Source organism: Barbatula barbatula (assembly GCF_947034865.1).
Source record: "Barbatula barbatula genome assembly, chromosome: 12".
NCBI classification, from domain to species: Eukaryota; Metazoa; Chordata; class Actinopteri; order Cypriniformes; family Nemacheilidae; genus Barbatula; species Barbatula barbatula.
Genome location: NC_136775.1, coordinates 18,706,583 through 18,778,671, shown reverse-complemented (window position 1 = coordinate 18,778,671; position 72,089 = coordinate 18,706,583). Strand labels below are relative to the sequence as shown.

General features: G+C 39.3%; 1 protein-coding gene across 1 annotated transcript; it reads right to left on the bottom strand.

Moving 5' to 3' along the window:
- Positions 1 to 31,764: 31,764 nt before the first annotated feature.
- Positions 31,765 to 38,742, bottom strand: nrsn1 (neurensin 1). Its single transcript, XM_079468896.1, has 3 exons — positions 38,647 to 38,742; positions 34,835 to 35,049; positions 31,765 to 33,929 (listed from the first exon to the last, which is right to left on the bottom strand). The coding sequence occupies exons 2-3, from the start codon at positions 35,030 to 35,032 to the stop codon at positions 33,531 to 33,533; spliced, it is 597 nt and encodes a 198-aa protein (XP_079325022.1). The 5' UTR covers positions 35,033 to 35,049; positions 38,647 to 38,742; the 3' UTR covers positions 31,765 to 33,530.
- Between the last annotated feature and the right edge of the window lie 33,347 nt (positions 38,743 to 72,089).

The following is a 72,089-nucleotide window of genomic DNA, read 5'->3' as shown; positions in this document are numbered from 1 at the left end:
GTTACACGCCCTGTTCGCCGGGGTAGAACGCCCACTACGTCTGACTGCCCTGCAGATGACAAAACAGCTGCAGCATCTGCACCAACCACAGTATTAGTTTCCTGAGCAGGATCCATCAGATGTTGTACCGGTTGGGGAACAAGTTGTATCGGTTGGGGAACAAGTTGTTCCAAAGGTGTCACCCCCTCCCGTACCCCATTACGGACAACTACACCCTGTACAGGTAACACACCCACCAGATCTACCTCATCCTCCTCATGGATAGACAACTCCAAGGGTTCAAGGGGCTCTTCAACTGATGAACATATAGGGGATTCTCTCTGAACTCGGCTCTTAAGCAATGATCGATGCACCGTGGTAACCTTACACAAGTCCTCGACCGGTGCGATGGAATACACGGCCCCACCGCCCTTGGGCGCTCTTATCACTTGATACACAACTGGACTCCAAATATCTTGGATCTTGTGCCGGCCCTTATGGCCACACTGGCGGATAAATACTAACTGACCCTCCACCAGTGGAGCATCACGCACGTGCTGATCATGACTAGCTTTACGTTTCTCCGCAGCAACCTGTAACCGCTCTCGTGCCCCATCAAAGGCTACTTGTAACCTGTTCTGATGCTCCTGAACCCAGGTGTGCACACTGCCTGCCACTGGCTCCTGTACCCTACCCAAAAGGAAATCCACCGGAAGCTGTGGCTCCTGTCCAAACATTAAAAAATGTGGGGACTCACCTGTGGTTTGGTGTGGGGTGGTGTTATAGCAGAAGAGGACCTGGGGTAAACATGCAACCCAGTCCCTCTTTCTAGACACAGGCAAGGTACGTAGTAAATTGTGCAGGGTCCGATTGAAGCGCTCGCACTGCCCATTCCCAGCAGGGTGGTATGGTGTTGTGCGAGACTTCTTCACCCCATACAGGTCACAAAGCTGCCGAATCAATGAGGACTCGAAGTTACGGCCCTGGTCAGAGTGCAGACGACTTGGAATGCCGAATTTGTAGAACCACTCATTAACCAGGACCTGGCCTACAGTCTCTGCCCGTTGGTCCCGGGTAGCAAATGCTAAAGTATATTTACTAAATACATCTGTCATTACCAAGACACTCTCAATACCCGCCCTTGATGGCTCCAACACGGTAAAGTCTACGGCCAGAACTTCATTTGGCCTTGAGGCCAACAAGTGGCCCATGAAGCTTTGTGTTGAGGGCTGGGTGTCTTTAGCTGACTGACACCTCTCACATTCCCGGCACCAACGGGCCACGTCGGATGATAGACCAGGCCAATAACACCGCCTCCTAATTAGTTCCGCAGTGCGCTCTATGCCTTGATGTCCATGCTGCTGATGCAAGAGGTTAAACACCTCCAACTTCAGTGCAGAAGGCAGGAGTAGTTGCAAGATCTCAGCCCCACCATTAGGACAATAGACCCGACGATACAGCACCCCGTCTTGCGCCACTAGACGATCCCATTGGCGCAACAATGTCACAGCCGAAGTGGACATTTGTTGACGTGTCTCCCGTCCTGGACGTTCATTCGACCTCCAAAGCGGTAGTACTTCAGAAATTATTGGATCAGCTGCCTGTAATCGCCCCAAATCCCCTAGCGAGTAACCGGGTACAGTAACGATCATAGACTGTCGTGCCTGTGCTGCTGATCCACCCTCAAAAGCCTGCTGCAACTGGGCTGGTACTGCAGTTCCCGGGATTAAGCCACCAATCCCTCCTGGTTCAGGGGGGTACTGCCGGGACAGCGCATCTGCATTTCGGTTACTTTTCCCTGAACGGTAACGTATTTCGAAATCAAATGCTGCTAGCTGCGCAGCCCATCGCTGCTCCGCAGCCCCCAGCTTGGCAGTGGACAAATGACTAAGAGGGTTGTTGTCTGTGAAAACAACACAACGACTGCCCAATAAATACTCCCGAAATTTTTCAGTCATGGCCCACTTGAGCGCCACAAACTCCAACTTCATAGAACTGTAGTTGGACATGTTGCGCTCAGTGGGCCTAAGACTACGGCTTGCATAAGCAATGGGACGTATCTGACCCTCTTGCTCCTGGGAGAGAACCGCTCCCAGACCACCGTGGCTTGCATCCACCTCTAAAACAAACGGCCGGGAGAAATCGGCATACGCCAACACTGGAGTAGATGTAAGTCGTCGCTTTAACTCCTCAAAGCTCTCGTTACACTGATCAGTCCAAGTGTCAGAGAACCTTACACTAACCTGCTTTTTGGGCTTCTTCCTACCCCCGGAGACCTCCGCCACCAGCTTATGCAGAGGAGCGGCAATCTTTGCAAATCCCTCGACAAAACGACGGTAATAGCTTGCGAAACCCAGGAAGGAGCGAAGCTCTGTAGCATTAGATGGACGATGCCACTTAGCCACAACCTGGGTCTTGCTTGGGTCAGTAGCCACTCCAGCAGCAGAGATTATATGACCCAAGTAGCTCACCTCAGGCTGCAAGAACGCACATTTTTCCAGTTTAGCTTTGAGCCCTTCCTTTTCCAACCGGCTCAACACAACTCCCAACCTCTCTAGATGTTGCTCAATAGACGAGGAGAACACAATGATATCGTCCAGGTAAAGTAGTAGTGAGTGACACTGCTGATCTCCGAACAACCGCTCCATTAGTCGCTGGAACGTACTGGGGGCATTGCACAAACCAAACGGCATTCGGTTCCACTCGAAGAGTCCGAATGGTGTGCAAAAGGCGGTTTTAGGCCTATCCCCCTCAGTGACTGGGACCTGGTTATATCCGCTGGCTAAGTCCATAGTGGAAAACCAGCGGGCCCCAGTCAACGAATCCAGCGACTCCTCTATACGAGGGAGAGGGAAAGCATCCTTCCGAGTCTTGGCATTTAATTGGCGATAGTCCACGCACATGCGTAGACTACCATCCTTCTTTTTGACCAGAACTATTGGAGAGGCATATGGACTGCAACTCTCCCGAATCACCTGTGTCTCCAATAACTGGTTAATATGCGCTCTTACTACTTCGTATTCAGAAGGAGGTATACGGCGGTACCGTTGACGGACAGGAGCATCATCCAGTAAAGGAATGTCATGTGAAATTCGATCAGTACACCCTAGATCTCCCTCCCCAACAGAGAAAATCATCTGGTATCTCAATAAAAGGGACCTTATCTTTTTCTGCTCCTCTTCTGACAACAAGGACAGATCGAGAGCCGCTATTCGTTCTGGAATAGTGGGCGCCCCTAATTGAACATCAATAGAGCACATGGTTCCTACCACCGGTCTAACCTCTACAACCCCTGGCGGCTGACTGACCACATACACACTAGTTAGCGTGCCAATGACTCGACGTGGAAACAACAAGGCATCCGTGGTCCCCACATTAACAATGGGTATGTACGCCATACCTCTTGTCACTTGTACAAGGGCAGGAGATGCTAGTAATCCCACAGGGAGTCCTGACTCTAATGGTTCAAACAGCACTACACCGTTTGAAAGCGTATCGGAGCAGGTAGCTGCTATCAATTTCATTGTACCACCTGGTATACGACCCGCTCGAGGGCCCCGCACCTTTGCCTTACTTATCGCTTCAACCGATAATTTTGTGGTCGCCTGATGACAGTGCTGCAATGCCTGAAACACCAGCGGGGAAGCGCCCGATACCGCTGGCGAATCAAACAGAGAGGGGCCATATTGTCCGAAAAGCTCCTGATAGCACCGCCCCAACACATTCATTCCCAACACCCCAGGGGCATGGGCACAGATACCACCAGGAGGATCTCTAACAACCAGCACACCACATCTCGGAACAAGTTTACCGCACAGTTCTACATCTAGTTCGATATAACCCTTGTAAGGGATAGACAACCCATTAGCGGCCCTCAGCTGCAACCAGTGACAGGTTTTTAGACGCTCCTGATCCCACAGCTCAAAAGCGTCCCTAAAACAACTTTCTGTGATGGTAGACACCATCGATCCGGTGTCCACCAAGCACGGCACTGACACGCCACCCATACGAACTACCAAATGGGGGCAAGATGACATTAAATTCGGCCCGGGGCCATTTCTATCTAACATGGAGCCTTCAAAGTCCCCACCCGAGTCGTGGCTCAACGACACAGCGGGAGCTAGTTTTCCGATGCCTGGTGTTGACGCAGTAACCGTTCTTCTGGTGCCCTGGTGCCTGCTTGATCTAATCGAGATGGACGAGGGGGAAAACGCTCATTACACTCACGTGAAAAATGACCAGGTTTGTGACATCTTCTACATATCACAGAATCATTTCGAACCTGGCGCATACTATGAGGAAATTCGCGTAACTGAGCAACGCTTTTGGTAAGCTGGGTTAGCTGTTCCTGCTGAAGCTTTAGCATCTCTCTAAGCTCGCTCATTTCCGACCGCTGGGGATTCCCCACCGGTGAGTAGGTGTCACCTTGGACACCATATTGAAAGCCATGTGCTACAGGAACAGATTGACTACGACCCCTTACCCCTCCCGGCATTCCCTCTCGCTCCCACCTAATGGCATCCTTACGCACCTCCAGTAGTGTGGCAGTAGGTTGGCGACGCACTAGCTGCTTCAATTCGCGACGAAGAGTGTTATCTAAAACATGCTCGACGAACTGATCCCGTAACAGTACATCTCCATTCGACATTACGCTCGGTGACTGCTGTTTCACCTTCTCCAGAAGACCCATAAGAGCAAGAGAAAACTCCAATAAAGTTTCCCCCTCCTGTTGTCTCCTGGAGAAAAATGCCTCCTGCAAAGCGATATACGACTTCGAACAGCCATACAAATCTTTTAACGCAGCGATAATACCCTCAGGATCATCACGCTCATGAGCAGGTCTATATCGAATTTCATCCCGGGCTTCACCTTCTAAATGATCGAACATAAAGAAGGCCTGATCTGACACGGACAAGCGACGAGCCCGCATACAAGCCTGCACCTCCTCAACCCACTCAATTATCCCAACACCTGACCTACCATTAAATTTGGGACATCTCCTATCCCTAGGGATAAACACAAATCGCTCTGCCAATGCACCACTAATATCATTAGATTGAGATGGGCGTCTCGATGGTCCGGGCATATTAGAAGGGTCGCTACTAAGACCCGGGGAACTCGTTTGGGACTGTTCCTGTTGTAATCTAGAGTTATCAGCTCGCAGCTGAGCTATCAGCTCCTGTAATTCCTGCACTTCATTCTCCATGATCGAAGCACACTTACCACAGCCTAGAGAAAAGTAACTCACTCAGTTCCAAAAAATACCTCCAACACTGCTGTTTTGTCGCCTAGAAAAAAAAAAAACACAAACACGTTATACCCCGTCACTTAACCAATATTCACGTCTCACGTCAAAGTCAAAAAGGAAAAGACCCTGCCGACTACGCCAAATGTGACCGAAGCTCAGGGGAGGGGAGGGAAGGTACAATAAAACAGGAAAAGGGGAATTGATATAACCGACTACGCCACCCAGCACAGCTATCTGGGAAATAGACTCAGACACACAGGTTCAGATTTCTCATGACTGAAGACAATGAGACGTGAATATCAAAATATAATTTATTGTAATCAATGATTTGGGAAAACCCCATGCGTTCTTTTAAAATCGGTAGTAATCTTAATAAAAATGACAGCATGGGTTGGAAAACATTAAAATAGCAGAGTTAGATGAGCTGCCGACCAGAGTCTGGGGATCGCCAGCAAGGAGGCAGGCTAGGTGTCCGGCTTCCCAAAGGAGCCACACGTGCTACAATTAAGTCAAATACAAATGTGAAATTCACAGCAAGGACAAAACCTAAACCAAGAAAAGAACAGGAAAACCACACAAGCAATTAAGGAACTCCGGTATATGGCCGCACCAGCCTGCAACCCCACTGGTCCTCCCCAACTCCTAGAAGCAAACAAAGAAAAAGGACAATTACTTATAACTAAATAGACAAGAAGAGTAGAATACAATTAATATTTCTAAAGCAACAAAATCATAAACCTAATACAAAAACCAGTTGTGATTACCCAAAGCATGGGCAGCACACACATATACACAAATAATCCAAAATAAACAAATATGCTAAACAAAGAAAATAACAAATTCAAAAAGGGTATGCACACGAGAAATATAATTAATATTTCCAGCAAACCGTGAAAGAATGAGAAACCCGACACCATAGGTTTACATGCGCTCAGAAGTGAACAAGCAGCTAGCCAAGCAGAGAAAACTTGCAACCTGAGCGACACCGGGGTCCAACAACAAATGAAAACAGACAAAATTGGTTGGACTGCAAGCAACGTAACCAAAATGTAAATCAACGAAATCAAAACAAACAAAGCGAAGCAAGCCACGCAAAGCAAGCAAAACGAAAAGCAAAGCAAAGCAAAAAGCAAAGCACAACAAAACAGCAGCGATGGAGCTTCACGACATGCAGCAGCAACACACTACAAAGCGTACCAACGCCTTGCTGTACATCTGAAACCTACAAGAGTAAAATCGTCACGTACCTTTCAAACGAAGTGCGATCAATGCATTAAAAGCGAGCGCTACAAACCCATATGCGGAGGACGCCTCGTCCGGTCTTCAGAACAGCACCCCAACGCTACACCACAGACACAACGAGTCGTATAACTTGATGTAATAAACTGTAATTAAACTATAAATATATACACCTCTGCTTACCAGCCAGGAGGACAGCAGTCACACATGCGGTAATGTAACGCGGTAAAGGAGCTTTACGGCAGCGAAATCAAGCTGTTTTTCAATGCAGCCAATATAATAGGCACCCGCCAAGACAGACACCAGCCTTTCCAAAGAGGGGTAAAACATTCAATAATATCACCCAAACACCAGGATGAACAAGCCACGGTGAACGATAAACGACCTACCCTCAACACCAGGCAGCAGAACACCAGTCCACAACGGAAGTTAACTGAACAATGACGCCACATCCTCCGACCGGGGCAACCCCTTTATATAGAGCTCGAAACATACTAATGATGGGCGTGGCATTAATTCCATTTCACCACATTTGCATTTTCTTAATTTTAACCTGACAGTTGTTGTCTCTATTCACTTTTATGGCACAGTGAGTCATTTCAGTTGTGTTCAACATCTGGTGCTTAATCGAGTCGCACATGGCCATACCATATACTTTGTAACAGGTTTTTACTAAGTTACTGAATTATTAAGAAAATCCGCCGTCTCTTGAATTTAGCAGTCAAAACGTTTTTAAATAGAGATATTTTTCATTTTCTCAAATCATTTGACTTTTACTTTCAATTGATTACGGCCATTGACAGTTCCCTTTCATATTTTGTAACAAAGTGGCTATTGCAAACATGACAATTTGACTTATCAATGCAGATCATAGTTTTATATTTGGTTGCCATAACGCATCCCAGAACCCCTTCTCATCAATGCATATCGTGGAATGAAAGAGTTCCAAGGCGCAATTTTTCTCAAATGTCCCCTAGTGGACCAACTGAAGAACTACCACACACCTTTTAATGAGGTCTCAAATATCATTTTTGAATTAAGGCGATTTTTTGGAGGCCTATTTAAATATATTGAACATGTGCACAAAATCAGTTTGATCGGCTTTGTTTGAATGGCTGGTGAGAGATGCTGTTTGGGCCCAGGATGATTACAGCAAACAACAGCAGGGTTTATACTGTGCTGCAGATCCAACCAAGACTCAATGCTTTATGCTTTATACTGTAGACTAGGGAAATAGGTGAACCCGGTGTTGGACTTTATTTGTACGCAGTAAAATAGCCTGTGTTCAAAATGACCAAATTAACACTCTCAGTGCCCACAGGTGTGTATTATACACTGTGAGAGTTAATTGGACCTTTCGTAACACTGGCAATTTTGCTGTGTAAGTAGTATAGGTATTATTGCAAATTGTTCTTATAAATTGTCATTTTTGGTTCAGAGATATGATATATGTTGCATGCATGAAGAAACTCAAACCCAAATATGTTTTGAACGATGGAGCCAAAACAAAAATGCAATGTGCCCCATTTTCCCTTTTATGGGGTAGGACATTATTTAATTTCTCACAAGTCAGGTTGTTCCCAAACCTGTGCAGAGAGAAGTCTTAATGAACCACATTTCCACCTGGAGTTTCCCCTGACGATAAACTTGTGAATGGTCAAAGCATTTAACACACAGTTGTTATGCAACACACCAAACAAACATGTTTTTTGCTCCAAGATACATCTAGGTTAAGACCAACAGAGGGGTTGTATTTGTACATTAATTCCTTAGTGTCCAATTAGACCGATTGTGCTTTTATTACTCTTACACTGGTACTCCATTGCATATGATTCCATACAATTTCATCTGGATGTAAAGTATGTTTCATCACAAAAAGGTGTTTTTGAGGGCACACAGTCCATATTTAATAAAAGCACCGAGGCTCTACAATGGCATCGGTTAAAGCGGCTTTAGTGAGATTGTAATGTCACTATAGAAACCATGCGAAATAACACAAGAGTTCCCATGATACCCGCCGCGCGCTCAATGCGCGTACACGTTCCTTGCGGGAGATGCCCGAGCGCCCACTCCACGGGTTCTTTAAGACCTTTCGCTTTGTGCTTCTGTATAGTAATCTTTAATCTAACGATCTCATGATATGCACATCGCGTTTATTCTTCAACCTTCTGGAGATCTTATTTTTTTCACCTCACACACTTTAGCTCGTGTTGCAAAGTCATGTTAGGCAGTGTTTTAAAGAAGCTGAAATACGCGTATGGGTTGCCACGACCGTGATGTTAACACGCATAGCATCGCACTGGAGATATAACTGGATAAAGTCGCCCCATTGCGCGCTGCGCAACTTTTCCCCGTCGGTAACGTTCACCTTGCGCGGCCATGAGTGCGGAAAAGCCAAACTTTCGGTCTCAACCCGAAGTGAAAAACATTTATTTCTATCGCAATGGAGATCCGTATTACGAGCCCAGGCGTTTGGTGGTCAACGCGAAACGGGTGTCGACCTTCGACACGCTGCTGCGGGAGGTGACGGGTGGCGTGCGCGCTCCGTTTGGAGCGGTTCGGAACATCTACACGCCCAAAGCAGGACACAGAGTAGACTCACTGGAGCACCTGAGAAGCGGAGAGCAGTATGTGGCTGCTGGACGAGAGAAGTTCAAGAAAATAGAGTAAGATATCTCTGAAGTGTGACGGTTTTTAGTAATACTGTTTGAAGATTTTTTATTATGGTAAACTAACTGTTATAATATTTACTATTTATTGTAAAGAAATCCATGCATATTGATTTTATATATATAAATATTTAGTTTTTTGGTATTTTATTTATTAAAACAGGTAATGATTCTGTTTGGTTTCTAGTTATTTACAGATAGGAACCAGGAAGAAAAAAACTCCTCAGTCAAATGGACTGGTAAGCAACACAGTCATGTTTTATTTGTATGCATGAACCCAATGTCACCAAAATGTACGGTATATATTGTATTGTGAGTAATGCAAACTTAACGTCTGTATAAGCAACAGGTTGTCCTATTAATAAAAAAACAAGGTGAAGGTTTAACACAAACATTTAGTGTAGCAGTCAATCAATGATCTACAGTATTCATGACTTTGACAGGTCGGTTGGTAATGTAATGTACATATATAATGTATATATGGCGTGACAGTTCCCAGGGGACCAGGTACCACTGAAAGCTGAATACACTGTTGGCAGACAGTCAACCCCAGAGAATAGGCATTACTGTCTAAAGCGTTTACGAGCATATTTAAACAAAACACATGTGTATCTATTCACACACATGCTTGGATCATTAGTGTGACGATCGTCTCGCCCGCTTTAGTGTTTAAGAAAAACTACCTGAGCGAGGTGTAATGTTTAGACAGGAAGTCTCCTTTGTCGTCTGGGAAAAATCGTGTTGTTGTCGGCTCATTTAGCAATGAATTATTAACCTGCGAATTATTATCCACCTTCTTGGAGGCATGTTTAAGACAATGGCTCAGTCCCAACGTGCAAACAAAGCCCTTCATAGACAGTCACGGTGATATTTCATATTGTCAGAGAATAAAAGATAGAGAACACGAAAACAAGCCCAGGGACTTTACAACAGTCTTGACATTTTATGAACTCTCACACAAAGTGAGTATGGTCACACCTACTCAGGAGCTAATTCATCAAAGCTGTTGCTGTGGTCATTGGTTAGATGGTGTCCGAATCATCACTTGGCAAGCTTTAATAGCCAATTTTATTTATACAAGAGCCACACTTTGTCCGTACTAGCTTCTCTAGAGAGATCCTTCCTGGTAACCCTGCAGGACTCTTGTATAGAAACAGAGGGACAGTGTGTCTTTGGGTCACTCTCATGCCCCTCTGTTTCTATACAAGAGCCCTGCAGGGTTACCAGGGGATACGTCAGGGCCCTGAGAGACACTGAAACAGTAGATGAGAGCGATTGTCTGCCTGTGTTTTTTGTTGAACAGAGCAAGGTCCTCACTTAAATACACCGGTAAATCTAACTAACATCTGACCGTGATAGCAAGTGAGATGCTCTCACTTTAACATACTGGCCATTCTTATAATGTTAGATTGTTTTGTTGGGTGAAATATGCACGTTTTCTTGGCTTACCCAACAGTTTCCTTGGTTTGAAACAACTCAGTATTTTTTGTAGTGTGGTCATAATTGTGGTATTAATGTGTTATATCGATGTAATAATTAAAAATCATTTAAAACGTATGGTTAATGTAAATGAATGAGTTTACAGTCATAAGGAAAGGTGCGTGAAGGTAACCATAAAGACAATTTTAACCATACATCATGCATTTAATAATCACTTTTAGTTCTCAGCTGTTGTTTGTAAAGCACATACTTATTTCTTATGTGTCTCTTCTGTTCTGCGTGCAGATGAAACCTGTACCCCGCATGATAGTCTCTGCCCGGTTCCTCAAACCCATCAAAGAGCCCTGTGCAATATTGTGAGCATTTCTTTTCTCCAAACTGTGAACTTTAGACAATTCAGTCCATAGGCATTCAGTCAGCTTCCCTGGGAAACTTGCAACCAGCTTTGCACAAATAACAGTAATAAAATATCTCAGTGGGGTTCTAAGCAGCTTATAAAAACTATTATAATACCACTTAGAAGCCATTTAGGAACTTACAAAGACACATTTAAAATATTAAATATAATTTTTATTTGAGAAAAATGACAATATAACATATGAATCCAAATTGCAATAACTGGTAGGCCAGACTTTTGTTAGAGCTAACTTTAAATTTGAGTCAAGTCCAGGCGCCGGTTACATAAACAGCTTAGACTACTTTGTAAAACAGTAGTTTTGCAGCATGTTGGCCAGTTACTTACGGTAGATTTAATTTAAAAGAATTCCTATTTTTGATATTGTATGTTCTTTCATGAAGCAAGACTAAACATCTTAGGTCACTTTTCTTGTTATGTAAATCGTATTTTACGAAGTTTTAAATAATTTGACTAGAAAACAATACAAAAATGCTCAGGAAGAATATAGTTTTTTTGCAGTGTTGCTGTGCTTACAAGGTCTTAGGTCATTGTGATGTTTAAAGGGATAATATACTACCAAATCAAAATTTCCCATGCTTTACTAACCAAATATGGGTTTCTTCTTAAAGAATTATGAAGTCGGAGTAATATTACCACGTATCATTTTACTTCCAAGCGGTAGAATGGGACTGAATGGGTGTTGACTTTTTGAAGCTCCAAAATGTGCATCCATCGATAAATGAACCGCTCGGTCTTAACAAAGGTCTTCTGAAGCGAATTGATGCGTTTGTTTGAGAGAAATATCCATGTTGACAGCGTTATTAACGTTTCAATCATCTCTCGAATGCGCGCAAACCAGAGGCTTGTTTCCGGCAATTGACGCAGGAAGTAAGTTCCGGTGATGAACGCTGCATTTTTCGTTTGGTTCCAATAGGATAGGGTATATTCTGGCGGGAGCTTTCGTCATTTGCCGGAAAAACAAGCCTCTGGTTTACGTGCATTCGAGAGATGATGGAAGCTAGACATCAACGTTAATAGCATAAGTAAAATAATACATGGTATTATAACCCCGACTGCACTATTCTTCAAGAAGAAAACCATATTCAGTTAGGATGCCTTGAGAGTAAGTAAAACAAAACAAAAATTATTTGCTGGTGAAATATCCCTTTTAGTCAATTTTAGAAACATACCATACAACGAAACATTACTTGTGTGCATTTTGAGACGAAACAATGACACTGATGCATTTTAAGATATGTCCATTCCAGCTGTTTTCAGTTACCATTTATTATAGTCTAGGACTAGTCTTAGGACGTATCACACATGGGCCTCATTTATGAAATGAGCGTAAGACTGAAAACTGGAAGTACGGCTGTTTTTTACGAAAAATTTAGCATTTATCAATATAGACCTGAGGGAAAGGTCTCAGCTCCTGTATGCAAGTTTTAAGAAGTATAGGTCCTTTACGCGTTAATCTTTTGATAACTGAAAAGGAATAATGTCTCACACCTCAGGCTGCAATCTGAAAAACTTTTCCTGAAGCACACAAGAGAATAGATGGCCCGAAGGCGGGGAATTCTGAGCTTGACACAGATACTAAACTTGAGTGGGACATTCCCAAATAGCTGGCTGCAGCTAGTGATGTTTGTAGGCATGTTTCTGGCCATTTTTGTTAGCAATTGTTCTGCATCCACTCACAAAAAAATAAGTTTTTATGTACTTGCGGTAGGAAATGATTTGTTTTAATATACCACCAATGTGTCCTAAACAAGATTTGTGTGTTTTTCTGCATGTGTGTGTGTGTGTCCTTAGTGTTGTGGCTAATGGAGACGTCCTGATTCCAGCAGCGAGGTTATTGATACCCAGTCGTGTGATTGGCCAGTTTGAACGTATTTTAGAGATGATCACAGAGAAAATGGGCCTGCGGATTGTGGGGGGTGTGAGGAGGTACGTATGCACGGTTAAGAAATGATGAATGATTCAGTGGATTAGAAGTGTGCGCTAGTAAAACGGCTTAACTTTCTTTTTTGCCAGTTTTATGCACAAGCTTCTGAAGAATAAAACAACATCATTTGTAAAAATAGCTTCCACAATAGCTTCGCTTCTAGCAGTTTCACATTAAAATATAGACTCTTTCCAGCTTTATGTTTTCAAAATCAAGTCTTTTCACCATTGGTACTACTACTGTATATCTACTTTCATTTTAACAGCTCTTCAGGACATTGTTCCTAAAATGTTCATAAAAAGCGATATAAATGTTAAAGCATTCCCTATTTGGGCGAATTAAGCATTTATATCTGCATAAACGCCCTGGTAGTATTTAACTTTATAAATCTTGTGTTGCAGTTTGTACACCTTTGAAGGAATTCTCATTACAGATGGGAAGGAGTTGGAAAACGGACAGTTTTATGTTGCTGTTGGCAGAGACAAATTTAAAAAGCTTCCCTACAATGACCTCCTGTTCAGTAAACCAATAGGCATGAAGAGACTTAATGGGTAAGATAAACAAAATCATTTTTTTCAGAAGATTAAGTTTACCAACCAAATGTAATTCTAATACAATTTTAGGTCGAAAGCAGCATCACTCCCCCCTATATACAAATACAGACGACAAAATGGAGATGTGAGTACAAAAAGAAAGATTTAGGCTGTGTGCATTCACCGGAATGGTTTTAAAAGAAAATGTAAAATTTTTGTGTTGGCAGGTGGGAAACCATGTCAGTAAGTCAGTGGTGGGTGGCAGTGAATGCGGACAGGACAAAAGCAGCCCTCCGGTGCCCAGCTCTAAAGAACATCTGTCCTCTCTTGTCAGAGAGATCTCTCAGGCCAAACTTATGAACATTCGCAAGAAAAGAAGTAGTCTCATGGCATCTCATGACATTCTAGATGACGGTAAGACATTAAACCTCTAACTCTGTTGATCTAAGATTTTTATAAGATAAATATTAATGAAGTTTTAAGTGAATTTGATAAACTACGGCTGAGCATTGCTATGTGCCTCTGTGATCAAGCCTCAAGTAGTAACTTTGTATTAGCACCTATTGTACTATAGCTCTTTGTATGACATATCGCTAATTGCTCCCCGAACGCTTTGTAACTTTTTGGATAAAAGCGTCTACTAAATGACTAAATGTAAATGTAAGTAAGTGCAAAAGTCAGCTTTTTTCATATTTGTGAATGTAGCTCGAAACGGACAGCCTGAATCGCTTCTCCTTTTTGGTTGTCGATGTACGATGTAGTCTTTGGATAATTTGATTCATGTTGATGACCGTATCCATGTGCATCTTGAAGTGACAGAGTGAAAAATGCCATTGTTTCCTATGGACGCTACGTGCACCGGATGTAACAGAGCTGGCTGAGATTTAAGCGGAAATACGTCATGGCTCCGTGTGCATATACCCCTTTAGGGCTATAATAATCGCAAGCAAAATAAAATGTATGTGCATGTACTGTTTATAATAATTATGTATATATACATACACGCACATGTAGACGTTTAAGAGAGATTTACATGCATACATTTTTATATTTATATATAATTTATGATACATATGTAAATATTTAATACATCCTTTTTTCTTAAAATGATGCATGCGTGTGTACATACAAATTTATTATACACAGCACATACACATATTTATGTAAACAAAAGCTTTTATTTTACTTCCGATTGGATGCGACTAATCCATGACCAAGGTCGTGGTTTCAGTTCCTAGTGAAAGCACATTCTGATGAAATGCAAAACTTGAACTTGAATTAAGTTGCTTTGGATACAATTCTGCCAAATGCCTGAATGTAAAACTTTGATGAAGAAAACCTATTGTCGGAGTTCTTGGAAGTGGCAGGACTATAAAACACGACCTTGTTTCCTGGAGGTCTGGTGAAAGACTGTGCACCTGACTCATTGTGTTTGCACATAACCAATCAGATTACAACACAGCTCTTGCCAGTTTTGTGTGCAATACGCATCAGACGTTCAGTGAAGGGACAGAGGGTGGTGGGTGGTCTTGTTGGCTCGGATCTAAAAAGCCTCATAAATTCCCCTAAAAAAACAGATATTAGGAAGATGTGGCAGGTCGGAGTCCATCAAAAAAAGAAAAATCTATCATCATTTAGTCACCGTTACATCATTCAAATGATGTACACTCTGTGGTTAGAGCATGGCGCTAGCAGCAACAAACAATAGTAATACAAGACTAATGTAGCCTACAAATCCTGTGGAACACAAAATAAGACATTTATAGAAATGTGAAAGTCAATTGAAACCAATGTCTTTTGTTTTCTGTTGAGCAAAGAAGGTCAAACAGGTTTAAAGTGACATGAAGGTGAGCAAATGATGAAAGAAGTATTGTATTGTAAGATGTATTCTCAGGTCAACTGTCATATGTGTGGTGCTTTTGTCAAATATAACAACGGTAGCTTCAATTTATGGCCAATGATTTGTCTTATTGTATTCCTAGCACTATCTTAATATATTTGTAATAATTCACGGTAAGCTTGAGTAAAACTGTACCTATGGGGTGTAATTCAGTAATAGGTGAATAATTTCAGATTTACCTCTAAAATGCGGTGAAAACTGTAAAGATCGTGACTATGTGACTGTGATTTTATTCTTACTCCTCTTTTTTACTCTGTATTTCTTTGTGTGCACTCACCTGAAATGGAATAACGTTTTCAGCACCCACTATTGTCTGGATAACGGTGATGTAATTCACTGAATCATACATAGTTTTCCCTTCTGACCAAGAGATGGCAGTGGTGGTCTGCGGGTGGGCCGTTGAGAGCCCAGCGTTCATGCGCTTGCTGTGGCACCAGAAGGATTACATCATCCTCACCATCATGTTTCCTCAGATTGCAGCCTGAGGTGTGAGACGAGAGTCACGGCTGACTGCTTGCATCTTTTTCCAAAACATCTCGTACTGACGTTTATGTGCAAAAAGAGTCCTTGCAAAGACCGCCTGTAAATGCCATTAGATACAGTCCAGATTTCCAAATGTCTTCGGAATTCTTTGATTCGTGCATGAACTGATATAGATGTAGTAAAAATAAAGGCGTTTGATTGTGAGTCTCACATAATGAGATGCGTTTGATCTTGAAAAGAGGACCGTCTTAAGAGCTTGTCATTTATTACGCAGGGTTTAAGTGCGTGTGTGCATTTGTGCGCCTGTAGTTAGAGGAGAGCGTCTCTCCCTCATTAGCACTCTGGGGGTCTTGCTGGTACCCAGGTGGCTGGAAGAAGCCTATTAAATCACCATGGTGATGAAGTCAACAAAAGCACATCCAATCTTTAGCGTTTACTGACTCCAAACTCTCAGAGGCAGCTTCAGGGCCACCGCGCTCATGAAAATGAGCTAAGCGAATTTAGGCGTAAATTGTTCGTAAAAGGAGTTCTGGGGAAATTGTTTGCCATTCTTATGTTAATGGTTGTGGTTTTATGAAACCTATTAATGCTCGCAACAATTGATGTAAGGATGGTTTTCAAAACTATCCACAGACATTCGCTCTGCTATTTTGAATAAAGGACACTACGGTCTACTTTAGACTTTAATTTCTCTGAATGACATGAATCAGAGGTTCTTTTAGGTTGGCATTTTGTGTAAATTACTTATGACTAAAAACAGCAGTGTTTACAAGCAGAGCAAAATTGGACCAGTGGGTCTGCCAAATGCCAATAAGGCTTTACAAAATGTGACCCCGGATCACAAAACCAGCCTTAAGTAGCACGGGAAAATTTTTAGTAAAAGCCAAAAATACATTGTATGGGTCAAAAGTATCGATTTTTCTTTACGCCAAAAGTCATTAGGATATTAACTAAAGATCAGATTTTGATCTTTACTTAAGATCAGATTCAGAGTTTTAAACGGTTCTAGCTCCGCCAGATATTCTCCTATCCCAACAACCCATATATCAATAGAAAGCTTAATTGTTCAGCTTTCGGATGAAGATGGTATTTGTAAATGTAAATGCAACATTTTCAATGCCGCTGATTTATGTCCAAGTGTGATTTGTTCATGGACCCTACAGGATTGAAGAGTTTGAATGCCTGTAGTCTTTCTGATCTGCTGTATCGTCCGTTCTCTTAAATGTGTTTTAAAGAAGCAGTGCTTCGCTGTACACTCATTCAATTGTGAAGGAGCAGCACTCTCCACATTTTGGCTGGTTGTGATTGAGTTTCAGGATGCCTTTGGGCCACTCCGTGTGTTCTTGTAATGCACTCACAGACAGTAGGAGCCAGGTGAGAAAGCAGGTTAATGTAATAAGTGTGATAGCATCGCACGTGCGCATAGCTGTTGTGGCTTTGATTCATTATTTGTTATAAAAGCGGTACAAATAGAGAACTGTGACTAAATCTGTGTCTGAACGTGAAGGTGGGCATATAGTAGTGTGAAATAGTGGAAATGAAAATGGACCAATGCGGTGTCAGCTCAGACTTTAGCATCATCACAAGATGGCTTCGGTGTAGTCTCGTTTTGTCCCTTTTTATGTCAGAAATAAAATGTTTACTTTAAATAAATCATAAATACAATTCAGTGAACAATTTTTGATTTTTAATGACATTTTTGTGGCTGCGTAGCTGGAATGCCATCCAACAACAGCTCTTCACGCAGGCAAAACATTTGGCATCCCTCTTTCAGTTTCCCTCTTTCATAAATAAACCGTGTATTGGAAGGCGTCAAACTATGTGTCGGAATATAACACTTTCAAAGCTATATATGTGCATACATTTGAATATCAATGATTTGCAGAGGAAATGACACCATTAACAAGGAAGTCTAACAGATGGCACAAGTGTTAAGTGAATGTAGGGCAAATCCTCCAATCACGTCGCATAATGAAGTCAGAGAGCTATGAGAGGAGAACGAGAGGATGTGTGGACGTGCACGAGAGAGACAGCAGGGAAATTGCCGTGCCTCTGCCCCACTCCAGTAATAACAGGGAGAGATGAGAGGAGCGTGGAGACATATGAGAGCCGCTGATGGCTTTCACACTTCAGTATCTCAGGGCTCCCGGTGACAATCCATCCACAATACTGTAATAATGCTGAAATAGGCCATTAAGGTGCCTGCCTTTCTGACTCACTTCACTGATCAGAAGTCTCCCAGCGTGTGTGTGTGTGTGCGTGTATGTGTGTGTGAGGCTCTTTCAGCACCTCAGAACAGACTGAGATGTGACAAGTGCTAAAGTCTCGCTCGGTTCTAATTAGATCATGGCCCGCAGTGATGAGAGTAATGCAATATCTCACAGGCAGAAGACAAGAGAATAAAAGACGCTTTGAAGGAGACTGAAAGATTTTTCTAAGCGTATGAATGTAATCTTCTCGTCACACTTTCTTTTCGTCATTTTGTTTGCGCTTTCTGTGTTCTGTGCCTATGTGATCTCATTAGTTCCCTCATAGATACATACTGGAAATTGTAGTTATACACTTCTGGATGAGCAGAGTGTTTTAAAACATAAATCCTTTGTGGTATGTTGTATACAACATTACATTTGTGCAGCAAAGTTGCAGTTCATTCAGCTTTCAACAACATGACACAGAAAGCAGAGTCACGCTTAGAATGTGTCTTAAGAATTGAACTCTAACAACTTTAGTTCCTAAAGGCACAGTTAACCAACAAATATAAATTCTGTCATCTTTTCCACCGTACAAATCTGTATACATTTCTTTGCTCTGTTGAACACAAAAGAAGATGTTTTGAAGAATGTAGGAAAGCAAACCGTTCTGGGGCACTTTTGACCACCATTGTAATTTTCCCTACTATTGTAGGCAATAGTGGCCAAGAACTTTTCGGGGTTCATGTCACGGTCTTGTCTGTCCGTCTGCTTCCCCGGGTTCTCCATTGCCCGTGTTTCCCCCCGGACTACATTTCCCATCATCCTCCAAGGTCCCTCCTCTGTTTTTTGCTGCCATCTGTAATCACCTACACCTGCCAGCGATCTCCAGCATCATCGCCATAGCCATCATCTGTTCTCCCTAATGTTGTCTGGTCATGTCATTGTTTATAGTGATGGTCTCTTGTTTTGTAGTAAAACAGTTTTTTTATCGTACACCCCCACGTCTCTGGTCTGTGGCTTACATGACAGTTCATTAGAACTAAGAAATGTATACACATTTGGAACAACTTGAGCGTGATCAAACGAAGACAGAATTTCAAGAATTGGGACTGAAATGGCTGAACTGTTCCTTTAAGAGGATTTGTTTAATTTTGTAATTTAAAGTTATATACAAGTTCACATGTTAGTGTTTATGTAGTTAGAAGGACCTAATGTGAGACACAGTACTGTTTATACAACTGTACTACTTTGTGTCATGATTCCGCTATCATGTCATGTTTATTCTTGGTCTTGCAGCGGAGTCATGGCATAGCCTTAGGTTTTGTGTGAGAAAGACATGGCTTTGTTTTGATTCTAACTTGCCATGTGCTTTCTCGTGTCTCGTCAGTGTTTCCCGCCCTTTTGTCTCGTTAACCTTCCATGAGTGTTTCAGTACCCGCACCTGCCCATTGTTATCTCCTGTGTTTGTTCCCCTATAAAACATCCTCGTGTTCATTGTCCTGTCCTCGTCTGCGGCCCTCGTCTGCGGCCCTCGTCTGTAGCCCTTGTATTGATTACCCATGCATCCTGTCTCTAGTTCTTGTCTTGGTGAGTTAGTCTAGTCTTGTCCTTAGTGTTTGTTTTCTCAGTTTAGTTAGTCCGTGTCCAGATTATTTCTTATCTTGTCTTGTTTTACCCCCTTGTGGGTTTTTGTTTTGTGTTTATTGTATAAATAAAATCTCTGTTCTCCCCGTCATCCCCGTGTCTGCCTGCACTTGGGTTCTCTCCCTCTGTGATTCCTGACAACTTTGTGTCACGCTCCCTGGAATAATCGATTCTGATTGGTTCATCAAATACTTTTGTATAACATAGCGTTATGGAAAGTTGTCCCCTGCAATCAATTGTAATAATAATAATGTATCTTGTATCAAATCCCACTGCAAAAAGCAGATAAACATATCCTCTGACGTAGTAAAAGGTTGGCTTGCTTACATCATATTTTCTTTTGACAACATATTTGATTGAACAGAACCAGTTAATTTATTATTTCATTATAACATGAAGCACTAATTTTGTTATTTGAAGAAAAAAACACGTTTCATCCCATGTCCTGATCGCACTATCTGGGTTTTTATTTTTCAAAATGACAGGCTGAGTAAGATGTGCTTGAATAACACCAACATGCATTTTTGGTTTTTCATTGTCCACATTTTTTATGTATTATTGCTGGAGAATAAATTTGTTAATGAAACACATTTAACACAATACCCCATTCTTTCACTTCACTGGGATCTCTACACATTAAAGAATCGGTGTAGGGTCACGCCAGGCCTGTTTGTCTACACATATCTGCACATATATATGCACACCCCCAAGGAGGAGTCTTCCAGCTATGAGTAAAAGCATCATTCTTCACTCTCTACTGACTGACATATCCCACTGGCCAATGATAGAGGAGGGGACGCATCTGTCTGAGGGATTGATGAGAATCTAAACATATTTTTCTTTGATGAATTAAATATTAATGTTTACAATTGAGCTTAGTGATGGAGTGCTGTTTGGTCTCGGATTAGTCCTAAAATTGGATTTTATGAGATTCTGGGTAAAAAAGAAAAATCTAAATTCTCCAAAAAGTGGCTGGCGTACGTGATTGGCTGAGAAGGTCCATGTTACAGTTGCTGGGCGGAGCTTGGACAATTGCCTTTTTGGGGTTGCTGCTCGCTGGTAACAGGACTCTTATAGGAGTTTCCCTTCTGCCTTTGACAAATCAACAGTAATGCAAAAAAGCACTCCAGCGAATGAAAATGAGGACCGACGAACCTGCTTTTGATTTCTTCCCACACTTACTGTAGACAAAGAGCAGGTGGTAATGAGTTTTCATCCAGCCCTCCCTCCAAAAGGATGCTAGTTTATTTTCCCAAAGGCAGCAAATTGCTTCGCAACAAAAAGGTGAAACGCACTCGAACTGTGGCTTAAAATATCTCCAATTAAGTCCCATCCCGGACAGATTCTTGCTGATAATGCAGTGTTGTGCTGGTAAAGCGAACCATTACAGCCTTTAATGTCAAGACTATTAAGGACTCAAACTCCCAGCCCTGCCTGCTATTGTGAGACATCCAAATTCACTTCACTATATAGCGTAATAAATTGCGTATGAGAACGCTACAATCAGACATATGGGAATTATTTGTGGTATTTACTAAGGAGAGCATCACCATTACTGTTGCTCATGCTTAAGGTTAGGGATTTGAACGAGAACCCCGAGCCCCCAAAAGTGTGGGACGATAAACAGGATGAAAAGATCCAATATAGGCTTACAGTAGGAGGGACATAAATCATAACTAGAGACCGGAATATCTTGCATAGACGTTTTTTACAGACGCACATGCCTGGCCTGTAGTTAACTTCCGGTCTATGTTTGTTTATAATGTAAAAATGTATCCTATATTTAATTGATAATAATAGATATCAAAATCATACTGTATATTAATTGTATTAAATTAAAACGACACAACACTTATTGATTCTTTGTGGAGGTCTTCCGGAAGCGAGAAGAATATCTGGTCTAAAGTCATGTTTAAGGGTTTAAAAATGTGAAGTTAATGTCTCCAAGAATTTATAATTTGGATTCCTGAGCTACAGAGGGCTCAGACTCATGGATAGACTCATGACTTGGAAGGACCAGTTCATTTTTTTGGAAAATATCAAAGCTTTCTGTCACGACAGACGGCGAGACACAAGGACAGAGGACCCAGACACAGACAGCGGGTAAGGTGTGAACAGACATTGTTTAATAATACGTACAAAACAAAAACCAACGAGGGGGTAAAATAACAAAGAACAAGGGTATAAAACATTACGGGTAAATTGAAAAACAGACTAACTACACTAGACAAGACTGAAACAACACTTGAATAAATACAAATGACTAGACTAGACTAGACTAGACTCACTGAACAAGACACAGGAACACAACCACACAATCAAAATGAACCAGCACAAGACAGAAGACATGGGGGGCATGAGGTTCTATGAGGAGACGAGAGGACGGGAACAGAGGCGAAACCAGAGAGAGCATATATGCTAAGCCATAAGTGCCAAAAATGCCTCTCTCCACATTAAACATGAGGTTCTTTCATGAAAACCAAGAGCAACATGACATGATGAGGCAGAATCGTGACACTTTCAGAAATATAATTAATTGTTTTGTGACGCTTGGATCTGTCCATATCCAAAATAGTTTTTCTTACGCATTTCACATATAGTCCAGATTTCTTTCAATGTGAAATTTGGAAATGTAAGAACTGCTGGACATATCATGAACATGTTTCTTTGCCTTTGTATGATGCACATTGATAGCAAAGCACATTCAGATGACATTTAGACACATCATATTTAATATATTATTACACTGCAGAATGTTTAAAGGTTACTGGCACCATTGAAGCACAATAAAAATGCATAGAGTGTAAATGTATTGCCACAATATTTATGTTTCTTTGTTGGCATTTTGTTTTCATAGATTACTCCCGCACTTCTGTTTTCTTGTTTGTTTCATAGTTTAACCTTCTGGGCACTTTTAACAAAATGTGAACACTTCTGCGGTCGTCAAAAGCAGGTGATGAAATAAAAAGACCTTTATCTGCTAAATTTCCCAGGGTGTCACGTCCACAAGGTCAGTTGCAGCTAAAGTCTCCCATTCCGTTGAACTCGAGTTTTAATTTCTTGTCCATGACAGCGTTATAGCCCTCTGTCTTTACGAGCATTCTGTGATTAAAAGCGTGCTTGTTAATCTGGCTATCAGGGCGCTTTTATAAGCAAACAACAAGGTTTAATATGCCCCCTCGGCTCTGTTAAAAAAAGTGACACTGCTTAAGCGAAAAAGTCAATCGAAACATATTTTTAAAGATCGGGAAACACACTCAGTTTCTGCCAGTCTTATATTAATCTTGAGTACCTACAGGTATACAGTAGTACTGCATGTGTTGTTTCTTCGAAGAGTATTTAGTTTGATCAAACTTATAAAATAGAGATAGAGATACAGCTGTACGATTATTTCCTATTATTTTCTCGGAACTACACCACGAGTACACAACACATCCTCGCATCCCTTCGTGTTTTTATATTATGCATGTACACGCCAATTGTCAACAAAGAACTTGTTATTAGGAGAATTGCCTAATAAAAGGAATAGGATCCCTGTTACGAAACATGGAGTCAGACTTTTACTTTCCGAAACAAGTTGGAGTGCTGGCGGAGTGTATCAAGCACAGAAATACTACATCATACGTCCAACTAATTTTTTTAACATGTTGACCATGAGAAGCCTGCACGTTCAACGCTGTAAAGAAGTCAGAATGCAAGACATAGCATGTTATCCCGCCTTTAATGCTTTCCGGCAGTCTCCTAAAACAAATGCTGAAACTGTGCAGAAAAAACACATTTGAGCAGACAGGTCTGTCTGTAAGTGAGCCACATCCGAGCGTTTTCACAGACAAGCGTGTGATCTGAGTGTCACAAGGTGGCGTCTTCTGTCATTTTACTGTGGATTGTTCGAAAAAACATGACGTCCTTATCCTGCATACCACACGTCCAGAAAACTACAGTGTTTCTGATCCTTTGAAGGGGGCTTAATGGATTAGAAGAATGAAATAATATTTGGTGGTTTTAGTCTGTAGAGGCGAGTGCCACATTTAGCATAAAAACCTGTTTTGTGTTGCACACAGACGCTTTTGAACGGAATTTTATTGACTTCAGAGATGCAAGATATGGAAGGGTGGATATATGTCCGAATATGTTTTTTTTGCCTTCATTTCTGTTACATAAATGTGCATAAAAACAATTAATGCAGTTGGAAACAGTAGATTAAACTACATTTATATTTTCTGCATAAAATGTGATTAAGTCACCATCGCGGTGTTGTGGTTGTAAGTTGCTCGGGATAAATCTATTGTGTTGCCAGGTGCTTTCTTTTGTGTTTTAGGTTGTCTGATCCCTAATATTAATAATTCTACTTCATTTTTTTGGAAGGTAAAAGTTGTCTCATCTCATCTAGTCATTGTATATCTTCAAGGACAGTAAAAGTACAGTATATATACTTACTGTGTAGTATGAAGACTTTTATTAGAAAAATGCTCTCAACGATTATTAGAAAAATTGTTATATACTTACTCGAAATGTACAAGATGCTCTCATACTAGACTTAACTGAATATTTTTATTAGAAAATTGCAGTTTACCTGCAGTTAACAGCAGTCAACACATTTAAGAAAAACTAATATTTCTCATCACCTGTGATTAAACTGCTGCTGTCAAACACATTTAGTACATCGCCGGTTGCCTGCGCAGGCTTTTTTCCTCATTTGCATATCCAGAAAAAACATTTAATGCTTCTGATGCCAGGTGCAGGCGTTTCAATCACACCAGCACATTTTATTATCATCATATTCTCATATTTCTCAATCACCTCTGCTGGTGTAATTGATTTCCATCAGGTTTATTATGCATCGCATTATCAAAGAATGCAAGTTGAGCTTTAAAAACAGCGCTGCACAGCAGAAGTCGAGGGAAAGCCGAAACCCATGACAGCACAGCATCACTGAGAAGAGATTACGTCTCGTGCGTGGTGTAGCTCGGTTCGTGACATTATGTAGATGAGACTTTGGAATACTTTATAGAGCCCTGGGAGGTCTTTATTAAAATAATCCATAAACACCTCAGCAAGTAGCATGTAAACAGCAGGACTTGTACTTCTGCAGCCCGCGGGAGTTTAAAGGATCGGCCGAGCGCCTAGCAACCAATGACTCTCTTAACAGCTTCACTTGTCTGCATACATCACCGCTGGAGTCCTTAAAAGACCTTTGTGTGGTGAGAAGTGATAAAGTCCTGACACAAGTCTTTCAAAAGCAGATCTCACTTTATAAACGGCATTCATCCCTTCATCCTGGCATTGTTTGTTGGCATTTCCTGTAGCAAATGCAAATCTAGTCTTGTATGTGGGAAGACATAGAGCAAGTCATTTGCACAGAAGGCAGCCTCAAAGTCATGCTTTTTGTAGTCCGACAGCAGTTGTTTTAGAAGTTAAGGCTTATAAACAGCCGGTAAAACTCAAGTCAGGGTTTATGGCGTGCCCCCTCCCTGCTGGCGGGCTTTAATGAAGGCAGGTTTTAAAATGTTATATTTAATTTGATTTAGCATTTTTATTAGGCAAGCTCTTCTCTCAATCACATTTAAATGTTTATTGTTACATTAGCTGTCCTGCTTACAGTCAGGGTTTTGGACTACAGTTAATAAATGTGAACGATTTCCATAAAATATTCAAAGATGCCCATTATTGCCACAGCGCCTCATCTCCTCTGCTAAACTTCAATCAGTTTTGCATTTGAAATGCATTAAATGCCTGGGTAAAACCCTATAATCTGCCCAGCAATATTTTTTATTGCTGCTATTTGGGAAAACGTAAACTTATATGAGGAGCATTCATTCTGCTGTTTAATTATTTAGAGTGTATAGATATCTCACACATTGTTTGGATTTATTACTCATTAACTATTTAAAACACTCATGTAATTTTCTTGTTTACTAGAGAGTACAATGGTATGACTGTAAATCTTGGAGAAATAATTACACAACACCGTTGCAATCTAATGGTCATTTTAATAGGTTCCCTTTAATTACTGCCATTATTATGCGAGTATTTAATGAGAGAAAACCTTCACTTTTTTAATAAGAGCGTGACGTATTTCTGTATGTGCTTGTTTTAGTCTGCAATTTCTGATATTTGGTTGCTGTGTTGTTCAGTTTGTTTGTTATGTTGTTTATAATCAAGTCTTCACTTTGATCGCCCTCTTGTCATTTAAACCTGTATGAGTTTCTTCTGCCGAACACAAAAGAAGATATTTTGAAGAATGTTGGTAACTGAACAACGGCGGTACCCATTCACTTCTATTGTAGACGCAAAACCAATGCAAGGCATTGGGTACCACCATCGTTCAGTTCTTTTGTGTTCTGCTGAAGCGATTGGGTTTGACATGACGAAAGGGTTAGTAAATTATGACAGAATTTTCATTTTCAGATATGGTATGATAAACTATACTATATAGACACAGAATATAACTAAACCACATAACACATCTAATCTGATTTGTATCTAAACAGAGGAAACACAAGTCAAACACAAACTGGGCCTTGAATCACTCCATAGTTTAAATTCTCACCATCCGGGGGCGCTGATGTTTCAAATTTCTTGTCTTGTGTCCGTTCACTGCAGATGATGGAGAGGACAGAAGTGCAGAGGATGACAAGTTTTCACCAGAGGTGGGTTCAGCAGTCAAGCAGGTTAGGAGCACTAACCTGATCAATATTTCTAATACTCTTACAAGACTGCCGTAAACTCGGTTTGCCAACACATAATTCATTTTATAACAAAGTTAATAAGAAACCTGGTTTAAAGTGTTGCGGTATCAGCCTCTGCAAGAAAAGTTGAACTTTTCTCGTATTTATATAGTATAAGTACACATAGCACAGATCAGCACTTCACAGGTTAAGGATAAAGTAAGAGCAAATATGGTCTCAGAGGTCGCTAAGTCTGCTAGCAAGAACTATGCAGGAAACAATATAAAGAAAGGCTAAAATACCCATGGAGACAAAAGACATACTTTAGTGTGACAATACACATGTTATTTTAGGCTAAATGTGTCTATTTTGTATATTTTTATTAGGTAGAAGAAGTCAGTCCGGACCCTAATCAAGAGAACAATTCTCAAGAACAAGCTGATATAGACGACTCATCTAAAACAGAAGAACAGAACCAAACTACAGAAGATCAGGACCAAACTACAGAAGAACAGAACCAAACTACAGAAGAGCAGGACCAAACTACAGAAGAGCAGGACCAAACTACAGAAGAGCAGGACCAAACTACAGAAGAACAGGACCAAACTACAGAAGAGCAGGACCAAACTACAGAAGAACAGGACCAAACTACAGAAGAAAAGGACCAAACTACAGAAGAGCAGGACCAAACTACAGAAGAACAGGACCAAACTACAGAAGAGCAGGACCAAACTACAGAAGAGCAGGACCAAACTACAGAAGAGCAAGACCAAACTACAGAAGGACCAAACCAAACTACAGAAGAGCAAGACCAAACTACAGAAGGACCGAACCAAACTACAGAAGAGCAGGACCAAACTACAGATGAACAGAACCAAACTACAGATGAACAGGACCTAACTACAGAAGAGCAGGACCAAACTACATGTAATGGAGAAGAAGAGCAGAATCAAGAGGATGAGAATGCAGAAGATGAGAACAAAGAAACAGAAGATGCAGTGAAGAATGAGTTTGATGGAGAGATCAAAGACGAGGAAGAGACATCAGATCCAGAGGCAAAGGATGTCAATGAAGAGAAGGTCGAGGCTGATGAAGAAGAGAGGCAGAACGAAGAGCCGCAGCTGAATGGAGAAGAGGAAACAAATGATGAGAAACCAGACAATGAGCAGACAGAAGAGAATCCAGATCAGAGTGAAGAACAAGACAATCCTGAATGAGAATTCATTGCTTAGTTTCTGGCTTCCTTTGTGATACACAAAATGATCAGAAGACTTTAAATATATTGCACACGTCAAGTCAACAACTTTTGAGTTTCATGTTTATTTAATAGTGCAGTTTTCTTTTAGTTTTCTTTATAATGTCTCTTTTTGTGTTCCATGGCAGAAATAGTCATATGGGAAGTAGTCATATCATGATAATAGTATTTTCATTTTGATGTAAACTATTCCTATAAAACTGCAGATTAATTGCATTGATTACAATTTATTTCATTGAGTAATTTCAAAAAATGTAATAACATACTGTAGCTAATCCAGTTTGTTAGGATTTATGGAAATATCTATTCTCTATAGTCTGTTCTATAAATGACAAAAATTAGCTGTATTGCTAATATATCTTCTATCAGCCATTAGATGTGGATCTGCTAAAGATATTTATTTTAGATTAATTTGTCAGTGAAAGCTAAATGTATAGATTTATATTTTTCAGTAATGTTTACTCTATTGTGTGAAAGATTTTAGTTTTGTTATATTATATTTACATTTGAACAGATCTAACTGACTAATGATAAGATATACTGTCTGTCTGTCTGTCCAACACAGTCTCAAGGAAATTTGTGACATTGTCAGAAACTGTAATTTATCCCCCTCTTTTCGTGTCAGTCAGCACAAATTTATTTCCGAGTCACCCAGCACAATTTTTTTTCCGAGTCACCCAGCACGACTTTCAGTCCAACATATTTTATGCAGTATCTCTATAAATATATAAATCAACGAAATCTGATGGGAATTCATACCTATTTTACAAGGTGGCCCATTCGTGTGAATTCCTGTTAACTACGATCTCATTTTATGTTTTGTAATGATTTGACGTTGCCCCTGTGATGTTAGTTTAGGGGCGGGGTAACCATTTATTGTTGCTTTGCCACCTCGTGAAACATTTACATTTAGTCATTCAGCAGACGCTTTTTCAATTCAATTTATTTATACAGCGCATTTCACATTGTGCATTTTTCCAAAGCAGCTTTACAGCACGGTGCATGGTGTTTATAGAACAAGCAGGATCATTCAAGCAAATAATATCTAATAAATGCAGTCTCAGGGTGAGCAAGCCAACACTGTCCTTTGTTGCGAAGAACCCAAACTCCAATGATAAATTAATGGAGAACAAAAAACTCGGGAGAAACCAGTCTCAGCCGGGAAAATTTGTCATGGCACATTGTACGAGTGCAGCTATAACATCAAACTGCTGTCATGTGATGTAAGTTTAGCATTAATGTGACAAGTAGTCCGTCCTTGCTCTCGGTTGGTTGTAAGTCACTTTTATCCAAAGCAAAACAGTGAAACTTGTCTCAGTGGGGACTAGGAAAGTAGAAATTAAGTAAAAGAATGTAATAAAGGGTCAGATGGTAATGGAAGAGATGTGTTTTAGCCGATTATTAAAGACAAATGGGTATTTCTTCAATTGGAGTGGCTAAAGAGATTATGACAGGTAGAAATTTAAAAAATGCTTGCTTGTTTTCTTTTAATAAAATCATTGCATTTAAAACGAGTTCAATATGCTACATCCATTAAAATGTAATCTTAATAACATTTTGATTTTTAAATCATTTTAATCGAACACAACTATTTGTATTCATTTATTTACTATAGAGTCTGTGGTGTAACCAGGAAAGAAAGTAATACCATAGACAGAACCACAGAAAAATTGAAATGAAGCCATCATGATGATTTCAAGGTCAGGGGGCATTTTGGAAAAGTACGTATTTATCAAAATGTTGATTAAAACATGTAAAATCTGCAAGTTATCAACATAACACAACAGACACTAATAAAGTGAGACACATGAAATTGTCAGACATTTAGCTAAGTTTAAGAAAAATAATAAGAAAGAATGTACTTACCATGCAACCTGCATCTGTAATGACCTTTACACACAGTAAGTAGTCCAAATAGATTCCCCCTTTTTCTTAAAGGGCGACATCTATTGTTGTAACACCACAGACATGAATTCGGGGAACACCACTTTATTTCTTAGATGTGCATTGTAGAAAACAATTTCATAAAATTGTACATGTTAAATAAAATCTATGTCCAAAATATAACCGGTTTATTTGTCTAAAAATGTTTAAATTGTTGCAATTACATTCCATGATACCTCTCTGAGGTATGGCGGAAACATGCGAATCAAATATGTATTTTAAAACAAAAATGTAACTATTAATAGTGCACAAATCGTGTTTATCCTACAGAATACAAACATTTTATAATCTATTGGTATTTAAAGTTTATTTTACCTGTTGTAAAGTAGAGGGCCACCACAAGTGAAGAGTGACCCAACTACAGGATCCGCTGATCTTGTGGCAAGATCGTTCCAGAGTCGTGGAACACGTCCGTAGAAAGTGCCTGAGAGCGATTTTTTCCTTTTGTGGGACAGCACCACAAGACGTTGTTCGATTGCAGAGAAGAATATTGCCTTTGCGGCTGTGATTTTTGGGTTTGGGGTGAGGTAAGGTGTTGGTTAGCTACCCCCTGAAATATATATGACTTATTTTGCTATCAGGTTATATACAAAAACAGACACTTTTATTATTATCAAATAAGTGCCAGACTTAAAGGCAAAATTTTAACTTCTTTCGTAATTTACAAAACCTTGTGACGTCAAACAAAGAAGTTTAGCAGAATGTTCCAGCTGCTCTTTTCGGAAAACCAGAGGAATGTTCTCATGTTGGGTCTGAATGTTCAGAATGACTAAAGTTATTGTATGGATTTAGAATAAAGCTTAAGCCTCAAGTGATGCTTTTGTCCTGTTTGAAGCTTAAAAGCTCTGGTATAACAAGTTGTATGAAATCTGGGTGACGGTTCTTTGAAAATTCTCAGTTTTTGTGCTATAGTCAATGAGACAGAATTTATTACCAAACTATTAGAGTGATTTTCCTCAGACTTAATATGCTTATGTACTCCTTAATGTCTATTTGTCATTTATTTTGATATTTGATTATAAATAAGAAAAACCAGTCTATCTTTCTTCCTGTGGCCTTTAATACAAGAGCAGCTTGGGAAAAATGCTATTGCTCTCCTATTATAGACATTTACATTTATGCATTTGGCAGATGCTTTTATCCAAAGCGACTTCCGTTGCATTATACCACACGTATTCTGTATATACATATTTTCATATTCTGGCCTTTCTTTCAGTGTTAAACCACAATTTTGGTAGATAGTACAAACAAATTACATTAAATGACAGTAGCTAGAATCTTACATAAGATGTACCACAAACACACAGACATAATGCTGGCCAGAAATGTACTGTAGATAGTGTTGTATACAGCTTACTGCCGTGAAGTGTTGGGTTAACCGTGTGAATGAGTCATTCCCACCTGAGTGAAGGCAACAGATCCATCACCCATGACTCATTCACTCAACATCTATTTTTAGCCCACCGACTCCCTCACTACTTGTGAGCGGGAGGGAAATGTAAAGAGACATAAGTCATTCTCCGTGGGTTGTAATACATAAATCAGTTGTGCATGCTGAAAAGTTTGTCAGTCGCCTTATTTGGATCAGGCATTGGAGATATAAAATCAACATTTTGTCTGTCAATGAACTCATTGGCTATATATTATGTCACATTGCAAATAGCTTAACAATACATTAAAGGGACCGTTCACCTAAAAATTCTGCCATCATTTACCTCACGCTCAGCTAAAAACAAAGGAATATATTTAAAAGAATATTAAACACATCTCATCTCCCATTTTCCGCCATATAAATAAATACAGGAGTCAATGGGGATGAGATCCGTTTCTTTTACTAACATTCTTCTAAATATCTTCCTTTGTGTTCAGTAGAACAAAGACATGAATACAGGTTGAAAACAACCTGAGGGTGGGTAAATTATGACAGCATTTTCATTTTTGGGGCGAACTGTCCCTTTAAGACAATTGTTTGGTTTGGTTTGGTTTGTAAATGTTATTAACCATTCATAAGTTTGATTGTACATGCACTACATTGGATATCATAATGATACAAATGTATGGAAATAGACATTAACATAATAAGTAATGTATTGCTAAATATGTTTTAAAACATTTTTTTGTGATTCATTGATTCTGATTGATTAATCAAATTTAGCTCTAAATAAGAAGGATAGTTATGAAACGTACTCGATTTGCAAATTCGGAATGAACAAGCATTAAAACCCATAGACAGCGGTAACAAACATTTACATGTTTATTCTGGTTAAGAAACACTTCCATAGCCTTTTCAGATACAGTCTCTTTCCTTTCCAACAGTAGACATCACAAACCAAAAGTCGAGAGTTTAAGAGAACAACCAACACATTTCTGTAACGTCACAATCAATTCAATATTCAATGATATTGTTTTAAACAGAAAATTACCAAACTCCTGGCTCGTGTGTATAACTGAAACAGGTTATTTTTGAACTCCTTTCGCTCTAATAGGGGTTTTCTAGCAAATACATTATACTATTAAATAGTTTATACTGCACTGTGCTCTGTGTAAGAGATTCATGAAGTTAGCAAGCTTTGACATATTTAAATATTTCAATGTTCTGTTCAATACGCAATATGCTCCATCATAATTCGTTTTCGTATCCAAAATAAATATCTACAGTTTTTCACCATCAGTAAATTTTTTAGACTTTGTGATCATGCAACTTTTGAAATATTGCCAAAGCAATAAACAAAGTAACATGACTTTCAAAAAGTCGAATACCTACAATAAAATCATGTTTGTAATATGCTTTTAATTCAAAATAAATACCAAAATAAATAAATAAACGAGATTGAGAGTGAATGTAGCAATGATGCTGCCATAAAGCGATAAACAAACTGAAGGAAAGTGGCATTACCCCAGAACATTAGCTGAAGCACATGAAACTCTTAATAGGCTGCGCTCCAATGAGTGGAATTACATACAGACAGAGACTTGGCCTAATGTCCTCTTGAGAAAATGGAGACTGCAGCAAGAATGATGTGCGACACAATGGGGGGATATTACATAATCCCACAGGCATCTCTTGACGTTAATCTATTTTCTCCCTTGACGTTGCAAGTGATGATGTATTTGAGCAGAAAGGAGAGATGCGTGTTATTGAGAATGTGTTGAGTAGTGGCTTCGGCTCTCTGGAACACATTGCGTTCTGTCAAGTAACTATTGATTGACTGGAGCAATAGACTGTGAAGCGTTTGTTTGGGAGAGAATCGAGAGAATATTTGTGCCTTAGGTGACAGTAATGAGCCGATGTGAAGGGTTTGGAACAACTGCTGAAATATTGTTATAGATTCTGTTGACAGTTAGTTAGGCAGCAATGATGAATTAGCGAGTAATGCGCAGAGCTCTGATAGACTTTCATTTTGCTTGTTTATGAGGTTTACAGAATTACTTTTTACTGTGTAATACAGCCGCACCGCATACATCAAGCTGGAAACTGGGATTGCGAATCTAGTTACTGTTACCCGTGCGGGGGAAAGTTGTGAACTCAGAAAGACTGCGAAGATCGTTCTGGTTCATTTCTAAAGGGGAAAGCTAAAGTAGTTTTGCGTTTTCGATAATGCTTGTTTTAGTACGCAAACTGAATATATACCACATGCCCTCGACGCCTCAAGAATATATCAGGAGTTGCTCTTAAGAACAGCTGCCTAAAATTGACCATAGATGTTTCATAGCCGTTCCTATCGGCAATATGCGTAGCATGTATGTTTGTGCTGTATATCTTTATTCAGGAGCACAAGTGTAGTGGCGTGATAATCTACAGGGTACATTAATGCCTTATCACCATAAATACTCTTGGTACTCTTAGTCGATATAGACGAATGATATGCATCAGAGAAAGTGCAATATTATCTATCTCTACTGTTCCTGTTGTTTTCTTTTGCACGGAACCATTTGAAACCCAGTTGGCTGACCTTTAGCAGGGTCATTTCGGTCATAAATTAGGGGGCAGAGGTCAGGTCTCCGCCCCGGGTTGGACGTTCTGCACCTTAGAGAGAGTGACGGGAACCTTGCCCTCCCCGGGGGTCGGAGCGCGAGTGATGGGTTGAACGGAGGCCTGGATCTCGGCTAGACGCTCTTTGAAACGCTGTTGCAGTCGGAGCTCTTCTTTGGAGGTGCCCTGAGAGCAAGCAGCCAGAAGCAATCCGACAGCCATACCACTGCCACCCACACAGAACAGAACAGCTCCGGCCAGTTTACAGGCATCCAGTGCACGGTTAAAGCGTACAGCGCGGCCATCCACGAAGAGCAGCTCATCTTCACCGAATGCTTCTAGCCGAGGAGGAGTGGCATAGCCCACCAGCAGCACTGACAGCCCGGCTACCAGAATGAGAGCTCCAAGCGCGAGACAGACCTGTTAAATAAAACAAACACACAACAATTCGCATGTTATGCAAAAAAAGAGTTTTGGGGCCTGTGCCATGATGCCTGTTTCAGGTAGATTTCAGAGCAAATCCTTTTTAAATTGACCATGGTTTTATACAAATGACTATACATAAATAATATTGCATCACTGTACAGTACCATACTATATACCTTTTCGTTGGATGCGCAGTTAACTTCCATATTTCTATTTTATTTCATTTATGTAAATATTAATTAGTATTATTATTTTACTATATAATAAGTGTATTAAATAAACGATTTGTTGAATGGTTCCTGTAGTTCGGTGCATTTAAACAAACCGTATGGTACACTGACATCTAGCGATTGAGCTTGGTATCGTAGTCTAAATTCAAAATATTGGAGAGACAAGTTTAACCAAGTAAAGGTTGTTCTTGATTTCTTTCAATTGTTATCAGAAATAATCTAAAGGCACTCTTTTGTTTGCGAATGTGTACTGGAGCATCAGTGCATGCGTTAGGATAAAACCTACTATAGTAAATGTGTTCATGTACTTCAAACATTGTTGTTTAACTTATGCATTAAAGGCGTGTGTCCGATTTCCGAATTTCACTTCAGGCCGAGTACCAAAACAACCTTGTAGCAAATCAGCGGTGAGGTGCACATTGCACCGGACGGACATTAGTCGAGCCGAGCGCCGACGAAAGCGACAGATGGGGGCAGGGGTGTGTTTGTTTTGAACATTTATCAATGGCTAAGAGACATCGGATATCCCGCCTTTAATAAAACAAGAAGTTGTTCTAAAACAGTTCTCTCTCTCTGCATATAATATTTGTCCATGATTTCTTATGTAGAACTTAGTAGCATGCATGTTTATAAGTGAACACTACAGTATACAACAAAATGGAAAATCACCTTCCAAAGGACAGAGCTCCAACGACTAGGCGATCTCTGTGTCTGAAAATCTTCATCGCGCTCCCAGATAGAGGCAGTGCACTCCTCGTAGAACTGGTGCAGGTAGGAACGCACCCCGTATCCTTGGTAACCGCTGCTGAGTGCACCCTGGCCCTGCTCAACATAATCCGACCCACAGATCTCTGAGCAAGAAGTCATGCTTCAAGTCAAGTCATCTGCATACGAACAAAGACACAGGCCCAAAACATTAGCAATATTTTATGCAACATGGAAATGTACTCAGACATACTCATGCCATTGTCTGTGCTTAACATCTAAACATCTTTCATGTTGGATGTTTCACCAAACTTGTAACGATATGTACATTTTGGCTGATAACGATAACCGTTCATTCTTGAACACTGGAAGCCGATAACCGATACATTGGCCGATAAACATTACCTTAATTTTACTATAACATTTTTTGAGACTGAAATTTACCCCTGAAAATCATGTACCAAGCCTACTTTACACTAATTCAAGATTGTTTAACTTTTAAACTTTCTGGTATGATGTTCATTAAATAAACAAATTATAGATGCACGATTACTGATTATAGATTACTGTTAAATGACTAAATGTTATAGAGGTTCTCCCAGAGCATCCCAGAAAGGTGTTCTCAATAGCCATGCTCTTACCACTGAGCTACAGGCAAGCTTTGTTTTGCTAATAGCATTAAGTGAAGGATCACAACAGATAGATAGTACTGTACAGTGAGCAGCATGCACCTGAAGTGGTTCAAGCTGAGGAAATGATTCATAATTTATCAGAAATAATATATATTGGCCTTAATGTTAATATCGCCCGATAACATAAAATATTTCCATTAATCAGCGAATACCGATATGGACGAAAATGTACCGTGCATCCCCTACATTGTCCCTTAGAAAATGCAATTACAATATTCTTTACTAGTTACTGTGTCTTTTAAGATGGGATTCACAAAAAAATGTCACACTTAAGTTTTAAACAAAAGACCTGTGCTAATGACCTTAAACACAGTGAAACTTTACACTGACACTGTACATTTTCTGTCTGCAGCAGAGCATCTGACCTGCTCTTGCGAAACAACATATATCAGCACTAATTGATACAGCGGCCTAAAAGATATATCGGATCGTTCTTCCGGGATCTCGCTGCCTCCACCTTTCTGGGGGGTCCTTAAGGATTTACCTAGTCGAATCAGAATGGTCACGTCTTGCCTATAGATGACTGATAGTCGAATTGCACCATGTGTGTGTGGGGTCGACACCAGGGCTGCGTCCGAAATCGCATACTGTGACAGTACGTACTGAATTTGAATAAGTACCTACCATCGGCCAAAGCAGAACGTTCTCGTATGAGTGGGAGTTATATGAATACATTTCGGACATACTTCGTCCCCCATGTTTTATGGTCATGTGACCCGTATGCTCTTTGACATATGATGTATTAACAACAACCTACAGGTGAGCGTTGATAAAAAAGGTAATTATTCACAAGAAATTCATTTATTGACACTTACATTATAAACGGCCGTCCGCCTTAAAGTTTTCCACAACATTTATTTAATTTACGTTTGAAACCGTTGCTCACCTCCCGTAGCATAATGTCATAGATAGTTGTCCATCCGATCCACACTCACGAAAGGGGTGCAGCGCAAAGTGCAGCACAACATTGATGCACCAAAAACAATCATACATTCATTTACAGAATTTGTTAAGATCAAAATATACCTTTATAATAAATACAAAAAAAGAAACGAAAAGCCAGTTTTAAGTCACAATGTGCAAAATAGATGTGTTTAGGCAAGATGTCTGAAATGCAGGGGAACTTATAATCAAGACACAAGGCAAAAATAGTAAAATGAATGGACATTTTCCTTAAACATCACTAAATAATGCAGTGCCACTTACTAGACCAGATCTTGCCTCACAACTATTTTCAAAACTACTCGATTACTGATAGGAGGAATGCGACAAAGCATCTTACCATTTAAACAGTCAAAATGTCCCTTTCACCTTTTTTCCTGCGCACTCTTTCTCCCTCCTCCTGTCACGCACACTTGCTTTCAGTGCAGAGAATGACAAGTTCTGCATCGTGCTTGCTAAATGCGGTGATTTTGGTTTATTTATTTATGTACTAAAGTTCAGTAACAACTGCGTACATTTACAGACAATGTGTTTATTCATATTTACAGGCCTATGCCCAACCACACAGTGACAAATGTTTGGAAACATGTACACACATGCGAGTCACCTCTCAAAGCACAGAAGACGCGGAGAGACGCGATCCTGCGCAGGGTCATAGCCAGACCTCAAAATGTACCATTTCATTACATCACAAATCATATTTTTTGCGGCACAGTGCATGCCCGTCTGCTACGCCATTGCCCACATAGCCAAAAATGACACGATCCCCATTGCATAACACCTATGCGAAGATTCGACTGTGAGATTGGTAGTCGAATCGCGCTCCTTCTATCGAATATTCGACTATTCGGGGTCACCCCTCCTTATATGCTGATTTAATTGTGAAACTGCAGGGTGCGTTTAAAGCTACGTTCATGCTGTGAGTAATTGCTTCTAAGGTTCAAATATTAATATTGACTGAAAGGCGGTTTGTATTATGTTAAGGCAGAGCTTAAGCGAGGGAAAATGAGGTTGTTAGTTTCCTGCAGAACGCCGTAATTAAATCACAGCTCAGTGTGTACCTGCTGAAACTGATTAGGAAGTGACTCAGCTTTCCCTCGGCATATGAATGAGCCTCAATAACAATCTCTCTCTCTCTCTCTCTCTCTCTCTCTCTGTATGTATGTTTGTAGAGATTTCATTAATTATTTGTTACTAAAAATACAAGTAGCTTCTTTTTATAATTACAACTATGTCAGAATATGGACATACAGAGTGTTTTAAAAGTATGAGAAAATAGTACCATTTCGCTTTTTCTAATTGAATGCACATTACTGGGAATATTCTAGTCTCAACATTCACGCATTCTTCAAAATGCCTGAATAACTGTGATGCGCCAACATGGAAGCCTCAAAACCTGTTCAAAATCGGACCATGTTTAATTTAGAGTGATCCAATAAGCCAGATAGAAGCACGAAAGCTCTTTGTCCGAAGTAAATGACACGAACCACTGCCTTGAGTTAGTGACCTACAAACGAGTGCTGTTTTGTCATGACCTTGATTTGTGTTTAGATATAAAAAATAGACCATATGACTAAGTGTGGTCTTGTGATTGTGGTTTAAATCACGTGGTTTTGAAATAAAGTGCTGTATATGTGAAACGTTTGTCTCTGAGGTGATGTCGCTGTCCTTGGTGCTGAATCCATAGCGCGCCGCGTCACGTCATAAATGACGCAACTCCAACATGTCATCATCTGATGTGCTTGAATATCTGAGAGACATGATGTTCCCTAAAGACTAAAGACTCAATACTCAAGTGCTCGGTCGTGTCATTACAGATTCCTAATTATACGGTGAAAGCTATTAATAGCTGTTGCTATCTTCTGCGTACCCACAAACAATTGTTGTTATACATATATGGTCGTTATTGTGCGAAATATCAGCAATCCTATTCATTTTAATAACTTTAAAAGCGATTTGCCAATCGATTTATTTAATAACATGTTTGTCAATTCATACAGCAGTTACTAGCATCAAATGCCGTGTCCTCCTTTACAATCATACGCAAACGAAATCGATGCCATTGATAAAACAGCTGTCGCCAGTGGCTTTAAATGGCTTCGTTAAAATCGTGTTTAAGTATAAATGAATAAATATGAATACCTGTCATAACCAGTCGGGAGAGTGATCGCTGGCTGCCGTTCTTCACTCTGCTCTCATCACTCTGCGCTCTCCAGCCGTCGATGAGCCTGACTCAACGCGACGCAATGCGCATGCGTCAGATGTAAAGCAAAGCTAGAGGTTGGGATTCTCTCCTGATAAAAAGGTGTTTAAAAGAGATTAAGAGCCACCTGGAAAAGTGTGATATGGTCTGTTTGTGAGGCAGCATCACCCTCAAATATTTGGTTTGGTCACACTTCAGAATAGGGGGCAATTCTTGCTGTTAACAAACCATTAACTACGACTTTCCACCAATAAACTCTTGATTTGTTGCTTATTAATAGTTAATAAGGTACTTGTATTGATATTGGGTAGGATTAGGGTTGTAGAGTATGGACATGTAGAATAAGTGCTTTATAAGTACCAATAAACACCCAATATGCCAATAATATGCATGCAAATAACAAACTAGTTAATAGGGAGAATTGCTTCCTATAATGAAGTGTTACCTTTCGATTTAACCACAACTGGTGCAGAAGAAACCCTTTGGTAATTCCAAATACTAAAGACCGGTACCTGCTGTCACACTTTGTGGTCCAGCTCGGAGCAGTTTTACTATGGAAATCTGTGTAGACAAACATAGTAAGTTAAAGTTATTTCCATCATTTCCCCACAAAAAGTAAACATATTAAAATCCTGCTATTTAGAGCACTTTCTTTGGGAGGTTATATATCAGGCACCATTTTCAAGCAGCACGAACAGTCTCCCTGGAGCATGTTAGATAACATTAAAAGGTGCAATGGAGAATTATGACCTCATTAACTCTTTACTTCCTGGTTCAGCCCTGCTTGGCGATAAAGATAAAACCTTTACATCAACCGTTAAGATCCATCCTAACTGCAAGCCTTCTACTGTATACACATAGGTGCATGCAAGCGGAATTATTTGAAGCCTATTTGTAGCGAATTCCGACAAGATAATGTCTTCTAAAGTGAAGCAATCGGTTTGCATAAGAAAACCGTTTATATTTTGATATTATATATACAAAAACCGACATATATTAGCAAAAAGTCAAATATGGTGGCACTATGATCATTGGTTCTTGCATGTTTTTGCAGCTTGTTGATATTTTTTCACGAGATCTGAAGGTTTGAAATTAGATTTTTGTCATGTACATCTGGGATGATATGAGGGTGGGTCAATATTGTGATCAGTTTTATTTTAAGCTGTGCGTCTAATGGCGTTGTTCCCATTTGTGAATCTAATTAATGCAAAAAATTCCAGTCACATGCGCAGACTATAAATGCCTGTAATAATGTTCCGTGTATGACGTGAGCTCCACATATAAAAGAATGAAACAAAAGAAGACTTTTGCTGAAGACAAATCACAAACAGCAAAGTTGTTGCGGATGAAACTAGAACCAATATGACTGTGTCGCATCATCCAGGTGGATGCTGCACATTAGTGGTGGTTGAGGAGCTTCCCCCCTTCAATGTAAAGCCATTTGAGTACCCAGAAAAGCAAATATAACAAATGATCAAGTGACGGAACAGTTCAAAAGAGCAATGATTTAGAAGTAACATCTTCTGAATTCAAATGTGACAGTGTCAACATGTCAAACCTTTTTTTGTCAGAACAATGTAGATCATTATTTACACAAACATCACTGATCAGAGCATCCCGTAAGACATAGAATTGGATCTAATATAACAAAACATCCAGTTAGTTTAAATGTTTTACAGTAAGTATGTGTTTTGCTGTATTTCCACAAGCAGATAATCGATATTCTGTCATTAACAAAGTATACATTGGCTGCCTGTCTCAATTTACTTTACAACATCTTAAAAGACCCTCAGCATTGCTCACAGGCTGGTTTTTACTCCACTTTCGATTCACACATGTGAATTATTTACATTCTGACTGCTGACCATTATTACAAGCTTTAGTCCAAGTGTCACCCAAAGCGCGATTTATCAAGACCTCTTTTCAATTAGATCTTTCTACATGCCAAGTTTTACACTGTTCTCAGTCTCAGATTGAGCTTGGCTGCAATCCGTTCCACGGCAGGCAGTTTGTCTTCTTTTGGCAAACACGAATCTTTCTTCACTTTTCTTTCCAGTACTGATTTTCTCAACACGAAAAGTGTCGTGGCACAAATGTGTAGCTTTTATTGTTAAAGGAATTGTTCACCCAAAATGAAAAACGTTTTCATCATTTATTCACTCTCATGTCATTCCACTCTGCAGAGCACAAAAGAAGATATTTTGAAGAATGTTGGTGCGTTGGCGCCCATTGACTTATATTGTACGGACACAAACCGCTTCTACATTAAAATACATAAAAATTTCTTTTTTTCAAAAAAAAGTTCTGACAAAGGTTGAATAAAAGATTATCACAATTAAATGTTTGTGTGAACCCTTTATAAAGCTCTAGTGATATGAAACTTGAAAATTGTCACATGACAATAAACATCATGAGAACTTTCTTTGCAGTCCTGTCCATATTTATTGGAGCTGAAATGCACATTTGTCTCTTCTTAAAGTCTGGTTAAACAGTTCCCAATGTAATATTATCCGCATTATTTGTGAAAAAGTCATTGAGCACCTGCTGAAAACTGTATTGTCTCCTGCTGCTCGACAAAATACAGAGCGGCTCAGTGTTTCTGCCACAGCGAGCAGTCACAGGCTGTGAGCTGCTTATTTGAGCTGAACAACAGAAAGAACAACACACATATTTCAAATGAACTGTTATGTAATCATCACTTCATTTTACATCAATTCATTTAGCAGACACTTGTGCCTATAATGCAATTTGCAAACATAGAATACCACTATACATTGTTACTCTAAGACTTCTTACTATGGTCCAACTGGTAACTAACTGGTGTTAGTTACACAACACTCATCGTTTTAATTTCCAACGAACACACTGATAAAACTTGTATCGTGAGCTACATAAAAAAGATAAAAGCATCTGCAAATACAAAAACAAAGACAAATGTAGAAATGTAAATATCCTCGCATATAGTTAATGTGGCCATCTGAAATGGATTCATGCACCAAATATTTCCAATTTCATGCTATCTGTATCATCATAGCATGTTTCCTCATCCCCTGCAGGGTTGTCGTATTGACATCCTCGTGTTGACATGCGCATACAAGTCATTGACTCATTACACAGAGACTTGAAAGCTGCCTCTAATGTTTTTATCATGGGAGCCCTCTATAGCAACCACTTAATGTTCTGTTGCTCCAGTGAAGCTACTCCATCGTAAAGTGTACACAATGGATTCGTGGAATAAGAACCCTACATCACCTTCTCAGAGCATTTTATAGCTGGACTAGCTTTTATACAGCAGGTAATATTTCTGGGTTAGTTACACGAGACAGAAAAAATAAAAACCTGTTTGTCAAGGTAGATTATGTGTTTTTATAAATACCATGCTGATTGTTGTTAGAATTAAAAGTGTGGTTGAAACCACTGCATCATTTGAGTTGAGAGAATATCTTTTTGTCTTTCCATTTGACACAGCATTGCTGTATGGTCTTTTAGAGCAAATGTGTATTATAAAGGGTGCTAAATTGTGAATGGCCACCTGGCAAAGATCACAGAATTTGCAGATTTCTCAATGTGCAATTGAAGGTGTATATGTGTAAATATTTAAACTTACATGCATGTGCATATATAGGTCTTAAATCAGGTGTTGTCTCTCTCCTCAATTTATGCTGTGTTTTCCCTTTCTCTCTCTTTGTGTGTCTCTATCTGTGTGTGGACAAGCTGTGCCGCTCTCATACCGTTTCTATGGTTACAATCACAGAAAGGTCACCTTCGGGAAGATGCTTGCGAGCATGCGCCGCACGATGGCAATTCAATAATCACACTAGCAATAATGGCAGATAAAAGCAGACTTCGTTAGGGTGCGCCTGTGTGTGCGCATGTCTGAATCACTCAGTTGTGTCACAAGAGCCACAGGACTTCAGTATGAAAGCATATCTCCTGTACTCTCAAAGTCAGTTTTATAGTACCAATACATAATTTTAAACAGACTGTAAATCTAGTTATCGTGCTCTACAAAAGTGTAAATGCAAAATAGCTCATAGGTCGAGAGTAAGAAACAGACCATCTTTGAGGGTAAATGTTTATTTCCTCCTTGTTTACATCAACTGTAAAATGAGTGATTTTCGCCACAGCTAAACCATGAATTTAGGCAGTGCCAAAATGCTTGGATGTGACTGCCATGAACATGTGTGATGATAATAATAATAATAACATCATTGAAAAAATTGATGTAACAAAATGTGGAGGCAACAGTGCATCTTCTGCCACCTAGTGGTTCATAATAACATACCAACAGATTTCAGGTTTCATCACACAGTGCTTTATGATCTATGTATTTCAAAAACAAAAAGCATCTATATATCAGCAAATGTGTTCTTAGTGAGGAAAACATGAGTTAATAAATGGCTCACACGGAAAAGTGATACTTCAAGATTTGAGATAATGTAATTAATCAGATCGGATATTTTATGTAAATGTAAACATAATATAACCAGATTTCTTTGTCTTATTCTTACAGCCAAAGGCTTTCCCCCCACACCCTTCATACGACAAATGATAAGATGCTTCACCTGAGTTGTTGTAATGGTAGGGTAATCATTTAATAAGCAACCCCTGGATATTCACTAATCAGGTTTGCGGCCCAGACAACCTCATCTTCATTTCAAAATCTCTAATGATAGTTCTGATTGGTCATCTGTCACCTCTCCGCGCTGATGTATGGAGTTTGGTTTCATTAGCCATTGCCTCCCAGGGAGAGCATTACTTATGGGCTGACGATACAATTTATCATAACACACTTCTCTTTCGTGAGACGGCAATCTTGAAAGCAAATGAGGATTATTCTGGGCTGGAAGAAACGGAGGTCACGGTTTAGCTATGTGAAGGGGTGCCAATATAGGGAATATTTGATGTCGCAGGTATTGAGGCAAGGGTTTATGTCAAGATCAACAGAATAGTGTAGTTTAAAATGTTAATTAATGTATTAAAATACCAAATAAAATACATGACTCAAAATGTAAATGTAAACTATCAAGAAACATTTGATTAAATATTTTTGTATTACCTTTAACTTATCATGTTTGAGAAATCTCTATATCGGCTCATATTTTTTCAGATGAGGTCTTTTTTCTATTATACTAATCATAGCAGATATGTATTTGAGGCATTGCCTATAATATATTTTAACATATTTTTAATAACTTTCCATACCAAACATGAGCGTCTCATACTGAAAATAGTGACATTTTTGAATTGTTAATCCTTACGGTTCTTTATTCTGTTTTCAGACAATGCAACAATGTCAACTCTCCATACTCCTCTTTCACTGTGAATTGTATCTGTTCTATTCCAGATCGTATATCATTTATATATTACTTGCTCTATACCGCATTAAGTCACTTCAATATTTCCATAAACACATAATATTGCCATCTCAAGAAAGAAAATAATAAAAATCAGCACAGTCAGGTTCCTGTTCTAACCATATTTCAGGGCTTCAATAACCTGCTTACCGTTTGGGATAGTACATCATTTACACACTCACTCTGTTCAGGTTCTCCGTGCGATCATGCCATGTTCATTTCCCCTGGCATTGTTAATATTAAAAATAAATGTATTGTTGGAAGACGCAGTGGCAGCAGCGTTTGGTGGGAAATACAGTCTGAGTTATGCGGATCCAGAGGCCATGCACCTGCTTTCTGATGGGGCTTTCTGCATCCGCACCAGCGCGCCACTGCATCATTTATCATGCAAAACAGTTCACACTCCTCTATCAAAAGATCTCATACATGGGCAGGTGGGGCTGTTTTTTTCATTCTTCGTCACATTATTTGTATTTTGTATAAATCTTATTTTTGTGCTCTCTCTTTATTTCTCTGCTCCCCCTTTCATTGTACCCTCTGTATCTTCCTCTCTGTCAACAGATTTTCATCCGTTCCTTTTTTCCCTTGGCCACCTTTATTCCTTCTATAATTGCTCATTTGTTTAAAAAGGCCTCAGATTGGGGATTAAGGAACCCAGACTGCATCGTGATAAGAGAACGGGACAGGCGGTAGAGCTTGGGCTCCTTCACATAACAAAGGGACAGTGGCGCAAGTCATTGCGAGCGTTACCTAGACAGCGGGTGCTCGGCGACAGCCACTCGTGGTTTCGGCTGAGCTCTCTAATTATGCCTGCGGCTGCCAGGAGGCTGTGCGGAGATGAATAGAAGCAGCTATTTGCTGCTGGGCCTCTGTTTTCACAAAGCCGAAGAGTCTGCGGCCATGGACGAACGGCTCTGCACCTGCCTCCTCCTCCTTTCATTCAGCCTCTTTGGACGATCTGAGCTCCTTTTCTTGTATGTCTGATCTCTGCTCCACCTGTCAGGACAGGAGTTTTTCTTAAAAGTGAGCGGTTTGCGTTATGTTAATGGGAAACCTGAGTGTTTCAGAATTTTAAAATGAAATGCTTTAATGTTTCTCGGTTGTGTAAATCAAATAAAAGGAACCGAATGATTCAGAATCAATTAATAGACACTGTACCTACAGTAAGTCCTACTATACTGTACTATGCTATTGTAACATTTGGAAAAACAGGAAGGAAATGGAAACTACTCTCTTAAAAAAGGATTGATGCCATGGAAGAAAGGTTGGTTGTGGTGAAAAAGGGTTCTTCTTTTGTATAATCAGGTTCTTCGGTAGTTAAGGGTTCTTTACGGAACCATTTAGACAAAAAACGGTTCTTCTATGGCATCACGGAGCACCTTTTATGCAGCGTGTGGTCAGACAAGTATATTTCACTTGTTTGTTCGCAAACTGTGCAACATGTAGCGAGATTTTACCAAGGTATTATTTCCTAAGGGTAGTTTTGCCCTTTTCCTTGTTCATCCCTGACTGGAAGACAAGACACATATCCTAGACTTGAATTATCTTGAACAACCCCTGCACAGCGGAACAGTGCAGCATAAATAGCCACAAACCAAAATGTTATGTGTGTGTGGGTTTATATTCTGTCAATCCAGTTAAAGATAACATGATCAATACATTAGTAAAAACCCTCTTCCGGAACATCCAGACAGCCAGATCCGGTCCTTGGGTGATAAAATGCCTCCTATCATGTACTTGTGAGAGAGAGACACCTGCTAATACTTTTGCTTACATCTGTTGCAGAAATGAAACGATTCACACTAATTCTCCAATGTCTCTTTAATGCCTGAAAACCTGATGGTTGTCTTTTATGGAGCAGCTTGGTCAAAGGTATACATCCAATGGAGGTTTGAATCTTAAACGTAAGGATCCCAGTCACATTCCATCTTCTCAAACCACATGTTTTTTATTTAATCATCTTCTCCTCTTTTCTCCTAAAAGATTCCCCCATGGTCAGTAGAGACAAAACAGTATGAATCACAATGACGGAATTTCTCCCACAGCATGTAAGAAGGACTGGTGTGAGTTGGCTTCGTCCTCATTATTTCGTCTACCCTCATCTTGTTTTGAACCTGTATGGCAGAGCTGTGTTCCACATCCCGTCAAACCCAAACCACCCCGAGAGTGAAAGGGCAACTCCTGAATACGATTTCTGTTGATCATTTGTTCTGTGCAGCTGCTATGCTCAAGAAGAAGAGTGATGTGTGTCCCCATTAACACAGGTGATGGGATGCTTCAACAGTTCTGAGTCGAGGACAGTTCCTTATACCCAGAGCCTTGTCAAATACAATCTTCTCAGCTACATGTTGCTGCAAGGAGATTCACAGATGCTCACCTGACTTGGCAGCATGTCCACATTTAAAGAAGTTTCCTCTGTGGTCCATTAGTGAAGGCCGGTCATGCGCAGCAGTCCAAAGGCTAAAGGCCTATTCTAGATACTCTCTGAATGAGACACGTGGGAAATGTTGGGACACTTGTATTAGTGGTCAGTATTAACTTAGTGACTTTAAAAAGTGTCAACCCATTTTTTTCAGTTAGGTTGCAGGACTAGAGTTTTCTACAAGGCACAGAGGTGTACCATGAGGGTGAATAGATGATGACGAAGATTTTGTGTTTGGATGATCTATACCTTCAAACGTTGAACTCTTCCTTATTTGGGAATGAACTGTAGCATTTTGTTTATCAGTGATCTTTGGAATTAAGAAATACTAATTAAACGTATTTTCTGTGTGCTTTTTATGACACTGTCCATGGTGCTGGAATGTTAGGTTCCAGAATATCTGGACAGATGCTGGCACGTTAAATTTATTGATTATGAAATTATGCTTAATTTCAGTTTGTTGACTATTATTTTTCATTCGAGTGTTTCTCTCACATTTGATCTCTCTGTTTACATGATTTAATCATTTTCTCTCCCACAACTGCCCTGTCGATTGCTTCTGTTTTTCGAAGCCACAAATCCCGGAAAGACAGATGAGAAACATTTTCAACCTGCACACATCACCCACAAACCCCTGCCTGCCCCTGTTTGCAGCTCTACCGGTGACTGGAATAAGGGATAGGTGGAATTTGATAAAAGCGCATTTCGCTAATCTTTTGAAGATCCAGTTGAGCTGCCGGCCTTCCCTCAAATTGGAAATGGAGGGGTGTGTGGAGGAAGATTGGAGAGGTTGGCAATGACAAGAGGGAGAAAATCGCAGGCCGGGTTTCCAAGAACAGGGCACGATCAGGCCACACAGCTCTAGGCGGAGTGTGTTGGAGCCTACTAATGGATGTTTATTAATCCAGGGCAGCAAAGCTTGAAATAACCTTTTAGAGCGCAATTTTAGAGTCCACTATGTGTAAAGAAAATGTTATCGCTGCCCCTGAAACTTCAAAAGGCCTTGCTTTAAGTTGCAGGTCACAGAAAATTTTAAGCAAGTGAGCTGAGCCCCAGGAGATCATTGATAACAAATGATCAGATGTTACTGAGCGATCTTGGATATGCAGAGAAACAGCAGGGGGACCGGCTGAACTACACAATTATTGACCAGTTGAGATATGCTCTGTATGTTACATGCTCCAGGAGAATGTCTGATAAAGGTAATAAAGGAAGACCATTGCAGCGCAACAAAATTAGCTTAATCCAACAATGCTCCAAGAACCAATTTATATCCAGAGTAATGTTTGTGCTGGTTTAGTCTGGTTTGTGATAGTTTTAGCTAGTGGATCAGCATAACCATGATGTTTAGCAGCTAAATTTGACCAGCATGGACTTTCTGGTAAAGCTGGTTCACCAATAAAGCCCACCCTGCAAAAGCACATTTGTCCTTTTTTTAGTCTTGTCTAACACTATACATATGTACAAATATCAAGAAACATTTAAAAGTAAAAAAAGATGTTATCTCTTTTCGCACGAAAACATTTTGAGTGATTCATTTTTCTAATGCCACTGGCAGAATTATGAGAGAAAACTTAATTCAGTCTTCAACTATTAAAAAAACAATTCAAGTTTATGTCTATTGCTGCATTTGCAGATAATTTTCTAGTTGTAAGCGAGTTACTACTTCGAGTTACTACTTTGTGTTTTTTGTTAATGTTTCTTCTTGAGTAAATGTATTTTGATTTAAAATTGATTTGATTTCGAGAAAGGGACAAAAACACGAACCACAAGAAAACCTTTTTTAATAGCTTTTTGAACTAGTCAGGTGTAGCTACCGTTCATAATATCAGACATCTTTCGGTATAGTATATTCTGTACATGTGACGAAGAAAAGGTATATTTTTATCCTTTTTTCTAGTAATAAATGGTAACTTGACTTGATTTGTGACAGAGGAGACAGAATACGGTTCAATATTATTAGGTAGCAGGTGTGTTAGGTATGCATAGTATGTGCAGCTCTGCCATAAAGGAAAAAGTATTTTGAAAGAATATTTTCTTGGTAATAAACGGTAAATTGACTTAAAAATGACGGTGAAGTATGCGCAATAAGGTTCTGAGATTCTCAGCCAATACCTCCACCGCCGTAAAGAGATTAGAGAACTGTCAGTCTCCGCTGACAGAAACACTAAGACCTGTAAGCAGCTGACGGACAGAACAGATCACCACCTGTCTATTTCTACAGCTCTCTATATGAGAGCTTTGTCAATTTTGTGAGTTTCGAACCAGCTAAAATGCATTTGCCTGCCCAAGATGAGCATATAAAAAGACGGTATGAAGGAATAATGTTTTTTATCATATTCTGAGTTATCTCGGTTTCTATGTGAAACGACAGGCTTCATCGTACACTAGTATTTCTGGGTAAAAGATGCAGATTCCGCCACAGAAGTTCACTCGTGTACAAGGGACGCACATATACACGCCAGAAGACTTTATAAAGTAAGCAGCAACTTCATCAATGAGTCCTGACAGTGCAGGTGCTTGACAAAGGATGAGGGATCAGTCTTAATGGGGTGGCGTCGCTATTGATACGTAATCACGCCCGAGAACAGCAGGTGGTCCAAATTAAATACAGTGGCGAATGCTCAGCCTGACACGACCCCTGTAGCACGACTCTGGTCACCCTCTCATTTACCCCGGTGATAAATTCTCTCACACTTTCAGATAATAAGGAGCTCGCGGGCTTCATCTCCTCAGAATTCATCATACGGTAGTCACATTACAGGCCTTTACCAACGGAGCTGGGGGGATGGAGGGGGTCTTCTTTAATTGTAAACCGACCCCCTCCAATGTTACAAATCACCCGTCCCTGAAAGACTATTTCTCAGACTCACGAAAGACTTAGTCGGAAAGAGTAATAGATGGCTGTTTTATTTTTTTATTTTTAAGAACACTGCTACACGAGGAAAGAGGTGTCAAGCCATCTACCATGGAGTCAGCGGACACAGCAGGTAGCCAAGGTGACCTGTCAGATAGAAATATACCCAGGTAGACCTAATGGTGTAATTTCGGTTTCAACTGAGCTGCTTAGATCAACCTGTGGGTGAGAAATGGGTTCATAAGTGACTGCTGGAAATTGTGCACACATTACACAAGATGGCAGTATTAGTCCGGAGCTTTCTGTCACTATTACTGTAGCTGCCAGAAAGCCTAGTGATGTAATCCAGTAAAATGAAATGTAAACTGTTCGAAAAAAACAGTTTTTTGTGTAAAAAATCGCAGCCACTATTGACATCAAATGAATGAATTATTACATAAACTAGCCTCTGGCGATGTATTTGAACGCTTTGTGTACGAAATAAAACATCATGCGATTTAAACAAATTGTTCCGATAACTACAGTAGCCTAACACTAATGCTGTAGGTTAAGGATGATGCAATTAATTTGCTAATTTACAGCTGTCGAAGTCTCTAAACAAGCAAATGAATATTTTGAAAGTAGTGAATACAGCTTTTGTGTTCTTGTGACCTTGTTTATGAGAAACATAAATTCACTGAATTATATTACAGACGTCGTTCAGTCAACACTCCTTTGTTTCCCAAATATTTTTTTCTGCTTTATAAATAAAAGAAAAACGAATACATATGTACAATCCAGTGATTCATTGCCAAAAAGAAACATCTTTTCTGACTGCACTCACGCAGAGGTGGAGGCTAAATGGTTTGCCGAGGAACATTTTTCCCACATTCGGAGACTTTCATTTACTTCCTGCATGTTGGAATGCGGGGGGCTACACAGCCAATTTACAGAGTAACTTGTACAGGGACAAGAAAATCATTACCGCAAGATTCATATCGCTGGCTGTTCTTTTAATGCTCAGAGACCAAAGTTTAGCCGTAAAGTCCTGCAGCGAAAGACTCAAGGATAGATCAATGTCAACAAACTGGGAATGGCCGACCCTCGTGAAATGAGCAGAGCTTCGGGCAGAGAAAGTCATATCGTGATGTCTGGCTGGTATGGTTTCATTTCATGAATTCTTTAATGTGCTAAAGTCCAAATGGTCCCAAACGTCCCCTATTGCTTGCCAGTCTAAAATAATTGAGGGGGTTTCTCTCAAAATTACACCCTCTCTTTCTGGACTCTCATGGCTTTCAGGCCAAAAGCTCTGGTCAGATGATGGAGCTGCGTATAGCCGTAATCTACAGATGTAGCGGAAAATGACCCCCCGGAGAACACCCCCGTCTGCGACATCATTTATCCTGCCATCCAATCACCGTGCTCATAGATCAATATTACAACCTAACAGAATGAGAAAGTGGAAAAAGTGAACATATTAAATGTGTGGTAAAAGAAAGTGAACATTTTCTTTAGGTGGCAGGTTTGGAGGCATACAGGTACCTGAAGACTGTATTGCAAATGGTATAGGTTTTTTTGAACTAGAAATACTGTATAGATGAACGGAAGACAGCATCCGGGCATCCAAACTTAAATGGAACATTATAAGAGACTGCTTTAAAATACTTTACACATGCAACATCTCTCGGTGTTCTTCTCATATGCAGTACACGACAGAATTTGCTAACAGGGTTTTTTTTTTTAAATTTGTTTATTATTAAAAGAATCGTAAGAAATATTATCACTCGAATGACATTATTGCTGTGCAAGATGCAATGCATTATGGGACTGTTATCCTTGTAGGATACATGCAGTGATGTTTTGTATTGTTGCCAATAATGGGTATCTTAGAACATAGATTAATTATTATAGCACCAGAGTCTTTGGGGATGCCAACGAACACTCAAAAAGCTGTCTACAGTAGGAGCCAAAAGTGATATCTGGGGGCATATTTGTACAATATTTGCTTTTAATGCTCCCTCAGGTTCGATTAAACCATCAAAATATGAGGTGTGTAGTACAACATGAACACAAACACTTCGCGTTCAAGATGGGACGAAGGTATTTGGCGAAAAAAAGCATAATACAGCATATCAGGGAACATGGGGTTTTATTGAAAAAAAAAAGAGAAAGTGCTGTACAACAAAATGAAGTGGAAAACTGAATAGTTACTCATTTTCATTTTTTGTTTACGTATACATGATGCTGTTGTAAAAATGATCTTGACACTTTTTTTCCGTATATGTGATGAATTATGCATGTGAATTTAGAAATAGGGATTCTTTCATAACATAACAACTCTTCCTTACATATAATACTGCTATTTTTGTGTCTATAGCAAGTGTACAGCTTTCGCGGTCTTCAGACAAGCAAATGAATCCATGTTACAAATATGACAGAATAGTGACATACTTAAAACACGCACGCACACAATTCAAAGTCATTTTAGAAGCAACTCATTAACCATTCTTGATCTTATTCGAGAAAAACAAATCACGGCCACGACACAGTTGCAATGTGTTATAAATAAATGTAACAAAAACGTTGCCAGACTTCTCATTATTGATGGACAAAAATGACGTGACTCAAAGTGGAATCAAAGTGAAACCATGTTGTGTGCATGTAAAAGGCTTCACGGGCCCTGCTATGAAGTTATTCCTGGACTGTGTGTTGTGCGGCACAGGATGAATGGCCCAGACAGTCACTATGCCCACAAGGGCTAAGAGAGATGGTGTTATTTTCAAGACGAATGGGCATCAAAGCTTTTAGGTACACAACAGAAATCCAATGAAGGGGAACATAGCATCATTTGATGAGGCATTCCGGGCGTCCCTGGGGAAATTGAGCCCTGTGGCTATATGAGAAATGTATGTTGGCTGCAGTGATTTTAGAGTGGCCTGCGACGCATATCGCCTGCAGTCCTGCACTCTTCGTCCTTGAAGATGTTTTTTTTGTCAAGTCCACTACTTGACTATTACTCTGTTTTAGCTTCTAGTCAAGTTCAAGCTTTGAGGTCTGCGGCATTTAGATATATGGTCCCGTATGATAAGATGTCATGTGTTCATGATGTTTTAACATTGTGGTGCCTGCCTTTGCGTAAAGTTTGTGAAAGGAAGTGGTGAATGGCAACATTTCTTCTACCTTCAATGTGCTCGTACAAATAGAGGTTCTTATAGTCAGGGTGTATGGTGTCATAAGAAACATGTGACATGCGTGATCTTTCTCATCGCACAAAAGTAGTGAAAAATGATATTATGTCGACACACATGTGCATTGTGTACTTTTTGTTTTTCTCCTTATTGTGTTGCTGCTAGAGGATTTACAGAGAAAGAATTTCATTGTGTAGTATTATATTCTGTAAACATAACAATAAACTTTTTCTGCTAAAACGCTTCATTGAAACGTGGTGCGTTTAAGCATCACTGCACACATAGCCTTTGCTGCTTTTAAGGGCGTATCTACAGTATATACATCAAAATAAGCAAACAACAAGACTATAGTTAGGTCATAAAAACGGTTTTTATCTCAGAATACTCCACTGACTGTAAGATGTTCTTGGAGCCACAAACCTCCTGTCCTTGGTAAACCTCAACACTTTAAATTCTCACTCTCTTGACTTGTTTTGCAGTTTGGTCCAGTGCACTGCTGTAACTTACAGTGTCAGTCCATTTCATTTCCAAGCAGGTTTTCAACCATTTACGAGAGACTGACACCACATTCATTTTAAGTGACAGCCAGCAAATAGCCCTCCAGTCTCCATTTACTTCCACTGGGACTACAGCTGAAAATAGCAGTAGTGCCTCCATGCTGGACTTTCTTATAGCTGGGGTTTGTATACCTTGATAAATACTCAATATGTACTAGTTTTGGGCTGTTTCTGATTTTCTTTGTCTAAGTTTTACGTGTAAAATCACATTTAGCTTTGTTCTTTGGTAAACTCAAGCTCAATCCGTTAGAAGAGAAGTCATCTCCAATGGAATCGTATTGAGCATTTGGTCTATAAATCAAATACAATTTGTTTTCTATGAGACTAAGGAAAGTAATTTGTCCCAAAAGCGGAACTCGGTCGGTTCATATCAAATTTATAGGCTTTATAAATGAGGGATAACAATATATTCATTGCTTTCCCTCAAGGACATGACTTGATTTTCTCTCCTTTTAGCCCCTTTTAGCAATTTTCATCTTTTCGCTGGTACCTGTAGCATGGAGCAATTTGGAACTAATGTATAATTTCATAATAACGTGTGTAATGTTAAAGAATGGCCCAAAGATTGAAATATTCCCAAAACATATGCAGTACACTGATGACATTACCATTCCGGAGGCTTGTCAGGATTTACTAAGACTTCTATTATAAAGAGCATCTGCTGAAGTCTTTGCAGTACCCTCGTGGCTCAGAAATCCAAATTTACAGTGAGCAGGTGTCAGAATTTTAAACAGATCTTCTTTTTGTTCTCTTCCCTAATTCCAGGAAGATTATGTCACCTTGAACTATGTCCTGGCCGTGATTTAAAATAAACAGTGAGAAACCAGATCTCGCATATATTTAACGTGTAGCGCTGATTTAAATCTTAAAGGTACAGCGCGCCCAAAACAGAAATTCTGACATCCTTTATTTACCTATCTGACTCTTTCTCCAGTGGAACATGAAAGAAAAGTGCAAAAGAAAGTATTAAAAAAATGTGTCCATGTTTTGAATCTTCCGAAGTCATGCAATACTGCGGCTTTTGAGAAAATGATGGCTTTTTACCACTTTGAGGTGAATGTTATAAATCTTTAAGCCCCATTCCAAAAACAAATACATAAATAATGCCAGTAAATTGCAGGTCAACTATTGCCATCCACTCATTATGAGGGTCTGATACGTCCCCTGTCCTAAGTACCTCAATCATTGTCAAATCAAACCCTAATGTAAGCACTCATTTCAGACACAAGCATATGAGAGCACAAGCAACATTTCTTACTTTAATGGCAATTTGATCAAATCTGGTGCATCGATACAGCTGAGTTCTCTGAGGGGGAAATTGGATCGGTCTGTGTGAGTTATGCCGTGTGGATGACGTGCCTGATTCCATTTGCACTTACAGCATCGGGAAATACTTCCATCTATCATCGCATAAAACAATAAAGCCTGCCAGAGCCGGCATGCTGTCTCATAGATCATATCCTGACTGGCACCAATCCTGGCGGGCGTGTGTTCCACTCTCAGCAGTCCTCCAAATATTTGCATTTCTACATAACTGCCAAATTAAAAAAAATGGTTGTAATTGTTCTTCAGAGTGTGTATGTCTGCTCTACTTGCACAGGAAGACTGTAATATCCATGCATGATTTATATGAGGCAGTTGTGAAGCTGATATTTGGAACACCACAGGTTTTCCTGGACCCTCACTTTATTGATATATTATTGCAGGACCATAACACTATTGATGCCATGCTTTTCTTATATTGCACAGGCTAGAAAACGGTGGATTCTCAAGATGTTCTAGTTTAGTCTGAAAGAGTTATGGCAGAATCTGTCAAGTGCACAGCTGAGAGTGTCAAAGGCACTTATTCAAGAAAGTGTTTCCCTAAAAATGATTCAAAATCATTTACTCCCCACCATGTCATTCCAATCTTTTGCGGAAAACAAAAAGAGATGTTTTGAAGAACCCTTTAGACTTGTCAAGCTATGGAAAAACAGAAGTATAATAAATGTAGTCTGAATGACTTTATCCTAGTCGTATAATAGTTTTGTGTGGAGAACAAACCCTAGTCATTTGCTGAAAATCTGAAAGGTCAAATGTCACTTTCACTTGTACATACTGAATGTAGTGTGTCAGGAAGACATCTGAGGTCAATGACAGCATTGGTTCTTGTGCTTAATAATGTGTATTGTTGGGTGCATGGAAATTTATGTGAATGTAATTCCAGTCTTGTCCTTGCAGTATATATTTATATGATATATATGAATATATATATATATATATTTCTACGATCTTATACTTATTTTTTGTTATGATATGATTTTTCCTCTGTGATGTCAGGTTTAGGGGCGGGTTTAGGGGAGCCATTTATCATTGCTTTGACACCTCGTGAAACTAGCATTTTTAGCTAAATTAGCCTTTGCGGCTGTGATTTTAGGGTCTGAGTTGAGGCTAGGTGTTGGCTAGCCAACTCATAAAGTATTTGTGACTTCTTTTGATATCAGGTTAGAAAAATATATGTACATAGACATGTGGTCTGTCGTGCTGGGACATGAAAAGCGGTCGTGCTGAGTGAAATTTGTGTTGATGAACTTCCTGTGAGACTTGTTTTATCATTAAAAAAATATTAGAGTTATATTAATCTCGTGTTTACAGAAATACCATACACGTCTCTGCCGCAAATGTACACTTACACTGAAAGTGACAGAAGTGCAAATGAACTTTTTCCAAGTAAAATTGTTAAAAAAAACATTTTAGGCCTTCTTGTTATGTATTAAAATACGGGGACAAAAAAACATTAAATTACAGAAAAAGAACACAAATTTTGGGGAAACTGTTATTTTATCTTTTATTTCTGGATCCTGGAGGTTTTTTTACAATTTTGACCGGACTTTCAAAAATAAACTGTAAAAAAACCTTTCAAAAAGCCAGGGATCCAGAAATAAAAGGTAAAATAACCGTTTTCCCTGTTATTTCGAGAAAATTTGCGTCCTTTTTTGTAATTTAATGTTTTTTTGTTACAAGAAAAAGACCAAACATTTACATGAAAAGCCAGAAAAACATGTAGTTTCACAGAAAAAAGGTTATTTTATGGTTTATTTCAGGCGCCCCAGCTACCAGAACATTTCAGATTTTAACAGGATTTTTGTACAGTGTCATTTTCATGTCTTTCATAAGAGCCACAAAAGTATGTAGTAGCTTTAAGCAGATAGTTTGCAAGTAACCACCGTTTTTTGAGATATGGTAAAGCTTTAAAAAACAGAAGTTGATTTTCAATGTTGTGTTTTATGTGATATAATAAAACGTAAAAATATTTAGAGCTTTTGTCAACCACAAACTTTACATCATGCATTTACCCAAAAGCCCATTAAACAAACCTAAGGGGGACTTTAAGGTGATTGAACCGCAGTTAACTCGTTCCCGGGTTTTACATAAAAAAATGTGTCATCCCCTGCAGGACTCTATAAACATCAGAGATCTTTGGCTGTAAGACTGTACAACACCCCAAAGATGCATTAGCCAGCAATACTTCAAACTTCTGACTCTATTCACTAATGTTACCACTAATGAATGAAATAATGAAGAAAACTGAAAAAATCAATACTCATATGAGTCATACTAAAAATACTAACTTCAATAGATCCCATATAGTCTAAACTCTCGCAACAACATTAGCTGTAAGTCTCCCACTAACTACAAGCCCATCTGCTTCTCCTCCATGCTGGGTGACTTCTCTTATAGTCCGCCCTGGAGCTATTAGCAGCCGGGTGCAGCATCTGCTGGTCCCACCTGCAGCGGTGATAGGCCTACGCTGCGCTCTCAGGTTGTGGATGGCTGATGCCAATGGCAGTGGTCTGCCTCCACAGGACTCATCGCTCATGCTTCCATGGATGCGGTGACCTTCACTGGAAACCTCTCCAAAGGATGTGTGATTATTGTGACTCTGGGCATCATTAAGAGAGCAGAGAAGAAAAATAGACGTGTTAATGCACAATAAATCAAACCATTACAATATTTGTGAGTAAATGCATACATTATTTTAATTATCCCTCCTGGGTTTGTTGCTTGCATATTTTATACAGGAAGGAAATAAGGGCAGCTTTCGTGGATGTTGATAAGATCAATGTGTGGTTTCTTCAACTGAACTGAAACTTATTTTTAATAACATTGCAACATAAAATGGTGATTTATCTCCTCTCCTTGTAAAATGTTTAAATGCTTTTACACAAACAAAACGATAAACCGTCAGGGACCACAACAATTACACTAACAGAGTGATCCTGTAAAGACTGTGGCGCAGCTCCACATGCAACATTACCGTGTCTATATGATAAACATATTGTCTTGTTGAAGTAAATTGAATCAAAGAAGATACAGGTACATATTGCAACACAAAATATGTAAAATAAGGGAAAGACATGAAATGCAACGGGTCTGGAAAGTTGGCAGTGTCCCCTCTTTGACAGAATCACATGTGACGTTCATTTTGCTTCCCTTCTGGAATGACGAATCAGAATTTAGCCTGTTGAGGTCCTCAGAGAGCCTATAGCCAATCAAACTCAAATAACCAGAAATTGGATTATGTCGGTACTTTTATTGCATTGCATGGCTGCGCTATTGTCTCCACAGATATGTTCACCCTCAGTTCCAAATTGTCTTGCTCCAAGAAACTGTATTGCTGCTAAGTAACATTTTCCAAGATCTTCCAAAGCTACAAGCACAAGATATAGAGAGCCATCTCACAGAAAGGCCTTTCTAGCCAATATTTAAATGAACAACCTCATCTCAAGATGCTTTGTCTTAAACAGAGACAAGGATCCCACAGAGCTTCCAACAGATCGGCATTCATCACGTTAACATTTGCAGACTATAATTTAATGAAAGGCAGCACCTAAATGGAGCTCTTGAGATTCAGCACAGGCCGAAACAGAACGCAAAGGTGTATGACAAGAAGCGGAGTGGAGCCATCTTCAGAGCAGCGGCTTAAGGTCATTAGTGTCCAGAGAACAACTCGAGGGAAATTTGATGGATTCAGGAGGGCATTTGCCCTTCAAGTCATTGCTATTTGCTGCAGGCTTACAGCTGGTTAGCGTTTAATCTAATGCCAAATGTCTACGGCCCAGGAAAAATGAAAATATTGTTTATGAAAAATGAGCATTCGCCTTATCAGAAAAATGCCTATGTTTATTGGGTCTCGCAGGATCCCGTTTCTCTCAGGAAAAGTAAATGGAGCCAATTATGCCAGAGTGATTTAACTAAGCAGTATAGCATGTCTCTATTAGCGACTTGTTGGAACACACATTTGACAGGTTTAAAGGTTGAGGTAAAAGAATATTATATAGTGCTTTATGTCTAGAGGGCCTTTCAAACTTTTTAAGTGCCACCAAATGTAAGGATCTTCTTGCAAAGGCCCCATTTTAATTGAATCCACTCTGCGTGCGTGTTAAAGACAGTAAACATAGTAGTATATAGACAGCATGGTCCCTCCAAAATAAGATAAAATCATTTAATGTGTAAAAGAATATGAAAAATATCAAACAAACTGCAGTTGGTTTTTTTTGATCAAGTAATAATAACTCAACTATACAACTAACAATAAAATCATAAAATGATTTTTTTTATTCCAATTCAAATGTATTAATTTTTTTACAACCAAGCAGTTTTTTCCAGGATATCGCAACCAAAGTTAAGAATGACATGACAATTGTCACGAGAAGCCTTTAGAAAGATACTCTTCTTTAACATTGCCTATATACATTGAAGTTAATGAGACACCTTTAAAGGGATAGTTCCCTGCAAAAATGAAAACGCTGTTATGAATTACTTACTCTGTCCCAAACCTGTGTACACTTTGTTTGGTTGAACACAGAGAAATATATTTGGATGAATGCTTGTAACCAAACAGTTCTTGGACCTCATTGACTGCCATAGTAGGAAAACATGACAATGCTAGTCAATGGTGCCCAAGAACGGTTTGCTGTCCTACATTCTTCGAAATGTCTTCAGAAAAAAATATATATAAAGTAACTTTTCCTACGACGGTAGTCAATGAGGTCCAAGAACTGTTTGGTTATAAGCATTCTTCCAAATATCTGTCTCGGTGTCTACACAGATTTGGGACAGCTCGAATGTGAGTAGATGATGCCAGAATTTATATTCGTGGGAGAACTATCCCTTCAAAACTTGCAGATGTAATGTTAATGAAGATTAAATGTAGATTTGAGTCTCTTGTTTATGTGCATAGAAAGATTGTTTATTTGTCTGAGGGGTTTATGAACATTACTTTAATAAAAGTATTGTCAAGTAGCCTCAGTTTCTGGAGTGAGTTTCATGGATCTCTCCACTCCAGAAGTATTGTAAGACACTTTTGTGTTGTGGTTTTGCTGACCAGACATTTTTAAAGGTTACAGTGTGAATATCTGTGCATTTAACTTGATATCAGTGTAAGGTGTGGTATTTTTTCCATCGCGTCCCAATTCAAATGCACATTTACACTGGTTCTTTCCATTCACATGCCAAACACAGTTCCACACGAACACAAAACTTCATCACAAACTTTCCTAACTCTGAAAGGTCTTGAATGTCTGAAGAACACGGAGGCAAAAAGCAAATAACTCTATCATTTCAACAATGTCCTTAAAAGCCCCTCTTATCTAGCCTGTGATAAATAGTTTCTGGATATCGTCTCATAGCACACATCAATATTCCTCTCACAAAGACCCTCATTGCTGTGTCTTGCTTGTAAAGTATGGAAGGGTTTTACTCTAAAGGGAAGCAGCTGCTTAGTAAATTATGGGTCTTTCTGCACCATCCATTTTATATGCTCCATCTGGGAATGTTGCCAAAGGAGTAAACGTGGAAAAGTACAGGGCGACTGTGTGTGAGAGAGTTGAAGATAGGTGTGAAATATAAACACACTCAGCTAGCCATGTGGGACACGGAGGTAGTTTTGTCTTAACTGTATAAACGTGATGGGGGGGTTAGATATAATTGGGCCTGATGATAGCGCCATTTATTAAACACTCGCTTACTCGTATTGTTTTGCAGCCGATTCACTAAAGCAATTATGCAAATCGGTTAATTGTGACATCAGTTAATTGTGAACCATTTTCATCCAGCAATTCCCCATCTTGCAGGCCGGTTGTAGAGGATTCATACTTTAGGATCCGGCAACTTCACTCAAAACGTACACTTTTGTATCATTTTACCACTACCATCTAGACACCTGAACTACACTATACTCTTTAGTCATACAATACGTTTATCTATAAGTAAATTTTTTGCAGTTTTACAAATAGATCAAAGCTTATTCGTTCATTCTGTCAGCTAGATCAGCACTAAAGCAGTTTTTGTGCTGGTCTAAGAAGGTTTTCCTTTTCTATTCATGCTTCCATTCTTTCTCTCCTCCAGGCTTTTGCCTCTCCGCCGCACGCAACAGATGCCACTCTCGTTCGTGTGCCGGGCTCCAGCCTCCCAATTCCTCCTCCTATCCATCTATTCCCACATCCCTCCATTACTCCATCCCTCGGCGGGATAAACCTGGCCAGAGCTAATTGCAGTCCCTGTCTAATGGTGACAGGCTTAATCAAGCACTATGGCTTTACCTCTTTTGCTTTTATTGCTCTTCTTATTTCTCTCTCTCACTCTCTCTCTCTCTCTCTCTCTCTCTCTCTTCATGGCTACTTGTGGTGCTCTAGCTGTTGTTGCAGGCTGTCCTGTCAGCTGCCAGATGAAGTGAGCGCTACAGTCGCGTGTGTGGGCAGCACCGCGGCCCGCATATTGAGCGCAAATTGGGCGAGATGCCACAATGAATGAGTAGGACGGGATTCAACACAAAGCTTCCACTCATCTATTATACAGAAGAGGAAAGAGAGAAACTCTAACGCTCTCTGGGTTGAGGTAGAGATCGGAGAGGATGAAACATGATATTGGATGCGCATGTTTATGAAGAAGGAGGAGCTGTTGGTGGACGGCTGCCAGCCACCAGAGAGACGTAATGAGAGCGCGGATCTAGTGTAGCAGTTACACTGAAGTATTCCAACAGCAGAAATAGAATTGAAAAATAAACTCAGTCCTTCTGGCAGCACGTTTTCAACAACACGGATGGCATCCGGAGCCACTGGCCTCTGATAATGTAATGCTTTTGGAGAGCAACTTGTTAATGCCAAGCAGCACTTGAATTGTTTCTGGCACCTGGCTGAATAATGTGTCACATTTTGCAATGCCATCCGCAGTTTGAGACATGTTGCTTCGACCAGTATCTGACCATTTGGAATATTAGTGTCATTGTTAAGGAATTGTTGAATGAAACTGTTAAAGGAACAATTTTATCAATTCATCGTTTACTCACCTACATGCCATTCCAAAACTGTATGAACAAAATATGTTTTGAATTATGCTGGTAACCAAACACCATTGACTCCTGTTGACTTCTCGTTTCACAAAATATCTTCTTTTGTGTTCCACAGAAGAAAAAGTAATATACTGGTTTGAATACCATGAGACTGAATACGTGGTGACAGAATATTTGGGTTGGGTGAACTATCCCTTTTCATCAAACACTCTTTTTTGATTTTGCGTATGAAAAATTGCTGTATTAAGCAATTGGGGAATAATGTTGGAGTTGTGGCCCAGGATGATGGTCTTAAATTGGTGGGTCATAGCCCGGCAGTGATGGGCAGCATGGGAAAAACCATGCCAAAAAGTTAAACTAGGTGCATAGTCAGGATGCTAAAATAAACAGTCTTATGATCTTTCAATAGGAAACATTTTTTCATGTTTTTCATGATGTGAAGACCATCTGTCCATCAAAGTCTGTGGTCTTTGGCACAAATTAATCTGTCGCTTTGTACAGTTCTTGGCAAATTACGCAGAACCAGACAGCTTGGCATTCTGAAAACATCATGAACGAAACTATGCAAAAGATGAAAAAATAAAAAAGGCTTTCAAAGACATATGAGTTTTTGTAAGGTAAACAGTTTCTCAAATCACACTGTCCACAAAATAATGCCTAAAAGTAATAAAAAAAACTGCTTACATCTACACCCTCCCACAAATAATGTTCCTGGCAGCACACAGTCGAGTCGAGTATCCTGCTCTTCATCCTGCTCTTTTCACTTTACAAACACTTGCAAAGACAAAATCAAACACTGCTTGTGATTGTCGGCGAGTGTTAGAACAGTGTTCTGTATCAATGCTCATTCATCTTTTCTTCGGTTAACATGAAATCAATGAAGAACAGAGGTTGAGCGGGAATAAAGCGCATTGCAGCTCATTGACCGGCCTGATGACACATGCAGGTGACGGCTCTTGCAAAAGTGCAGAGAGAGAATGTGCTCGATCGGTGTGTACTACAACACAGCAGTGAGTACAGTGAGCTAGACTCAAATGCTGAAGAGACACAAACGGCAGAGGAAGACGGCGAACCATTTTCTTACCGTACAGATGGATGGTGCTGTTGTCACACCAAACTAGACAGGGAAACAAACAGATCTGTTACACCGCAAACATCAAAGAGTCTTTGATAGATTAGCGTTATAGAGTAAAAGGATAAAATGAGGACCATTCCTTCTCAGCCCGCTTATGGAAAAATGGGACATGTTTGTTTGCTTGCTGAACTTTTGGAGCTATTTTTGTGCCCATTTGTTTGCACGTTTTCATGCTGGGACTGTTTAAAACTGATCAAAGACTGAATATGGACAAACAAAGCAGTATAGTGTATAACAAGCATAATTATTCAACTTTCAGAACTACAGGGATTTCATGTTATTTGAAATGAGTTCATATTTACCGTATGACTCTTTCTTCTGTAGAGTACAAAAGAAGACATACAATGTCCATACAACGGAGACCAATGGGGGGCAGTGTTGTTTGGTTACCAACATTCTTCAAAATATCTTCTTCAGTGTTCTTCGTATGGTGATAGAATGAGCATTTTTGGGAAAACTATCCATTTGAGTTAATCGTTTTATTTTATCATTTAAAATGTCACTAAGGTTCTACTTTATTTTTTGTCTACTCTCTATCTCGGATATTTAGCTGCTGTTGCTTCATAACTTCTATGAGCATTTCTTTGCATTAATAACCGGATTTTCCTACTCTTGGGTTTGCTGTTGTGTTCTCTTTGCGAAGCCAACTCAACATTGTGACTTTGAAAACATCTCATGTCGAAATCTTAAAGACCACGTTAATAATAACAAGTCTTAAGTATATTTTAGAATGATATGGGTAGAGGCGAAAATTGTACAACGCGTTCTCCATACTGATTTTGGGGGTTAACAGATTTTCCTGTGTCTGACATCTGAATTTAAAGCGTTTCTGAAAAAGAATTGAATTCGTGCTGCACATTTTCATTAATTGCTGCTTTTGTATGTTTTTCATGGTACATTGAACTGATAAAAAACCAAGGACGTTTTCAAACCAAGACCTACAGATAGGTAGCAATAGCCAAAGAAATGACTCTTTACAAATTTGCTTCAAATAGAAGTGCAATGTCAGTGCCACATAATAACACAATCTTGATCATAAAGAAATCCTCAATTCATGAATTCATGTGAAGGCTTAATGTGGTCTTGAATGAAAGAGCCCCGTTGAAACTATCAAGTAAGATATTTATAAGGCTTAGCTTATCTGAATGCTTTTTGACACATACTATTTTATTCAAGTGTCAGTATTTCAGGAAATGGGAATTACTGCCAAGCAAATTCTGTATTATTATTTTTTTACACTAGGACTGAACCTTGATGAGATGTTTGTACCTCTTTGAAATTAATTTTGTATTGTCGGTGTGCAAATCACAGGTGAGACAGGTCTTTAAATAACAAGTCTTTAAATAACTCATCCTTGATCATCTGCAATAACTTCATGCAAGACAAAACAATATCAAAATCCGGACACGTGGGCTATTCATATCACTTTAATCACTCAATTATGAAATTTCAGCTATACCTTTTTAAAAACATGCATCTCTGCCTACTGTATGTAGAAAGTCTGCCTTTGCTCTAGCTTTCATCTCTCCTCTATTTCACCTCTCCCCCACGGTGAGATGTTGTCCTCGCCGCTGAGAGGATGCAAGCACAGATCCACACGAACAAAAATAAACCTGTACGGAGAGCCCTGCAGGTATTGGTGATTGCCCGGACAAAGAAGTGGGAGATTAAATAAATCTCTTTGAGGTGATTTGCTGCAACACTTCTCCTGAGGAAGAGTTTACATGTACATACATTATTTCTGTCTCGATCAGGGGTCAGATTAGACCATAAAGCCTTTGGTTAGATACAAACTGAACACAGATTTCTGAACGCTGTGTACACAGTAAACAGGAACACTGGGCATTAGCGTACATTGCAAAGAAGAGTTATACAGTTCAGCAGCTGTGTAAGGGAATAAAGATCTCATGGATAAATAGTTGAAGTGTTCGATTTTGAGCCTGACCCACAGTGTAACAACATGCATATAGTATCATATTCAATGTATGTTTATGCATTATTATAATTATTGCATTGCTAATCCTTTGAAATAAAAAACTAATATTTATGTACAGCTAAATAATTTTTTAGAAAGAACTATACAGAGGATGAGTCTCCCACAATAGCTAAGGCTTTTCTTTTTAATGCCACAGTAAAAAGATCAGAAAAAGGTGTTTGTCTCTTACCAATTATCTTTCTCGCCATATTTATGTTGTATTTGTAGTTGTTCTCAGTTCATGTTTCACAGAACAACATAGTAATACGAGTTTAAAATGACATCACGGTCAGCAAATGATGATAGAACCTTTAGGTGAACTTGCCCATTAACTTCACTGAGATATGAAAGATCGGTCTCAGAGCAACAGGGCAAGGACTTTTCTCTATGGCTCTAGATGTGTCTTTAGAGCTGGCCAAGAGCGCCAGCCCCGCTGAGAGTGACCTGTGCTAAACAAATGAAGCTCCTTCATGAGTTTTGAGTGATGCTAACTGGCTACCCTTTTATATTTGAACCAGACCAACAAACGCCTGAGTGAGGTCATTGTATCTTTGTCTGGATATATATAATGTCAAAACAGCAATCATTCCAGACAAATTGCTACAGATGTAAAGAAAAGCAAATTATAGTTTTAGTCTTACATGGACAGTGGGGGAAATGGGGAAACCATAACAAAATCAACCAGAGATCATTTAAGTGATAAACTATGTTCCAAAAATAAGAAAAACTATTTTTCCTGTTAAGTTATTGTGGTCAAAGTTCTCAAAGGGAAGGCCAGTGCAGTCTGCAGTATAAACTAGGGATGGGAGAAAAAAGGATTCACATATAATTCATTCAATCTTCTAGCGATTTTCTTGAAATAATTCAAATGTTAGTTAATATAATAATGATAATGACAATAATAATAATAATAATAGCATTGTTATTTTATTTTGATATTGGATAAAAAATGTTTTACCTCTGAACACACACGTGTTATGATATCAAAAAACTGCACCATTGGGAACATTGGCAAAGCAAAACATTTTTTATTAATATAATCTCTCTGTAAATGTGACACAGATTGTAATTTCCTGTATGTGTTTATGATTTTGACAGATCAGAAACAGCTTGCACAGATAAAGAGCTCAATATCATTCTTTAGTTATTGACAGGCAGTGATAGTTCACTATCCTGATTTTCTCACTCTCATGTCAGCTCGGAGAATGTGAAAAAAGAGAATAAGATTGAAGATTGTGCCAACTATCTACAGTGAAAGAATTAGAATTTGATTTGGTTGTCTATTGCTGTGATATTACTATAGATGTAGGTGTAGAATAGTATTATGGCTCCATTACAGTCATGGCGACGTTCTTTGTCATTGACTTTGTAAAAAGACGTTTGAAACAGTTAAACAATATTTACATTACATTTACATTAATGCATTTGGCAGACGCTTTTATCCAAAGCGACTTACATTGCATTATCCTATACATTTATAAATAGGTATGTGCAATCCCCTGGGATCGAACCCACAACCTTGCATTGAATTGGCAAGCAATTTCGAAGCATTGAAACCACCCTTAACACATCCTACGTTTAACTACAGTCAGTTACAGAGCTTTTATAGTTTATGCCTTTATGTAAAAACTGTGTATATGTTTCTTAAAATACAAACAAGGGATGCTACGGGATCCAGGACTTGACTGAGTGACTGATGTATGATTACATATAAAGAAGACATGTGTTCATTTATTTTTTATTTCTTTTCTCAAAAAGAACAAATTGTTTCTTTCTCTTTGGGGAACCGATAACTCGCTTCTTGATCCATATATTCTGAGGCCAAGCTATTACAGCACCTGCCATAAAATAAACCATTTTCAATTTGAATATCTAAGCAAAAACAAGATGACTTATGCCAGTCCTGGTGATCATTGCAAAGCTTGCTTTTTTCCATCTACAGCAATCCTCAAAGCTGTGCAGGCATCTATCAAGGTCACTTATGTTGACAGCTCTGTCCATGACATCGAGGGTAAAACCTCCAAGCAGTGAGTCCCAGATCACTCACAACCTGAGCACTGACAGAATCCCACCTCACAGCAGCATCCATAAAACCCTCCAAATGACTGTTAGATGTCAGCTGGAAGGACATTTGATTGGAGGCGTGCCATTTTTCTGACAAATGCTGCCATATCAGTTGGTAAGGAATGAAAGATGCAAGAAAGACGGATGACAAAAGTATGAAGAATAACTGCACAAATCGATGATAAACTCCTGAAGGTACCAAATAGATCAAGCTGGTTGCCCAATTCATGTTTTCAAAAGACTGTGTTGGATACGAATGGGCTTTCTGTAAGAGATAACATGTTTACATGAACATTGATCTGTTGTTTAAGGAATATTTCATACAACATCTTTTAATAAAACGGCCCAAATTTAAAACGGGGTTGACAATCTTGGTACTGGAGCATCACTGTTCAGCAGGACAGGACAGTGGCCCTTTAGCACCAGGATTGCTCATTTCTGTAAATAATATGGCTCATTTGGTTTCAAAAGTCTTTTCATTGGTTACATTTCATGGAATTGTTGTCTTTTTGGTCGTCGGAATTAGCTCTTGTTGTAAGAAAAGCGCAGAGTCTGGCTTTTTTTAGTGAATGAGAGAAATTAGAAATGAAACAATAGACGACGAAGGGTCTTATTTTGCAAAGTTGTACTTCTAAAACTGATTCAGCTCTAACTCCAATTTCATTACTAATCTTTACGAAATAGTGGCAAGAGCCCGACTTGAGCCTGCATAACCTGCAAGCATCACACCTTTGCATCAAGTGTGCTAACCGCTAGGTCACGACACTGGCATCACGGAACCTACAGGTCATGTATGACTCCACGCACCAACATTTTGATTGATTTTTTCTCATCTCACTTGGGGACAAGACATGTCGCAGAGAGTCTTTAGCATTTCTGGCTTGTGAGTCGAGCTCTGAGAGTGAAATTGTCCTTCAAAGGAACCAAACCTATAAATCTTGCACAACACAAGACTTCAATGCATTCTGTTCATACAAGAAAACTCACACACGCACACACCCACATAGACCGCTTATCAGATCTAATCAATTTGACCAAGACTTCATTCCCAGGGAAAAACATTGACGTGTGAGTGTTTGATTTACGAGGTTTGGACGCTGGAAATTTCATTCTCAGATTCAGCCAATGCCATCCAGATAAAAGCGGGAAGGTTTTTTCCTGAAATAGGTTATGGGCTTTGCTCAATTGCACACTCTGATTTTCTGCAGTCCTCAGCTCGCTGTCAATGGCGTTATACGTGCGGCTCAGATTAGTGGCCTGAAGTGAGATAACCTTGCGGAGCCATCAAACGGGCAGGCGAATGATTTACAGTCCGGTTTATAAAAAAACAGCCCGTTCCTTTGATACGCTCACACCATTGCAGGCTTGTAAAGCCAGTTATGGATCCCTTTTGATTTAAAGGAAAAAAGAAGAATTACATCAGTTTGAAATATGGTGTTCAGACGCCGGGTTTATTTTGCTGGAGATGTTCTATCTAACGCAATACCGTGACAACCCACATGCTTACATCATTTCTTTAGCATTTCTGCACAAACTACATTGTAAACATTAACAATGTTTAGAGCATTTTATGTCTAATGTAGTAATACTATCATTTAGTCATGCAATTTAAGAGTTTTGTTTCAGGGCCACCAGCCTCACCACGCTGAATTGCAAAAAATATGTTTTAATAAATCTTTATAATGATATTTTTAATAAACGTTATCCCCTTCCATTTTTGGTCCCTTAAAGAGCTTTTTTTAAATCCAAAGAACGTTTTATAAAACAGAAAGGTTCTTTGGGTGTTAAAGGTTCTTTACCGTCAGTTTTATGGAACCTAACACCCCAAAATGGTTCTTTTTTGGCATCGTGTGGCACCCTAATCCTTTTTTTATACATAGTACAGAATAGTACAATATTAGAGAAAGGGTAAGTGAATTGGATTGGGGCAATTCATACTGTAGGCCTCAAACTCAAACTGGATCTCTCGTATGATAGTCTGTTAGACTACTTTAGACTGTATTTACTGTACATTTATGTATTTTGGAAGAACGAAAATGTGCATTCAATGCAAAATAGTTTCAGTAGAAGCAGTAGAATTTGTCTGGTTAAAGGTGAGGAAACAAGCTATTTCACGCATTCTAACTTCTTTACACTGTTAAACGGTTTGGCTTCTCAATCTTGGATTCCCGTTTCGTTACAAGGGTTTTTAGTCCCTTATTGAACTTTTCTCCCGAAGAAGCAGGCCCACGCGTCATCCATCGAGCGTAAAAGAACTCGCACGCGTCAACCACCCAGCCTGAGAAAGAGCACGCCCATGAATGCCGCTTGACTCCGCTGACGGAAGTTTAGCCGTTTTTATTTGCTCACTGCATTTGGATGATGAATGTTATATAAACTGTAGATAGAACACTGGATTTGGATATCGTTTGAAACTGATAGATGTGATAGATTGAAACATGCCTGATGTGAACCGCTAACTAACCGCAAACTAAGTCTTCCGTGTATTGTTGGCAAACGTGCGTAATGTAAACAGCACACACTTATAGTAAATCAATGCGATGTATTGTGTGCTTGCGCTGTAGTTTCGGACCCCCCCCCCTCACGCACGGCTCCAGGCGCTCTTCATTTTCCAAACATAATCATGCAGCTGTATCTCTCTTTTATAAAGTGAATCAAACAAAATACTCTTCAAAGATACTAAGTATGCTGTACTACTGTATAGGTACTCAAGAATAATATGAGATTGGCAGCATGCCAATTATTTTAAGAACGAAAAGTGTTAGAGTGTTCCTTTACGCCACAAAATCACCACAGCTTCAGCATTTTCAACCTGATCTCATTGTAATTTTACGAGGCAGCTAATTCAGCAATGCTGAAGCCCTGAACTGAACTTTGCTGGTGCGAAAGCAAATTATTCTAACATGTACAATGAGATTTCATACATATTACCTAAAATAAGCTATTTCGTAAAATAGTTACGTTTTTGTCTTGAGATTGTGTTGGCATTTTCCTAATAGAACATTGTAAGGTAGCTGTCAAAATATTTAGAAGATACTGTCTGTTCCACACACAGATACAGATCAATGGCAGCAGGTATTCTGACTTTTATTGTTCTATTGAAGAAATCCACACCAGCTCAGTAAAGGTCTTAGTGGATCAAGCGGTCTGGTCAGTACAGCTGGAGACAGAGATAACCCACGTCATCATCACACCAGACCAGTTTAACACCTTCAGAGTCACAGGGATTAAACCGAGGAAAAAACTGAAAGAAAACTTTATTGACACTTCCACGGGAAAGCTTGTGAACGTTTAGAAATAAGACACCTGCTCAGTTAAGCGTTCGGAAGGATTCGTAGTTAAAAGCCATTTTCTATATGGTTTAAAGAGTAAAGCTCAAGCAACTTATTGAACTTTGAGAGCCCATCAATATAGCTTCATACGTCTGTGACTTTTCAAGTCACTTTGGTCTGTGACCAAACAAATTTAGGTGACCAAACAAGCACAGGGGACATGTGTGACCTGTAAGATGAAAAATGTGCACAAGGCCTGACAGTCTACGGGTGGTGTGGAGGTGAGTCTTGTTAGTGTGGTTACACCTGGTGTCTTCTGTCCTGTCATGCTCACCTTTTGACTCTAGAGACAAATCCCATTTCTCACAACAGCATTAACTGACCTCTGTTCGGGTGAAACATGAGCATAACTCCTGTCACATCCAACTCCCAGAATGTGTAAAGCTCGTAGAGTGTTTTGGCAACTTCCTGATGAGGTGATTTTCTGTATATAAATGCAAAGTTCTTATCAGATGGTAATTCTTTATCTCTGATGTTTTATTATAGTAGAATTATAAATAGAACAACTGGGCTCACCATGAAACAATAAAGTGTTTACCAACGGTTTTTACTATGGTAAAATCACAGATATTAACATTTGGTGGTTTAAATACCCATGTCAGATCTCTCTTCAAATTTGTAAAGCATTTGTTTTCTATTTGGTGCATGATTTTTCATAGTCAGGTAAGTGCCATTCACATCCATAACTTTACATGTTCCTCATAAATGGACAAATTAAAATGATAAAACTATAAAGTGGCATCACTTCCCCATTAATTATGTATTATTGCTTCAGGTTTGTCGTCTCCCTTCTTTTTTTAAAAAGAAAATGTTTTCATAGACCGACATTATTTATGTTAAGACTCTATCAACAAGGGTTTAGCAAAATATAAACAAATGGTTAAATATATTCGTAACAAATTCATTTTCTGAGCATTTTTATGTCACGTCCATAGCGTTGGAATGTGAATTTTATACAAATATTTTATAATATAGCCTAATCTGAAAAACTTGATTCTGATGCGCAGCATTTTGAGTCATCTTGGTTTAATATTCCAATAATAATAGGCTGAGGGCCCATAAATATAATGCGTTGCGTTGAGTCCTGATCACAAGGTTTATTCTGTTATTACAACTGGCTGGGTGTACAATATCCCATACATAACATTAATATTTATGGTCCCATATGAATGTAACTTCTGTGCTATTACATACAGTAAGAACAAATATTTGATCCATTGTATTTATTAGGTACATGTGTAATACTGCTAGGTTTCAGGGTTGGTTTAGGGTAATTATATGCATATTCTTCAAATGTTTAAGAAGGATTTTAAAACACTTATGTACACCAGATGTCTTTCTAGGGTGAAATCCATATTTGTGTCAGAAAACACAGATTCTTCTAAAAGACCTGAATAAATGCCCCTCGTCTACATTTACAATAATGAACTTGCGTACGCGAAAGACACAAAATGTAAACGATCTCGAACTTATTCGTACATTTCGTTTAAGTACATAGTAGTTTATAAACAGCTGATTGCCTTCTGGGACCCTATATACTGTATAATGTATACAAGAAACAACATGAAATGTTTGTGTCAACGATAAAGGTGTCATTCAAAGTGATCCGCTTGATTTGTTAGTTTCCACATCGCTAATTCAATTAATTGTCTTATTCACCCAACAATTGAAGGCTGATACGGTGTAGAGGGAAGAACTCTTATATTATGACCTGTGAGTACAAAATCACCAGCAGGAACCAATGGATTAGTCGAAATCCGTCATCCGAATTGCCTTGAATATGATCCCGTAAGCAGTGTGTGTATGCGTGCGTGCGTAAATTGAACATAAACGTTTAAATGAAGCCTAATTTTAGGACCTTTAAGGTTATTTTTCACTCTGACATTATTTACGGATTTACTGCAGTTTTTGTTGTTTTGAATTTGGCTGCATGCTCAATTCATTCCCTCCATTAGGAAGATAGAGATTGATTTAATAATAAGAGGTTTTATGCATTAGGACAATAGATTAGTTGTCATGACAACAGTGTCAGAGTGCAATACAATCTTGATATATCATCATCACAAATTGTTTATTTTCTTTCATTCTTTTGCTCGTGGTTTGAAATAGGACCTGAACGACGCTTTGCGTTATTCGCCTACATGCGTGTGCTTTCCTCGTGTTTTTTTTTTATAAAGGAGAATG

What these genes read in the sequence shown, in the direction of transcription:
- nrsn1 (XM_079468896.1), bottom strand. Translation starts at nt 35,032, where the DNA reads ATGACTTCTTGCTCAGAGATCTGTGGGTCGGATTATGTTGAGCAGGGC. An exon ending in GGAGCTCTGTCCTTTGGAAG is followed by an intron (nt 33,930 to 34,834) that starts GTGATTTTCCAT and finishes TTTATTTAACAG; the next exon opens with GTCTGTCTCGCGCTTGGAGC.